The sequence below is a fragment of the Oryza glaberrima genome, chromosome 6 (assembly GCF_000147395.1).
Source record: "Oryza glaberrima chromosome 6, OglaRS2, whole genome shotgun sequence".
NCBI classification, from domain to species: Eukaryota; Viridiplantae; Streptophyta; class Magnoliopsida; order Poales; family Poaceae; genus Oryza; species Oryza glaberrima.
Genome location: NC_068331.1, coordinates 7057514 through 7120516, shown reverse-complemented (window position 1 = coordinate 7120516; position 63003 = coordinate 7057514). Strand labels below are relative to the sequence as shown.

Below are 63003 nucleotides of genomic sequence, written 5' to 3'. Positions count from 1 at the left end.
TTTTTTTTTTCATAACTGGAAACTGAAAACCTCCATTATTCCATATATATTCTACTAGCAGCTGGGCAAAAATTAAAAAATAGAAATAAAAACTAGCAGTTGCTTCTGTCCGTAAACGAATTGTTGTGCACGAGCTCTTTGATAGCGATAGAATTTAGCGACAGCTGAGGCTGAGCTTATGGCATGGAAGGCACGTCCTGGGAGAAAAGCATCAAAGAATCCATATGATCCAAACAAAATCGGTCAAACAATTCCCTTCGATTTTAAACTAGCTTTGCCTTTTTTAAATTTCTCGATCTCCTTTTGGCCACTTTTTGCGAGTGGAGTGATGACTCAAAACTGCAAAGTATGCTTACACTTAACTACTTAAGCTGTGTCTTTGCGACAGGATCAGGTTACAGGCAAAGAATCCAGGCAAGCAAAGCACACACAGGCGCACGGCGATCTGCTTTGCAGTGATCTTTTGTAAGGCAAGATCGACACATCTATATACTACTAGCCTCTAAGGTAATCTTTTGGCGCTACCACATCATTAAGTCGGAACAAGATCCTTCGCCCTAAGGCTGTGTTTTTTTTAAAAAAACGTAGTACAATCGTATGTGCTCATAAAAGTGGGCGGCATATCTTGAGATTAATAAAGTCACTTTATATGTCTTGATGTCGACGAGTACGTCGCGAAAAAAAACTAGTTGTAAATATGAGCACTTATGTCAAGTCTACTTGAACATGGGTGGGCACCCGTGTTTGGTATTTACCCGAGTGAGCAAGTTTCATCACAAGGAATCTAATCAATTGAGTTAGGCTCGCTTTGCTTAAGGTTTTGTTCTTTTGAAAAGGTTAGAAACATTTTCTTCCCGCAAGAAAAACGGAGCAGCGGATTAACGCATAATTAATTAAGTATTAGTTAAAATTAGAAAATGGTTGATATGACCTTTTAAGCAACTTTCTATAAAAGAAGTTTTAATGTATTGTTTAAATGTTTGAGAAGCATACACACGAAAAACAAGTTTGGAAAAGTTAGGAAAGTATGATATAGAACGTGATCTTAGATAGGTGAACATATAGCTATTGACATGTAGATATACTTTGGAGAAAATTCTCTGTGTATCTCGGAAAGTTCGCCCAATCACTTCTATACCTATGAGATTTGCTCATTCCCTTCCATACCCCTAAATTTCAGTTTGGATCCCTTCTATACCCCTCCTGTCAGTTGATTGTTAGTTGATCGTTAAATTCATATCATATAGTCCATTTTACCTTTTGGTATCAAGAAAATATAAATTTATGAGGTATATTGATGGAGTGTATAAATTTATTGTATGCGGCTATTATATTTATGAGTTTATTTGTGAGATATTATTTAACAAAAATAACTTTTATCTTGCATAACAAGATTTATCTTTAAAAAATCCGTACTACTATAACAAAATATGTTATATATACCGTTTTCAATGGTAAAGAATATTTTTTTGTTTTATCTAAAATAAATTTTATCATAGATAAAAATTATTTTGTTTTCCCTTTGCGATGCGAAACTAAAATATTACTTTTGTTAAATAATATCTCACAAAATAAACTTATGCATATAATAGTCGCATACAATAAATTTATACCCTCCATCAATATACTTCATAAATTTATATTTTCTTATATCAAAAGGCAAAATAGGCTTTATAATATAAATTTAACTGTCAACTAACGGTCAACTAATGGAAGGGGTATAAAAGGGATCCAAACTGAAATTTAAGGGTATGATAGGGAATGAACAAATCTCAGAGACATAAAATCTCAGAGACATAAAAGGGATTAGGTGAAGTTTCACGGGTACACAGGAAAATTTTCTCTATACTTTGCTATGTAAAAGTTGTGTAACTTAAGATAGGGAATCCGGATCCCATTCAGTAACTGTGCCTCAGCCTGGCTTCAGTGTCATTGTCTGTGCTAGTGTCAGTGTCACGCCTCTTTCCTTGATAGCTCCCCTCGTAATTAAGGCATGGAAATGACTATTAACTGCACCAGGATGAGAGATTAATTAAAGATCTCTGAACAATGTTTACTACTAGTAAGAGACAACTTGTGGCATGATCTGTGGAGGAAAGAGATTGGCCTACCTACTGGCCTGAAGATCTCTGAAGTTCTGAAACAGCTGTTCTCGGAAAATTATTTTACAGTACGATTTGTTCAGCAATCAGCACTGACCTCACCAATTAACGGTTGCTGCTGTCACCTATCAGGTTGGATCCAGTCATCCTGCCACATGGAGAGAGTTGAATCGTGTGATATTGTTTGATCATTTCTGCACAAACACACGGTTGTTAGGAGGTCATGTAGAATTATTAGTGTGCGTTTTACACTTGTCTCGATCGAGCAGCTAATGGTGGTACGGCACAGAGAAGAGAGCAAATCGTTGTTTAGAACAGCATGATGGAACTTTTTTTTTTCTAATGACGGATAAGACAAGGCTAATAGGCTTCTCGTTGACAAAAGATGTGTTGAGTTGGCTGCTCTTTGGTTAAAATAATTTGGGATTTGTGGCTTAGGAAATAGGAATTGGTACTGCTCTGATCTCTCTCGATTTGTTTATGATCAACAGACAGATTCTGAATTCTGTTCCTTGCTGGCTCATAAAAATATAATGTTCTTTTGAAGTTTTGATCCGGCAACTTATCGTGGCGAGATCTATGTGTTGGCTCTCTCTGATGATGCCGATTAAATAGCATTTTATCAGTTAGTTGTACCATGGAGCTGTCTATGTTTAAGGAGAGTGTTTTCTTTTCTCAAGAATAACTGACAATATTTAAAGAACATACAGTACTATTGAATCAACGTCAAATTTGGGGTAAATCCAACACACACACACACACACACACAAAGCTTCGAGAAAAATATGAAGCAACTTACCAACACAAATCATATTATGTATGCAAAAATTACACATGTACTAAGATTTTGCAATACTGAATCTACAACGAAGAACTTCAGAAATGCACATGTACAAAAACATATTATGTATGCAGAAATACCCATGTATAGCTATTAGCTAGAAGAACTGCAATAATTGGCTTCATAGCTTCCTCCCAATACTTGGGTCAACATAGAGAATGTCAATGGCGTTTTTCTTATCTGCTGGACGAGATGATGCCAGACTGATACGGAAAATACGGGATATGTGTCCCAGTGATTAAGATAACGCTAACTTATTAAGCTCAACTAATTTGCTGTCTGAATGGAGCACTGTTGTTTATAAGAATTTCTTGACTTTCGTGTTCCAATTTAGTTTGCTGCTCCTCTCTCCCTCGAGAGAGAATTTCTGGTACAGCTCATGAGCCTGTAGGTTGCTACCAGCTGGAATTACGTATCTGATGCTGCTGCGGACGATGCCAAGAATGGGGCAGCTAATGATCCTAGCCAGTGTGTAATCAGACAGATTTCTGATTTTTGTACAAACTTCACTGCTTTATTCAGAGATGAGAAAGAACATTTTGTTTAGCATAGTTCAGAGTTCAAAATTCTTCAGTGCTTTATTTACTCCATGAAAGAGAAGAGAGGAGCAAAAGCACGGCAAAGTTCAACCTGTAGATTCATCGCTTTTCCTTTTTGCCCTGTCTTTTTGTTTTCGAGATGAGAAAGGAGAATGGGTTGAGCTGCGGGAAAGGTTCAAATAATACTCCAGCATCAGTATCAGTACTATCCTTCTGGTTTTTGAATGCGCTGGAAAGGCAAGAAATGAATTGATCAGTACCGAGAAATTAAAGGTGCAAGGCTAGCTAGATATAGCTTCATGAACAAAGTTCTCGAGCGCCATGTCGACCTAGCTACAACAATTTCGAATCTCCTAAATTCATAGCTATAGTTTTTCTTTTTTTTGATAATCCATATTGACCTGATCAAATCATGTCTTACATTCAACGTAAAAAAGAAGTCGAGTATTCAAGAAACACTAATAAAAAAAAGTTTATTTTACTTCTCCAAACTATTTCATTGAATCATTTAACCACTAAAAATATATTTTTTTCTCATTTTACCACTAAACTATTAAAAATGTTCACTTTACTTTAATAACAGTTCTCCTCTTTGTTTCTCTTTATGCGAGTGATATTTTAAGCTGAAATTTTATAGAGCCATAAATAACACCATATCAGAATACCAAAATATTTTCAAAAGTTATCATGACTGTTCGCAAATCTCGATGTTTAAACCAGTCTCAGACGCTTTCAACATATATAAACAATGATAAAGCATTTCTAAAGAAAATTTGTTGAGAGGTAAGTTATAACACATCTATCAATCCTCCTGCTAAATTTCATTGCAAAACGAGAAACCTCATTAGCACATGATTAATTAAGTATTAACTATTATAAATTTGAAAAATAGATTTAGTTGCTTTTTTGAAAACAACTTTTATATAGAAACTATTTTTTAAAATACACATCATTTAACAATTTGAAAAATGTGCTAACGGAAAATGAGGAAGTTGAAGTTTGGAGTTGAAGAATACAACAGGAAATACTATTACGAAGTAAGTGAACCATTTTCAATAATTCTCGGTGTAAAATAAGCTGAGAAATTATTTAGGAGGTTAAGTGCTTCAAGGAGATAGTCTAAAGGAGTAAAATGGACTTTTTCCCAACACTATTAATCTTCTAATGAGTGATCTTTTGAGTTTAGACAAGCACTAGTTGAAAAATATATAATCATAGCCGGTTAGGCGTGCTCAAAAGCAATTGAGCATTACTAAGCGGCCCAAGAGTGGAAATCAGGGTTGGTTCGTGGCAAGGGCCGACGGTGTTTTCAATGGTTCATACCTTCCGTCTTCGGCTCGGATGGTCCAGAGTGCAGACTCAATTATACTTTGGACCACCCTAACTTTTGTTTTTCTCCAACTCTAACACATCAAGAACCTCAAACACAGCAGCTCTTGCACACCAAGGAACTCTCCCATGTGTGCCTTATGCCCACGTGGAGAAGATGTTGGATGCGGATTGATAAAAGAGTTGAGATGGTCCGTCTAAAGTACAATAATGATAAATTCTAAAAATGAAAATATTAAGTAAAGAATGGTCCAAAATATACTTTTTTTTCAATGGTCCAAAATAAAGTTTGAAGCAAAAGATAGTCGACCGCAATCTAGTCTTGCCTAAATGGGTTCCCATCCTCTGCCGTTGGGGGGAGAACGGCAAAGGCGCACAGTGAAACGTGAGGGAAGCTACAGTGCCGTGCAGTCTCTACAGTGGAAAATACTGTAGCTACAGTGAAAAATATATATTAATTATTTTCATCGTTACTTTAGTGTTTAAACTCGTGCATCCAAAACTTGATCCAACGGGTATAAATGCCCCAAAGGCATGGCACTGTAGCTCTCTGCCGTTCCAGTTGGAACGGCAGAGGATGTGAAGCCTGCCTGAATGGGTAGTTTGGTTTTCTCAAGAGGGAGTCTAGTGCACGGCATTCCGTCCGAACAGGATAATTAAATGACACCTCCACCTCCCCGAGCAAGATATGGATAAGGATCAAAGATGGACTCGGCTAGCCTGACGTATCAATATGCATGGCTTTCACAAAAATCTGCACATAGGAATTAATGGTTGGCCCCCACGTGTATCTAGCGCTTCTCCTTGAGTTTGTAGGTCAGAACATGCATGTGTAGTGCATCATCAACTATTTTATTACCACGCTATTCTACTAGTACTAACTAGGATGAGACGATTTCTAATAGGTATCATATGATACTTGTGAGATATCACCGGTGATACTTATCATGTATCAGACGATTCCAATCAGGTTTTACGCGATTTCTACCAGGTATCAGGTAGCGAGATACCACCTGATAGATATCACCTGATACCGGTTAGGTATTAGGACATGATACATGTTTCTATCCAAACGGTGATACTTATTAGGTATCAGACGATTCCAATCAGGTATCACGCGATTTCTACCGAGTATCATATAATACTTGCGAGGTATCACTCGATACCTGATAGGTATCACCTAATACCGGTTAGGTATCAGGACAGGATACATATTTCCGTCCAAATGATGATACTTATCAGGTATCAGAAACTGGTATTAGGACTACCCGATACATATTTCTATCCAAACGGTGATACTCATCAGGTATCGGATGATTCCAATTAGGTACCATGCGATTTCTACCAAGTATCAAGTAATACTTGAGAGGTATCACCTAATACCGGTTAGATATTAGGTCATGATACCTAAAAGATATCAAGAACTGATACATATTTCTGTCCAAACGAGATATGATCCTGTACAATTCATGGAATGAGAACAGCACAATTTCCAAAGAGACGAACGATTAAAAAAATACTATTAAAGTCCCATGTCTTCTCAGTGTGAACATACACCCATAAATACACTAATTTGCCTAGCTTTATCATATTGTATTGTCACCAACTCAGATACTGGTGTGACATGTCTGCTCGTGTCACGTGCCCACGAGTACTCATGAGGATTGCAGGCCTGCAACACACTTAGCTGCTCATGTCCGCGTGTCGCTGGAGGTATGATTGTGCACGAAATCAGATTGACTTATGTCCGTATCGAGGAAGTCATAGATTACTTCATTAAACTATTCCGTTCGGACGGTATCCCGTACAATAGTTTTTCTCTTTTCTCAAAGCAGGGGGAACTACATTTATCTTCCTGCTTTTGTTCCCTTCTTACCGTATCCTCCTTTTTATTGGGCTTAACCATCGCAGTATTGTTACTTTCTTCTCAATCCACCCATCCAGTCAATCCCCAATTATATAGGTGTAGGCCGTGCTTTATTCCTAATCTGTCCAACCAACTATTCTTTAATTATAAGGGAACGGCATGTACCATTACAAAGCATGATCAAGCCTTAAAAAGAGATTCTTCATGTTTTGGTCCAAGATCATCTTTTCAGCATGGCCCATAAGCACGGCAAGGCCCATTTCTTCAATCTCTTCGACGTCCTCACGTCAAACCTGCCCACTCCAACCACCAACACGGCTAGGTGGCCATATGGGCCGGGCCGAGGCATACCGGCCTGACAAGACAGCACTATAGTCGGCCCAAGCACGCCCACTCGTGGGTTGTTCCGGCACGACCCGTTTAGCCGTGTCGTGCTTGGAGCGACGCTTGAGTCCATGGGCTGGCACAGGATGACACGATTTCCATTGGGCTAGCACGCTACGGCCCAAGTACGAGCATGGTCGGAATTTTTTCATTTTTAAATTTATTTGTTTAATATTTACAGAAATATTATATCGGCGGAAAGATTTACAAAAATAGACCCTTCCGCCCTCCATTTGGGCGGCAAGCTGACGTGGCACACGGCGTCGTAACGGTGTCGTGTGCGCATTTTGCGTTTAGACTCTTTGCAGCCCTCCGTAAGGGCGGTAAGGGGCTAAATACAATTTTTGTGCTGCCAAAAAAGCAATTGGATGGTTCTTTTTGCATATGAGACCTTTGCCGCCCTTGCGAATTTTGCACGGAGGCCTCTTGCCGCCCAGACAGAGGACGGTAAGGGGGCCACGCGCAAAATTCGCAGCTCCCTAAAAAGACCGTCATGCGCCCGTGTGCCACGTCAGCTTGCCGCCCAAATAGAGAGCGTTAGTATCTATTTTTGTAAATCTTTTCGCCGATATAATATTTCTGTAAATATTAAAAAAATAAATTTAAAAATGAAAAAAAATCGCATGGTCGATCGCCCCACCAAATTTTCCCCATAATTTTTCATCTGTTTTTTTCCATTTTTCCTATTTTTAAAATATATTTTGTCTATTTTCTCTCATTTTCCCAAATTTTCCATATGTTATTTTCTTTTTCCCACTATTTTTGTCATTTTTTCTAGTTTTTCTTTATAATTTTGGGCCTGTTCACTTTGATAACATTTTCAACCTTACCAAATTTTGATAAAGTTGCCAAAATAGTAGCTACATTTAGTTTGCTACCAAATTTGGTAACTATATAAGAAATCCTGCCAAAATTTTTGGCAATGTTTTTTTGGCAAAATTTGGTAAGGTTTTTTTTCATCAAAGTAAACAGGTCCTTTCTTTTTTTTTCCTTCTTTTAATTTTCCTTTTTATCTTATTTCTCTTTTTTCGGCCTCGTATTCAAATTCTGGGCCAAACGTGATAATGGGCCTATACCGGCCCACATGTCATATTTGGGCCCGTGCCGGCACTGCCCGTAGTTTCCATGGACCGTGCTTGGGCCGACGCCTTAGCACATGGGCCTGCACGGTATGGCCCGCTACAGGAGCCATGCCTAATCGTGGCTGGGCCAGGCCGTGACGTTCGGCCCATTTGTTCACCTATTGACGGCCACACGCCCACACCACACCTCGTCGCCGGCAACCGCCACCTCCACGGCGCCGCCGGCCAAGCCGCGCAGGCCAGCGAGATGACCCGGAAGCCCAAGCGGAAGCCTCCGCCCTCGCCGGAGCCGTACCACGACCACCCCTCCCCTTCCCCCGCCCAATGCCTCGCCGTCCGCGACGCCCTCCTCGCCTTCCACGGCTTCCCCGACGAGTTCGCGCCCTTCCGCCGCCGCCGCCGCCGCCTCGGCCTCGACACATCCCCGGACCCGGAGGAGGACACGGATGGCGATCCGTCTCCGCCGCCCACCGTCCTCGACGGCCTCGTCACGACCCTCCTCTCTCAGAACACCACCGACGCCATCTCGCGCCGCGCCTTCGCCGCCCTCAAGGCCGCGTTCCCCACCTGGGACCAGGTTTGGTGGCCGCATCCAGGAAGCTTCTAGAAGCTCCCTCGTGTCCTCTGATGCGCGATTCGTTTTCGTTTTTGGAGGTGGTGGATGAGGAGGAGGGGAAGAGGCTGGAGGACGCCATCCGGTGCGGGGGGCTTGCGGCGACGAAGGCGGCGAGGATAAGGGCGATGCTGAGGGGCGTCCGGGAGAGGCGAGGCAAGATTTGCCTCGAGTATTTGCGGGATCTGTCCGTGGATGAGGTGAAGACTGAGCTATCTCGGTTCAAAGGGATCGGGCCAAAGACTGTGAGTTCCATCTCTCTCTTCTCCTGTTTCTTCAGCGAATTTGGTTTTCGTCCTGTTGGATTTCATCGTAATGTAGAGAATGCTAGTATTGATTTTGTTGTGAAGGATGAGGAATTGATAAAATGTGACTAGTGAGAAGTAGTTGTAGTTTGCATGATGGTAGATAATGATCAAAAGCAAAGCAAGTTGCTTTTCTTGTTGCCATGTAAGTTAATACAGCCTGAACTCAAGTTTCCGCAAAAGCCTGCAAAGTATTTTGGCTAACAGTAGTGTTGGTACTAAGTTGTATGAAAAGGAAATTAGAGAAAGTATGCCCTTGTGACTGAAATCATATGCTTGTGTCGGTTATACTTAAATATTGCTGTGTGATTATGGATGGGTGTTAGTCACCAACAACCAGTTTTGCTTTGCAATGAATGGCTAACAGAAACAGGTGCCTGGTAGCCTGCGTGCAATGGCATGGAGCTTCTTCTAGATTCTTGTATTCGGAGTGCAATTGTCCAACAATTTTCCTTCTACTAAGGGTGGTAGTTACAATCATGGCTGGAGTTGTCAATGGAAACTTTTGCAATTATGATTGACAGTGGAATTCAAACAGCATTCCCAAATCAAAGAAGGGACCTTACTTGTGAATGTTTATAATATCTTTTTACGCTCTTTGATTGCTTGCTTAATACTATATTGGCTGCTTGAGTAAGTGTGCATATAGCTGATGATCTTTCTAATATATGCAATTATGCATGTTATGACAGGTGGCGTGTGTGCTGATGTTCTATCTTCAGAAGGATGATTTTCCAGTAGATACTCATGTATGTGTAACTTTATGTGGTTCTTGTCCATACCAAGAAGTCAGTTTAGTGTGTATGGCGTATATGTAATAACATACATTTCTATAATAGGTACTCCGTATTACAAACGCTATTGGTTGGGTTCCTGCAACAGCTAGCAGAGAGAGGGCATATCTTCATCTGAACAGCAAAATTCCTGATGATCTAAAATTTGATCTGAATTGTCTATTTGTAACTCATGGAAAGCTCTGTCAATCATGTTCCAAAAAGTTAGGAGGCCAGAAAACCACCGGTTCAAATTCTATGTGCCCCCTAGCAAGTTATTGTTGCACTGAAGAAAAGATGAAGCAATAGGCCAATAGCCAAGGTAAGCTACTTGGTCCCATTTCGAAATGATATGTATATGCTGCGTGCCAACTATATTGTGCTCTCCAGTAAATGTTCTTCAACTAGCTGTTTTATTATTCGAAAGTTAGATCATGAGCTGGTTTCTCAACTTTAGAATTTTCGTAAGCACTACACTTCTGCTGCACATCTTAAAGTGCATAATATAGGCCCAAAATTTATCCTAGAGAGGTCAACTATTACTTGCTTCTTGCTTATTAAGGAAGTACCTATGTTTAAAAGAGAGTTATAGTTGGTATGTCAAAAATAAAGAGAGTTATACTTCATGGGTAACATGCTGAGTTTTTACAATGCTGTTTTATTCTGGTGTCAAGAAATTTATTCAATGAAAATTCTACTGTGTTATTTGCCTATGGGAATCATGCCCTCTTTATTGTGTTGGGATATTGTAAGTTAATCATATGACCTTGCTTGCAGCTACTTTCTTACTGGCAAAAGCACTCTGAATGATGTAAAATATGATACCTAATCGCTGTTCCAGTCTCCACCCAATCATTCATGACATAATCTTTTGCAAATGTAGGAATTGTTTGTGGTTATTGATATTTTCTGAAGGTGGTGTCATAACCTCCCAACAATGCTAATGGTAAAAGGATTTATGCGCTGAAATGTCTCATCTGATGGAAACCTCAGGTTCGGTTTCTTGTTTTATCAGTAGAGACTAGAGAGCTTCCAGGCTTCAGTTGTATGATATGAACTCATTTCTACCATGTAAGTGACACTAGCTAGGGAATTTAGTTTGGAACTTTGGATGAGAAGCAAAACACTGGGGGAATATCGACTTAATCGATACATATCTCATTGATTACACTGACCAAAGGAATCCTAACATTTTTGCTCTAAAGTGCGCTAAACAGAGAAAAAGGCACCAACAGACCACAACCAAAACCAATTGTATGCACCAGGTATCCTCGACTTTTCTGGTGCACATGATGTCTTGTGCCTGACAAGGAGGCTTGTGATTTCCAGGCAAGCAGTGGCTGACGGTGAGCTAAAGATTCTGGTATGTCAGTTAGATTCAGCATATGTTCTCGGTCACCATCAGTGCAATCCCATCTGAGTCTCGCCACCCCACCTGCCCCAATGGGACGGGCAATTGTGCAACCAGGTTTCAGTACTAAACTTAACTGTAGTCGCTTTTGAAAATCTTGATTGACAACGTACTGGACCTTGATGCACATTTGGTACCGTATGCTTTGGAGTAGAGCAATGTGCTGCCATGTGATGTGATGGAGCAGCTGGGCAGTTTGCTTCTTGCTTTACACGAAGTTTAGTACTGCGAATCATTTGATTTGATCTTTGGTTAGGTTGCAATGCACTCTGTCAAGTTAACCTGAGAGGCTTGTCTTAATGGGAACATCTGGAGTGAAAGTCAAGTGCCTTTTACAGTTATTGATCTGTCTTAACGCTAACAGAGATACAAGTGGGCTGTACCACTGGCTGAAAAAAAAAAAACTAGCATACTGCTCCTTCTTGTCATAAATATTCGATGTTTAGGAAAAGATCTGTTTAAACTTTTAAGATTCCAACCATCAATTTGTAGAACTTTATAAAATCTAAGTTTTACGATCATGAAAGCACTTTTTAGCAAATCTACGTATACCCTTTGTTTTGTTTTAGAACTAAGCATTTGGGAAATTATTAATTGTCTGAATTTTAAAAGTACTAGCATAATACCTATGCATTGCAACGGATTTTTTTTTAAAAAAAGTTAATATATATTTTTAAAGCCTCTAAAAGAAGTTATTACTATTAATTAATATATCATAGAGATAGAGCGATGAAATATTCCATAATAAGGGTATTTAATTCTCGTATTTATCTTGTGTGAGGACTTGCCTGTGTGGCTTAAAAAAAAGGTAAAGTCTTCTCGCACTTTTTGCCGACCCTATACGCTAGTTGTGGGTATAGATGATCGAATTTTATTATAAATGTCAAAAAAATTTCATCAGAAATAGTAGTTTATTTTTGATTGACTAGTAAAAATAGAGTTATAAATATAACTACATTATTAAGTGGGTTTTATAGCGACTTACTGAGCCTACTTAATGGGCATCATCAGGGCACTGTTAAATACAATGTCAATCTAGATCCTCTACAGTATTATTTAATGCAGTATTGCATACTCCCTCCGTCCCAAAAAAAAAAGATAAACCCTGATTTCCGTGCTCAACGTTTGACCATCTGTCTTATTTGAAAAAATTATTAAAAAAATTAAAAAGACAAGTCACGCACAAAGTATTAGTCTTTTGAATCAAAGGATTTATGTAGGAATTTCATAGGATTCTAATCCTATAGGAAATTTTTCTATTTGGCCCTTTGATTCAAAAGATTGAAGCTTTCCAAATCTATGAAATTCCTATGGAATGGCACATTGCATGTGGATTTTGGAGGAAATTTAGCAAGAGCTCCAACCTCTTGGAAAATTTGGAGCTCTTGCTAAATTTCCTTTGAGTCTATCTCTCTCATCCGATTCCTGTGTTTTTCTTGCGCTCCAATCAAACGACCATTCCTGTGTTTTTCCTGTGTTTTGCAATCCTCTGTTTTACACTTCAATTCATGTCAGAATCCTGTGTTTTTCCTATTCCTCCGTTTTTTTCTACCCTGCGATTCAAAGGGGCCCTTAATCATTTTTATTATCTAACAACAATAAAAATACGAATTATAAAAAAATTTCATATAAGACGGACAGTCAAAGTTGGACACGGAAATTCAAGGTTTGCCTTTTTTTGGGACGGAGGGAGTATGTAGTAGTGCTTACTTGTATATAGGCTCGAGGATTTATGAGTATGAGGCTCATATGTATCTAGCATTCTAGAGGACCTGCATCCATCATATATCTTTTTTTAAACAATTGTCATATATCCTTGATCAATTGGAAATGGATCCTCTGCCGTAGCAACTATCTACGGAGGTTTTACAGTGTCCGTGCATTAGGATGCACGTACACCGTTCGATCAGCAATAGATGCAGCTACAGTAAATCGCATCGCTCGTGCATTGGGGTGCACGTACACCGTTCGATCGGCAATATATGTAGCTACAGTAAATAATGCTATAGTGGTCTAATGTTGTATGCACGTTTTTCTGCACCTTAACAGTACAAATCGAGGAAATAGATCATGATTAGCTATGGTCTTAGCTTCAAATATTGATCATGTCATCAACTAAAGGAGCTGTAGTAACATCGCGCCTGTCAATATAGCTTAAGCTCTAACGATCCATAGCCAAATTTTAATTTTAGAATTAACTTTAGTGTTTTTCTTTTTTCAGCCATGACTTTTGAAAATGTTAAACGTAAAAGTATAAGTCATATCCTAAAATTAGTTTTCGTTGCCTCAAATCCTAGATCACGTGTCTTAACTTATAGTCTTGAAGTATTTGGATCGACCAGTCATACTCAGTGTACTCTCTCCATTTCAAAATAACTCAACCTTTGAATTATTTTGACACGGAGGGGTAGGCCTATAAAGTATAAACTACGAGGGTCAGATCTAGGATTCTAAATTGATGGTGTTAATGTCATCTCTATGTAATGAGTATAGACAGTAAGAAAATAATGCGATGCGACAAGGTGAAATTGGATTTTCTTTCGAAGAAACATTTTATCATATATTTATACTATCCATCTAATTCAGTGAAAATGAAATTGTAAAGCACAAAACTAAAGTTAGTGAGTACACATGTACACAAAAATATATAGCAACACAGCTGATTTTATTACATGAACATAATATATAAGAATAGAATTCATGGAGGTTGCAACGTATCTTCGCTTATAAGCCGTAGCAAAAAATGCATTCCAAACAGATTCTAAGAATAATCCCCAAATGCTTAAAATCTGTTTAGCTCAAAAGTCCCAAACCTAAGAAATCGTTAACTTTAGGGAAATTGATCGGTTGACCCGCTAAGTAAGTAGGCTAGAGCGTAATTAAAATGAAAATAATATGATAAATTGACCATTTTCTCGGAGTTTTTTTTAAAAAAATCTCACTTCTGCTACTCAGCGGTTTTTCGAGAATCAGTGGTGTGATCTGAAGCCTATTCACTGGGCTAATTTATTTAGCTCAAGCCCAAAGAAATTTATGGGGTGGTGTCATTTCTTTGACGGAAGTGGTTAGGTTAGGTCTAAAGCTTTTGGTGTTATCCTCGCATAAAGAAAACCGTGATGATGTTACCTAACAACGGTACTATTACATTGTCTCTGTCTATATAAGCTGCAGCCTAAAACATAAACTTTAACAGATCATGACAGTTTTAAACTACAAGAACATGTAAGCGTTCACTACTTATGTTTGCTTATTAAGTATCATCATTTGATAAAGTCTAAAGGCGTGAGCAACCGTGCAAATGCAACAAAAGGAGTCACTCCGGTCGGCAACAGCCTCATTGGGCCCGGCTCATCAATCAAAAACACGGGCCCCACATGCCAGGGGCGAGAGGGCAACTGAAACTTCATACATACTTCCTCCGTTTTTTTTAAAACAATATGCAATCGAAGACGCTTACAACATGCGTACACTCACCTCCTATGAATACACACATGCACATCCTACCCCTATGAGCATAGCCGGAAGACTGAACCGGTATATCTTGAGATTTATAAAGTCACCACGGGTGCCTTGTTGTCGACGGGTACATCGCCTACCGCAAAATAGCCGAGCACCTGTGTCTAAGTCTAGAAATTGAATCTGAGTGGGTTGGTTTCACCACAAGAAATCTAATCGGAACGCTCACTTCGCATAAATGCTTCCTCTGTTTCATCATATTACGAGTCACTTTCACCTTTTCTCAAGTTAAATTTATTTAAGTTTCAAATTCATAAAAAAAGATAGCATTTCTAACACAAAACAAACATATTATTAAAATATTTTGTATTTAATCAAACTAATTTATAATATAAAACGAAGAGAGTATGTAATTATAGGGCTCTGTTTGGTAGAGCTCCAACTCCTAAATTTAGCTATAGAAGTTGGGTCTGGAGTAGAGTTATGGAGCAATCTAAACCTAGCTCCACTTCTCTAGTTCATTTTGTGATAGTGTTCCATCCAACTTCGCTCCTAGTTTAGGTGGAGCTGAAACTGTTTGGTTGGGCTTCAACTCCAAGAGAGATGAAGCACGAGTTGCAATGGTGGGTTGTTCGGTCTTTTTATGATGGTTGGCTTTTAAAGAAATCTGTTTATCAAGGTTTACGGATTTTATGAGACCAAAAATGTTTTTATGTGATGGTGGAGGATCACTACAAGTATGCTATAACGGGATCATAAGTTTTTTGGGTGGTTTTTTTATGGATCAGTTTACTTGAGTTTTTTTGAAACCTTTCTTTAAAGGAGAGGAAAGAGAACGACTTTGCTTTTCAAAACAGTTAAAAAGAAAAAAAAAGAGAGATTAATAGGCTAATAGCTGCTATCACTAAGATCAAAGATACGGAGTACTCCTAGATGTACCTAAGAGCAGGTACAATAGCAGGCTATAAACTAAGCTACAAATATATTTTAAAGAGATAAATAAGAAGAGATAAGAGCAGCGGGCTATAGATTTGTAGCCAGGTATAGCACGGACTCCAAGACATAGTATGTATATGACATATGGGACCAGATATTAATAGTGTAGTATTACCTCCTTCCCTAAATGTTTGACGTCGTTGACTTTTTAAAACATGTTTGACCGTTCGTCTTATTCAAAAACTTATGTGAAATATGTAAAACTATATGTATACATAAAAATATATTTAACAATAAATCAAATGATAGGAAAAGAATTAATAATTACTTACATTTTTTGAATAAGACGAACGGTCAAACATATTTAAAAAAGTCAACGGCGTCAAATATTTTGGGATGGAGGGAGTATATAACTATTATATGAATGAGCTATTAGAATGACTATAAATGAATTGGAGTCAGTAGTTGGCTATACTATTAAACTTGCTCTAATGTTTCAAAGAGAAAAATATATACTCCTAGTAGAGAATAATGGCCGCTATCACTGACAGGCGTGCCCCCACAAGGCCACAAGGCCAAGGCCAGGCCAACCGCTGTCACGTGTACAGCGAATGGCTACAACTGACGGGGCCCACACTACACCAACACCCACTGAGCTGCGGGCCCCACGGCCCCACCACGAGGTACACCTACTATGCCACCTCTTCCCCCCACCACCACCTCACTCCCACGCCTCCCTCCTCCCATTTTCGCCGGCCTCGCTCGCCGCCGCGTCGCGTCGCGCCGCCACCTCACGCCATCGCCGCGCGGGCGCGGCTTCCCCTTGCCTTCCACTCCGCCTCCGCCTCCGCTGCTACGGCGCGAGCCAGAAGGGGCGGAGGTCTTCGCCGCGACGGGGATGAGGGGGCGGTGAGCCTGCGCCTACTGCCCCGGCCGCAACAGCGCAGCAGCCACTGCCGCCCCCCACCGCTCGGCGCGAGATCCGAGCGCGACGCGGCTGTTGCTGTTGCTGTTGCTGCTGTGAAGAGCCGGGAGGGGTTGACGCGGCGGCGGAGGAGAGGTCAGGGAGGAGGCGGAGGCCATGGCGGGTTCGAGGTTCGGGTCGTTCAAGTCGGAGAAGGGGGACCCGGCCGCCACGGCGGCGCAGAGGAGGGACCCGTACGAGGTGCTCGGCGTGGGGCGCAACGCCACCGACCAGGAGATCAAGAGCGCCTTCCGCCGCATGGCGCTCAAGTGAGCACTCCCCGCCTCACCCTCAGATTCGGCCCCCTCATTCGATCCTTCTGGCATCCTAGTCCTAGATGAACGCGTCTCGCGGGAATTCGTGCGAGATAAGATAAATTATAGGAGCTTATTTACTGTTTAGTGAACTTTTGGAGGGATTTGGGGGCGCATTTAATCTTGCTAGCCATTCTTGTGTGGAGATTAGTTCTTCTTTTTTTGCTTTGCTATCAATGTTGCAATGGTTTCAGAAGTTTTCCTTGCAAATTGAGGCAGGTACCACCCGGACAAGAATGGCGATGACCCTGTTGCATCAGACATGTTCCAGGAAGTCACATTCTCCTACAACATCCTGTCAGATCCCGATAAGAGGCGGCAGTACGACACATCAGGATTTGAGGTTAGTTCTTGCATGAACTGGTAATTTTTAATCTACCATGTTATGGCAACTGGTGCAATTTGTTCAGGCCATCGAAGCCGATAGCCAGGAATTGGAGCTGGACCTATCGAGTCTCAATACCGTGAACACCGTGTTTGCTGCTCTTTTCAGGTAAAAACATTTTACTGATGTTATATTTCTTTTACTGTTTGCTACTAGCTTGTTATGCTGCTTTTTTTTTTCTTAACTGTGCGTACGTATGTGCAGCAAACTTGGTGTGCCGATAAAGACAACCGTATCAGCAACAGTTTTAGAGGAGGCATTGAATGGATCGGTTATGGTTTCTCAGCTCCAGCTTGGAAACTCTGTTCACAGGAAGGTAGGTAATGGCAACTAGCTGTCCATCATCCAATGCTTCTTTTCTTGATGTTAGCAACTAAATAATTGAAAGCTGCATGTGGCCAGGTGGAAAAACAATCAGCTCATTTTTATTCTGTTGACATAACAGAAAAGGAAGCTAAAATGGGGTTAGTTTGTCGTGTGAAATCAACTGATAGAAGCAAATTTAAGGTTGGTTTTTGTTAGCAAATGTTTTATCATGTAACCTGTGTTTCGTAAGTACATTTCATGCGGTTCTGGTGTTGTCAGTTCTGTTTTAATTTATTTTGATCTAGACTTGTTCAAGTTGTGTACATTTATCCTGCGTAGTGAAGCTATCCTTGTTTGACAATGAGAAAATTTGCCCTTCAGTTGGTGAAATTTAGATAATTTACTTTTGACATATAGTACTCCCTCTGTTTCATATTATAAGTCGTTTGACTTTTTTTCTAATCAAGTTTGACCAAGTTTATAGAAAAATATATTAGTTTATTCAACACAAAATAAACATATTATCAAAATATATTCAATGTTAGATTTTGTGAAACTAGTTTGGTATTTTGAATGTTGCTAATTTTTTCTATGAACTTAGTCAAACTTGACTAGGAAAAAAGTCAAATGACTTATAATATGAAACGGAGGGAGTAATAAACAATGGTAACCTGTCCTTTAAATGCATGTTCTGTGTGATCAATAAGTACTGGCTGTGCTGCATATATAGAATAATCACACCTATGGTACAAAAAAATATTGTTTTGTTGTATTCACTTTTGGAAGGGTTCTTTGAGAGGGCTCTGATAATGAAATTATTTTGATCTGGCAGTTTAAATGATGGAATACAACATGCATCATCCACATGTGTTTCTGTAATAATTATGTCAGCTTTTGTTTATCCTGTTATCTCATGGCTTTGATAAAGTTGAGTCACACAATGCTTAGCATGTAAAACATTTATTCAATACTATTGATTGAATACATAAAATTCTCTTGGTTTAATGTCCTTTTCCTTTACTTAGACCCTTAACATTGTTATTCTTGCATACAATTTCAGTTGCTTTACTTTGAGCTTGAAGAAAATGGTGGCCTGAGCCTTGCTTTGCAGGTAAGAGTGCCAGAATCCTGTTCTTCTGCACATAAATTTAATCAGCTTTACATCTGAGCATGTGGAGGTTTTGGATAGAGATTAAAACCCTGCCTACCTCAAGGGGTTGCGCGCAATCCCTATCTAAACTATCCATTACTAAGAAATTGGTCTCCCTATTTAAACATTGTGTGTGCAAAAATGACTTAAAAGTTAGCTTATTATCTGCAAAATTATCATAGTTTCAACTATGTAGCAATATAAAATGCTGCATAGTTGTCAGTCCTGCAGATTCACAAACAAGTTTGAGCAGTCCTATACTCTTGTCTATTGAATTCGCTATTAAACTGTAACACCATGTAATGAGCAAACCGGTGAATATGTTTTTGCTTTGACAACCTTTGCTTCATGCAATATGCAAGTGGCTTAAGTTTGTTCTCTCTTGTTCCATCTGCACAACCTTACGCAGGAAGACAGTGTAAAGACTGGGAAGGTTACTTCTGCTGGGATGTATTTTCTTGGCTTTCCTGTGTATCGTTTTGAACAAAACAACCTGGTGAGTTTACATATGTGTCATCGTTGTTGAATCCTCCAAGTGCTTCTCTGTGATTCATTTCTCACAAGTTCCTTTTAATTTCAGGCAGCTGCTGCAAAGGATCCTGATAGTGCCTTCTTTAAAAGATTGGACAGCTTCCAACCATGTGATATAAATGAACTAAAACCAGGCACACACTTCTTTGCTGTCTATGGTAATCACTTTGTTTGTTGGTGCAGTGTCAATTACTTAAGACAGTACGAATCCCCTTAAACTCTACACTTCACTCAGGTGACAATTTCTTCAGAAGTGTGAACTATACTATAGAGGTTGTATGTGGTGAATCTTTCCCTGCTGAAAAGGAGAAGCTCCAGAGTGTTGAGGCAAAGATACTCACAAAACGAGCAGAGCTATCCAAATTTGAGACCGAGTACAGAGAAGTATGTGGTTGCTGCCTTTCCCCTTGTTTTCCCTCACATTCTTTCTATGCACTGGGCGTCAGCTGTCAACATTTTTCATATTCCGAGATTCACAGGTTTTGGCAAAGTTCACTGAGATGACCAGCAGATACACACAAGAAATGCAAGCAGTATGTACAATTCTATTGCATAGTCATTTTTGTACTCCGTCCCATAATATAAGGGATTTTGGGTGGATGTGACATATCCTAGTACTGTCCAGATTCATTGTATTAGGATGCGTCACATCCACCTAAAATCCCTTATATTATGGGACGGAGGGAGTACTCTACTATTTTCTTAGTCCACATGGTCTTTTTGTAGATCGATAATCTTCTGAAGGAAAGGAATGAAATCCATGCGTCCTATACCAACAATTCACCACTGAAGAGGAGTTCAAGCAGGAGTAAAGCTAAATCGCCTTCAAAATTTTCCAAAGGTGAGGAGGAAAACAGTCAGAGAAAGGAAAAGAGAGTGAAAGACCAACCCACGGGTGGATGCAGAAGTGCAGATGAAGATTCAAACGAAAAGAAAACCAAAGAGCGGTTCCCAAAGAAGAAATGGTTAAACATTCCTTTCAAAATTGACAGGAGAAAGCCATGCTGAGTGATGTAATATATTCTTCGCTGTGCTATTTTTAGTATTTTCTTATGAAGTATCCTCAGTATACTTATCTTTCACCTTTGGTTTTTGCAGGTAATTCCCTGCATCATACTGTTTAACCAAAATACAGAGCATTTTGGCCCTGACCATTCATAACAGAACCCCTCCCTGGTTTATTCTAGAAAGATTGGGTGCAGGCCTGAGATGGTTGGAGAAATATTTTTTTCGATCCCCTTGAAGCTCCTTTTGGTCAGTGGCCACTCATCGAACTGTATCAAAATAATTAAGAGACCGAGCTCGTGATGTGATCGTGAGATAGAAGCATCCATAGCTTGTCATATGTGCAGCCACCATTGTCCAATTATGATTCTTTTCATCGTATATTCGTATGTTTAGTTTTGTTTCGATTCCCTTTGTAAGCAGTTGTAAATATAGGTTCTTTTCACCATATGCTTGCTGTACATAATGTACCTTCTTCCCTCGTCTGGATTCCTGATGTGTAAGAAAGACAAACCATTTACCCAGTTTTGGATTTGTCATTCATGTGTAGTTTGTTGATGCATGCTAAGCTGGAGCAAAGTATTCTTGCATCGAACTAAGTTGCCGTTTTTGCAAAATTCTGAAGCTATGGAATGTTGCCATGAGCCATAGGAGATGCCAACTCCATGGAATCTCTCTTTTAACAAGCAATTCACATCTCAAGTTGTCAACGATTTTGCTAGCACTGAATAGCGTCCTTTGAGATCCTCAGGCAAAATTTATTCGTTCCAAAAGGACCCAAAATGTAATTGATCATGTGATCGCCGTCAGCCCAAAGCATGTAATAATTACAAAATGGATTAAAACGAGGGCGCAAAATGTTATTGATCATGTGATCGCCGTCAGCCCAAAGCATGCAATAATTACAAAATGGATTAAAACGAGGTAACATACTATTATATGATTAATTAAGTATATTAGATTAAAAATTGAAAAATACATTAATGGTTTTTTAAAGCAACTTTTCTATATTTTTTTTAAAAAAACATATTGTTTTAGTAGTTCGGAAAACGTTCGCGCGAAAAACGAGGGAGTAGAAATTGGGAAGAGGAATTATCGAATGCAACTAACTCTTGTTTTTATTGAATTACTACATCCGTCCCATATTACTTGTCTTTTTGAGTTTTTGTTTGTCAATGTTTGATCATTCGTCTTATTCAAAAAATTTTAGAATTATTATTTATTTTGTTTATCATTTGCTTTATTATCAAAAGTACTTTACATATGACTTATCTTTTTTTATATTTGCACTAATTTTTTAAATAAAACGAATGGTCAAACGTTGCAAATAAAAAGTCAAAAACGTCAACTATTGTGGGACGGAGGGAGTATAAGATAATTTCAAATTATTCCATATTTCCATCGGACAATAAAATCCCCTTTTCATTTTCAAAGTAAAAACCGCTCCTCATCAACAAAGAAGAACCAATAAAAATCAACGATTTTCGATCAATGTCGTACAGAACCCGGTTAATATCGATCGGTTTTTACGAACCAAGACCTAACGGTTTAACGAAAATCGATCGGCTTTATGAACTCTGTTGACACCAAGTCCTGAGACCATTCCCTACCACTCTCTTTCCTTCCATTTGCTCTCCTCCAAGAAGCTCTCCCGCCATCTAATCCTTCCTCCATCCATGGCGAGATCTCAGATACCTGAAGGTAAGCTAGCTAGCAAAAGGTAGGTGTAGCATCGCACGCTGCCAAGAAACCGACCATGGACACTCACCTCGTCGTCGTCCTGGCATTGCTCGCCGCCGCCGCCGCCGCCGCGGAGGCCAAGATGTCGGCGGACTACTACAGCAAGACGTGCCCGCGCGCGGACCGGATCATCGCCGACGTGCTGGCGCAGAAGCAGATCTCCAACCCTACGACGGCGGCGGGCGTCCTCCGCCTCTTCTTCCACGACTGCTTCGTCGGCGGCTGCGACGCGTCCGTGCTGGTCGCGTCCACCGCCGCGGCGCGCTCCGAGCGCGACGCCGACGTGAACCTGTCGCTCCCGGGTGACGCCTTCGACGCCCTGGCGCGCGCCAAGGCGGCGGTGGAGGTGGAGTGCCCGGTCGTCGTCTCCTGCGCCGACCTCCTCGCCGTCGCGGCGCGCGACCTCGTCACCATGACGGGGGGCCCTACTACCCGCTCCGCCTCGGCCGCAAGGACGGGCTCTCCTCCTCGCCGTCGGCGCCCGACGCCGAGATCCCGCACGCCAACCTCACCGTCTCCCGCCTCGTCGCCGTGTTCGCCGCCAAGGGCTTCACCGTCCAGGACCTCGTCGCGCTCTCCGGCGCACACACCCTCGGCTTCTCCCATTGCAAGGAGTTCGCCGCCCGCATCTACGGCGGCGCCGACCCGACCATGAACCCGGCGCTCGCGAAGCGGCTGCAGGAGGCGTGCAGGGACTACCGGAGGGACCCGACCATCGCGGCGTTCAACGACGTGATGACGCCGGGGAGGTTCGACAACATGTACTTCGTCAACCTCCGGCGAGGCCTCGGCCTCCTCGCCACCGACCAGGAGCTCTACGGCGACGCGCGGACGCGGCCGCACGTGGAGCGGTACGCCGCCAACGAGACGGCGTTCTTCGCCGACTTCGCGCGCGCCGCCCGGAGGCTCAGCCACCACGGCGTCAAGAACGGCGCCAACGGCGAGGTGCGCCGCCGGTGCGACGCCTACAACGGCGGCCCGCGCGGCTGATCGCGGCGCGCACGGTGGCGGCGGCGGCGGCGGCGGTGCCTCGAAGCATTGATAGTCTAATCTTAGATTAGTGCAGGAAGATAACACGGAGAAATTCAAATTAGTAGGTATAAAAAGAAAATATCTAGCTGTTCAGAGAGGAAAAAAAAAGGGGAAATAATCAACTTTCACAAGTGAAATCATTTCGTAGTCATATACTTTAGGCTGTTTTCTAACGATTATCAAGGCACGAACAAATAAATTAAATACTACTCCCTCTGTTTCACAATGTAAAACTTTCTAGCATTGTGTCTAAATTCATTAACATCTATGTGAATGTGGATAATGCTAGAAAGTCTTATATTGTGAAACGGAGGAAGTAGTATCAAGGTAAAAGTAACTATTTAAAACCGTTCTTTAACAAATGTTGATTGTCGACGAAGAAAGTTCCACTTCCTGCTACAGTATTCATATATATAGAGTTGGGACAATCGGTTAGTATGAAATGCAAATGAAGATGTAGCTAGAGACAGGAAGAAAAACTTTTATACAGTTTTAATCCTCGTAAATGGTATGCCATGTCCAGATTGGGGGCGGCGTGAACTTGCCTGAGCTGCGGGTGATGTGGCTAGGCTTGGCAGTTAGAGGGACAACGCGATGGTCTGGTGACGATGTTGTGTGGGTGGGTTGTGTGGTGTTGGATGAAAATTGTTGGTGAAAGCCTTGGCTAGCCTTTGGCTAGCTTGACAACGACGAAACCCTTAGGTGTTGTTCCCCTTCTTGGAGGCGTCGTTTTGGTGTCATTTCTCCTCCACTATCAAGAACCTTGCCTGTGCAACGATGGTCGTTGGTAGACTCCAGTGTCGAAACTCCATAGGCTTAGCTGTTTGGCAAGGCATTCACCTTCTGGCTTTTGTTCTTGGTTGTGGTGAGCATCCAACTTTTTTCGTTTCTGCTAGGTGAAGTCGAAGCTACTTCGTTGTGGTGCAACAAAGCTCGGCAACGATAACATGTTGTAGTCTCTAGGGGTGCTAGTGTTAGCTGTTTGCAAGAAGTGGTGCTTGGTTGGCTTGGGTTGATGTCCAAAGCAAGCAGTTGGTGTTGTTTTGTTCGTTTTGGCGATACCTTTGGCAATGATGATGTAACAGCTGTGAAGTTGGAGCTGCTATGTTGCTAGGCGACAAGCTCGGCAATGATAACACTTGTCTCGCGAAGTCAAAGCCTTTGTGCGGCCTTACAACAAGCTCTTCTTCGATGATTGTTTTGGGCTCCGTTTTTGTCTTTTTTTTCTTAGTCTTGGTAGCTTAGATAGTTAGAATGTGCTTGTGATATGCATGATGTGATTGTGGAAAGAGAGATGGATATTGTTGGGGCACCCTAGGTAATATACTATCCAATATCCAACGTGATCACCAAACGTATTTTTATCCTACTTATCCAAATACATGTGATGGTCACGTTGGACACTGGACGGTATATTACCTAGGGTGCCCGCAGATAGAATATTTTTTGAGGGCAGATAGAATATTCATATAGCAATAAACGAGCATACAACACTGAAAAGATATCTATCAGTACTTTATGGCTCAGTGCAGTCTAAATGAAGTGGGATCCACCTTTGTCGATTTCAATACAAATAGACCCTTTAGGGGATAAATGCTACTAGTGTAATTATACTAGGTCGGGGGGAGTGATTTGTGAACACACTTGGTATACATTGAGGGGGAAAGAAAACTCTAACTCTAACCTATTCTACTCACTCCGTCCCTAAATATAAGGAATTTTGGTGGGATGTGATACATTTCTAGTACAACGAATCTAGACAAGATTTATTGTACTAGGATATGTCACATCCCACCAAAATCTATTATATTTAGGGACAGAGGTTTTGTCTAGATTCGTTGTACTAGAATGCGTTACATCCACCAAAATCCATTATATTTAGAGACAGAGGGAGTATTAGGGTCTGTTTCGCACAGCTCCAGCTCCAGCTCCACCCCTCCTGGAGCTGGAGCTCAGCCAAACAGTTTCAGCTCCACCAAAACTAGGAGTGGAGCTGGGTGGAGCTCTCTCACAAAATGAACTAGAGTTGTGGAGCTGGGTTTAGGCAGCTCCACATCTCCACTCCAGACCAAACTCCTGGAGCTAAATTTAGGAGTTGGAGCTATACCAAATAGACCCTTAGTTTAAGAGAAGTGACCTCATCATCTCATTAGGATTGTTAGTGGCTATCTTCTAGGATTCTTCCAAATGTCAACTCATGGTTTATGTTGGATGACTATTGCTTCGAGAGGAAAGAGTGGTTAATACAAAGAGTGCCCTCCATACGCAAAATTTGTAAATCTATAGATTAAATTGGTTCCTCTCAAATAAATATCGTTTTAACGAATCAAAAATCAAGATAAAAAAAGGTTGAATTGGCCAGCCAGGCTAAAAACTGGCTAAACCAAAATACTAAAAAAAAAAAACCAAAAAAACCTGACCCACCTGACATGATCCACAACCTTACCTTCCCCCCTCTCCGACTCTCCCCTTCCTCGTCTCCATCTCGACACCACCCCTCCCGCCTCTCATGGAGTCCTCCCTCCTCCTCAAGCCCTTCGTCCTCATCCCCTCCGCCCCGCGCCGCCGCCACCATCACCACCTCTCCCTCCCCACGCCGCCGCATCGGCGCCTCCCCTCCTCCTCGTCCTCGTCCCGCCACGCATCGCCCGCGTCCTCCTCGTTCGCCGTGACCCGCGCCGCGCGCGAGCTGTTCGACGGCAGCGCGGACAGGCCCCCCGGGGGGGTCGTCCGCGGGGGCGCGCGCCGGAGGGAGTACCGCGTGGAGCAGGGGGAGGCACCACCGGCGGCCGCGGCGGCGGCGGCGGTCAGGGGCGTCTCGCCGTACGTCGTCCCGGCCGCGGCGGTCCTCGCCCTGAGCTTTGGTACGGCCTTTGCCTTGTTTCCTCCTCCTCCTCCTCCCCCTCCCCCGCCGCGGCGCATCCTTTTGCTTCGCCAATTCGACTCCCATTGATCCAACATGCGTGGGGAGCTCTGTTCCCTGCACATTAGATGGCATCGTTTCACAGGACTTGGTAGAATATATCTGAATATGTGCACAATTACCACAGTTGCAAGCTCATGCGAATTTCTCAAGGGCTTGTAACATTTATATCTCTCGCGGATATACTAGTACACCGTTAGATGCTATATATTTCCTCCATTTCATATTATAAGCCGCTTTCACTTTTTTCTAGTCATTTTTTTTAAAGTTTGATTAAATTTATGGAACAAAATTATCAACATCTAGACAATAAATTAGTTTCATTAAAACTAACATTTAATATGTTTTGATAATATGTTTATTTTGTGTTAATAATGTTGCTATATATTTTTTTAAAACTTTATCAAACTTAAAAATGTTTGATTACAAAAGAAGTCGAAGCAACTTATAATATGAAATAATGAAACAGAGGGATTATTATGCCGAACTTTTCATATTTTTATCACGTTATGTTACAGAGCATGTAATTTTTTCTGCGGTGTGTGGAATCAATACTAACTCTCTGTTTCAGAGGACAGTCATATGGAGGGTGGTTCAGAATTTGCTTCCCGGGAAGACAAAGGACCAGAGTTCTGGAGAATCTACCCCTTCTGGGATCATGTGGTCCTTTGCCGCTGGTTCCAATTTGTCAACATCTGCAAGCTTTAATGCTGAAAAGGAATCAAGGAAGAATTTAAATAAGTTCTATAAGGAAATCAGGACTCTGAAAAATGTTAGCATGGCAGGTAACTAGAGTCTATGTGTACTTAAGTTAAAATATTTGAAAGAAAATGCTGAAACCAAGCTCTGAGCCTTCAGATTTGTGTTGCATATTGTACACTTAAAACTTTACTTACTCGGCAGGTCGTCAATTTGGGGATGAGGGTCTGTTTTTTCTAGCAGAAAGCTTAGCCTATAACAAGGTCAGATATCCGATATATCATATATTGTTTTGGTTGCAATCCATATATGAGCATGAGTACATGCTTACTTTCTTACCGATTTTTCCTTACTAATATACTAGCTCTTTTGAATACTTTTTGAAAACGAGTTGTTCTCTGTATTCACAGAGTGCAGAAGAGGTAGACTTTTCTGGCAATGGGATAACAGCTGTGGGGATAGAAGCCTTTGATGGCATTCTTCAGATAAATACAGCCTTAAAATCTCTCAACTTATCTGGAAATGCCATTGGAGACGAAGGAGCTAAGGTCTTCTCAATCTTATTGCCTCTTCGTATCATTTTGTTTTTGTAGATTGTTGGTGTGATGTATACTATGCAGACAATGTCTCTTCTTAATTTCATTTTCTGAAGTCTGAACTCATATGATTACATAACCATGTTATTACTTACCTTTTAACTTGTTATCAAAAGGTTGGCTGTTTCACATTAGCACCTTTTACGAGTTGCATTGTTATTGTTTGCCTTTATGCCTAACTGGAGTTTGTACACTGTGATAGTTTATCGATTATTCAAATACTCATCTTGCTGATATTATCATTCATTGGGAGCAAATATGATAGAACCTACCCAGCATGATATGTATAGATGTAAACTTAACTTTAACTAAGTCCTCCTGACTGAATGTAACACTCATGAATACTTACAGTGTCTTTCAGATATATTGGTAGAGAATGTAGGTATCCAGAAGCTCCTATTGAACAGTACAAATATTGGAGACGAGGTTTGTATCTCTCCCTCCTTCCCTCTCTCTGTCTCTCTTGCACTCTTTATGTGTTGTTTCATGCGCGTGCACTGCAATGTAACATGATATTTTCTTTTCAGGGGGCAAAAGCAATTTCGGATATGCTGAAAAAGAACAAGACGATATGTACTTTACAACTCAGCAACAACACAATAGAATACAGCGTATGTATATGTATCCACTTCGTCGAAGACATGCACTTGAATCACAAATAGAAAAGAAAAACTAACCATATGATTGTTTATTGAAGGATTGCTATTTACTATATCTCCTTTTTCTTGGAGCAGGGTTTTGCAAGTATTGCAGAAGCACTCCTTGAGAATAATGTGCTACGGAGCTTATTTGTCAAGTTAGTTGCTCACAACCCAGTGGCTTTATATGTGATATATGATGAGTGTGCATATGAAGTTGTGCTGAGATACTGCGGTAGTGATTACATTGGTAGTTCATTTTCTGGAACTAACTGACATGTACCTTGTCTATTTACTCTAGTGGCAACTATGGTGGTCCTCTTGGTGCATCCAGCCTAGCAAAAGGAATTCTAGGGAACAAAACTTTGAGGGTACAACTCCACACATACTTGATGAAATACTTTAGTGTAGTTTGATTGTTCGAATGTTTGGTAAAGTTGCAAATCTTGTGAGCAAACCAGATGCCATTCTATCTTTTTGTTTTTATTTTATATTAGGGACATACAATATTTATATTGGATTACTGATGGGGTAAGTACTTTTTTGTATGAATGATATCACATGCAACCAAATTTCTCTCCTACTTCTTTCTGATGGTTTCGTACTATATTGACTTTCTTCTCAAATTTAAAGTTGAAATGCTGAGTGGATGTTTAAAAAACGTGAGCACTTAAAAATGTGACATTCTCAATATTAAAGGATGCATGGCACAAGATGGTTAGACCTTCTCTTTTTCTTTTTTACGATGCATAAGATTGTTAGACTAGCTTTTGCACTTATAATCATAGATACCTACAAGCAAAAAAGGAACCCATATAATAGATACATGCATCTCCAAAGGCATGTGAAGCTACATGTACTATCCTATACCCTTTCAAAGTGCTTTGAATTTAAAGTTTGCAGCAATCATGGGGAGCAGTGCACAGTTGTGATTGTCCATGTACTGCACCCGCATTTTTGTGCTGAACTCTCTATGTTGTGTAAGAAATTGGATCAAATTGCCAGCAATACACAACACGTGCATCTTAAAGGCCAGTTAATTAAATTTTACTCAATTTAAGGAAAATTGTACTCCTATTGGAATATGAAATTTTTGTCACATACTCCCTCCGTCCCATAAAAAACCAATATAGTATTGGATGTGACACATCCTAGTACTACGAATCCGGACATACCTCTGTCCAGATTCATTGTACTATAATATGTCACATCCAGTCTTAGATTCACTTTTTTTGGGTCGGAGGGAGTATTGGTTAGCTGATATCCTTAAACTCCTTCAACACCAATACCATGTATTACTAAAAGCAAACAATGTGTTAAGAATCCATGCAAGTTACAACCTTTTGTTCAATAGTAAACTAGGAAATTTTTCCATGAGCTATTGTTTTACCATTTTTCTCAATTTTCTTTTCGAATGTATGGTATTTTGTTCCTGTCTTTCTTAATTAGTCAGGTGCACATTCATTATACCATAATAACTAGATTGTTGATTGTTTTAAACCTTTGTTAGGAACTTCATTTGCATGGCAATGGTTTTGGGAATGAGGGAGTACGTGCATTGATGTCAGCGTTGTCTGTTCACAAAGGTATTTTCTGCACTAAACAAATCAACTAGTAGCTTCTTACGGGATTAGTTTACCCCTATTTTGGCCTGCTTGGATGAACTACAGGGAAGATCACTGTTTTGGATATTGGCAACAACAACATTACCTCTGAAGGTTCTCTTCATGTTGCCGAGTTCATCAAAAGGACAAAGTCTTTACTATGGCTCAGTCTATACATGAACGATATAAGTGATGAGGTAGTACTTCTGTTATCATTTACCTGTTCTGTTTTATGCCAGTGACTGAAATTTTCTGATTGCTACATATAATAGGACATGATCAAGCTAGAGAAATTTGCTTATCAAACACCCGCAAGATTTTATTAAGCATTTAATGATGCTTATGCCAAACCAATATATAATTTCTGCTATTATGGAACTATGAGCTAAATAGAGTACTGCTTTAGAACTTAGGCTGTTAGTTACTTAGGTTTAAACTTCTTGCCTAAATCCTGTTTCTTGTAAAATTGACATATACATGATGCTCCAGTTCTTATTTTATACTTTATAATTCGATGCTACCCCTATCACTCTTTAACTCCATAGTACATCAAAGAGCGGGAGATTTACTTGTTTTCTTAATTCATATACATGGTTTTTCACATGTGATCCAACGTATCAAATGGGTACACATTTATGTAATTATGTTTACTTTGTTTGGCATTTTTAGAGAAGGAAGGTGATTTTGTTTGGTTTTGTAACATAAATTAATATGAATGTCACCAGGGAGCTGAAAAGGTTGCAGATGCTCTGAAACAGAATAAAACAATTTCTACTGTAGACTTGGTAAGCACCTATTTGACTATTAATAACACCCAAGAGTTTCATATACTACCCTCTGTTTTGTAAATTATTATTATAATATCACCATATAATCTCAGAACAAAGTTTCAGGTTTCTCCTCTTTATATATTTGTTCTTTTATAAAGAGTAGTTCAGTTGATTGTGTGTTCTACCGTCTACAGTTCACCCACTGACCCAGTCCTACTTCAATAAATCTTTTGTGGTTAGATATATGTAGACAAGTATATGGTTGTTTGCATGATTCTCTTAAAGAAACTGCATTATTTGCACATCTGTATATTTATGTGATTGATCGTCTCCATGTAGTAAACTATAAATTTTCTAGATTTGATGTTAATTATTGTCTTCATTGTAATATTAGATATTATAATACTTATTCGGATCAGTTGCAACGTGCGGGACTGCCATGCTAGTATCTCTTAATCCATGGACTATTGAATTCCCCATAACCTTCAGGGTTGCTTTTCTAATGTTGTAAAGTGAGTGTAGAACCTATACAACAAACCTTATTCAGAATAGAGGAACTTTGGAGGGAAAAAAGGAACCGTATTCTTTAGATGTCCCAGCATTCCAAATATTCTTGTAAACAGGTATACACATGCTCTAGGTCTTAAGCCTTTTAAATTTGCAGGGTGGTAATAACATTCACTCTAAAGGGGTAAGTGCAATAGCTGAAACTCTGAAGGATAATTCAGTGGTGACAACAGTAAGTCATCTTATTCTGACTTTTTTAGTCTGCACAAGAAGGTAGTGCTGTACTTGCACTAATTCTGAATGTTGTCTGTAGTTGGAGTTGAGCTATAATCCGATTGGGCCAGAGGGGGTAAAGGCTCTTTGTGATGTTCTCAAGTTCAATGGGAAAATCCAAACCCTTAAACTTGGTTGGTGCCAGGTAATCTTCATAACTGAATGGAATCGCGGATGCAGATTTAAGTTATATCCTCTTCAGCCTGGTTACATATTTTGCAGATAGGTGTATCAGGTGCAGAATTTGTTGCTGATTGTTTGAAGTACAACACAACATTATCTACATTGGATTTGAGGGCAAATGGACTTGGAGATGATGTATGCACAATCTTCGTTGAATTTTATTTATAACTTGCGCTTTGATTCATACCCATGCCTTCTGATCCTTCTCTTTTTGAAGGGTGCTATCTGCTTGGCTCGAAGTTTCAAGATCATCAATGAATCTTTAACTTCACTTGACCTGGGCTTTAATGAGATTAGAGTAAGTAAACACTAAATGCAGTGTCTTTTTCTTTTTGTATTTTCTATTGGTGGGTCTATGCAGATCTCCACCATGTTCAATACCCTTTATGCTCCTAACAGGATGATGGAGCATTTGCATTGGCACAAGCACTTAAAGCTAATGAAGATCTTGCAGTCACATCATTAAATCTTGCAAACAACTTCTTCACTAAATTTGGACAGGTCAGTTGCCGAACCAGTTGGCTATTCATGGTGTCATTTGAGTTATGTTTTATTCATGCTGGTTGAGTCAATGCAGGTTGCTCTGTCTGAGGCACGGGATCATGTATATGAGATGAGCGAAAAGGAAATAGACATTTTCTTTTAGGTGTTCTTGTTTATTTTTGCAAAGTAGCTTCGAAAAAATGGCCTAAACCATGACTTCTGCTTGGAAGGGATACTTTCTGCATCATTAGCCACACAATCATGGTTGTTTTGGCACTACTTGAAGAAACGAAAGAAGAACATGGGGAAGAGCAATAGAGCATGATTTATGCTTGTCATAGAAAATTTTGGTAAACTAGTTAACTCTGTAGGTTAGTCATTGAACTGTCCATATGCATTTTTTCTGGAAGCATTGATCTCAAATTGATCATTCATATTGGTTGAAATAGACCATATGATGAACATTATATATTATATTATAATGGCTTCACTCTTTGCATGTCTGAATTTTGAGCAGTAACTGCTCTTATGCTAGTTTTTTACTTTTTAAGTGTCATTGGTTGTCCTTTATTGTACTTTGTGCATACGATAGCTTGTCTGTTTTAGAACTAGGAGAGAGTATTGTAGTACTTGAGTTCCTGTCTTCCCGGTATAACCGCGTTCATGCCCAAGGATTTTGTTTTGTGCTCGTCTTGTGTTCTTTAAACCTGTTGACTCATGCCATATCCATGTGCACATGTGATGATCTTCAATTATGCAGACCTCACATCTGTCGGTGTTGGGCACACTGTCCACAACAATAGCATGCTTTGAATGTCACACAAAGAATACACGTTATGATCCAAATTTGCAAGATCATCCATGTAGAATGGGATTGACTGAGTTCATGTTTAATTGTTATAATTCCATGGAAATATGCTAATCCCTTGCTGGGCATTCCTTGGATGATTTCCTTAATGCAGATGCTTCTTTCTCAAATGAGGAAGCATATAAGATTAGGAAGCACCATGCTTCATGCTGCATTACTATATAATTTTCCATCATATATTTCTTAGATATGTCGAGTGCCAATCATATGTTTAATTGTTGATGGCACAGACACACTTGCCTTCATCGATGCTCTCTGAGTTTGACATCTTTTTACATTATGTATTAAAGCTATGCAAATTATTTTGGGAGAACAATTTTATATGCGCCGGTCTTCTTATTTGATCAGTTTTCTGTATTTGATATGCAAACCAAATTTACTCCTATCGATGTTGCGTGGTTGTATGTTTAATTTCTTAAATGGCAAAGTACCAATTGTGACATATAATGATTCTTGCAATCTACTACAATAATTTATCGTGTTGTCAGTGATCTTGTTCAACATATGTAATAAAGCACTGTTTAAGACTACTACTTGGGATATTCTAGAGTGTGTCGTTCATCGACAGTTCGACACAAATTAAACTAAAAATGGGAGATGTCGATGCCATTGGTTACTAGGCTAGTCCTCAGATTGAATTGGTTGTCGTTTGTGTCAGGCGATATTTGTTGTAGTTGGACGGAATTTGTTCAGCTAGTAATCCTGCCGTGGTCAAAACCCTAATCCTGCCGTGGCAAAGGAATGTTTTGGTTTGGTTGGTGACATCACGAAATTGGTGTGTCTTTCACCGTGCCTATTCTCTGGAATCTTGTCAGCAACCAATTTCCCCATATCATTTCTCTAAATCAAGTGCAATAATTTGGTTAATATTGGAAGTGTTTCAAGGAACTGAAGACACAAGCCAAACTCTAGCTAAACTTTGCCGGACTAATACTATATCCGTAAACCACTATCACTAGCATACGAATTCTCAAATCTCAAGCCCTTAATACATATGCCAGTCCTCACAGGAGACAACCAAATAACAATAATGAAACCAATGAACTAGCACCAAATACATGCTAGTTGTAATTTTCAGTGTATGGAAATTTATTCCAATGTATGATGAGTGGTGGAATGTTCCACGATCAGTCGATCACAATATATATATATACATGTGTGAAGAAAAACATTTGTATATATATTGTGGAAATTTATTCTGATAAAACCATTTTTTTTCTAAAAGACCACATCAGTGATGGGTGGAGAGTGGTAATTAAAAGATGCACGTTACAAATAAGCCCCGTCCGTATCGGGTGAGAATATTACCTGACACGGCCCGTAAAAGATGACCTAGTTATTTGTGTCGGTTAATTTCTTTCCTGTGACCTATCAAAGATGAAGTCATTAGGGCAAGTACTATAATATTCCATATGTTGCCCTTAAAAATACCATATTAGATTGAGTGATGAGGTGGAGGAGAGAAGTGAGGAGAGAGAAGATGAGCCACCCCTAAGTCAAGAGGCAACATCTACACTAATTTCAAGAAGGGTGTGAGAGTATTAGAGATATTTGTATTTGTGTACCAAATACGATATATTGTATGTGTTGCATCTTAATTCATGAGTGAATAAAATAGATAAATTTGGAGATAGTAGTCACATCTATCATAGTACTTGCCCTTAGTAACAGGTGATAGAACAAAGGCAATGTTTTTGCTAATCAAGTAAGCTGACGTACACACAACGCTAATCAAGTTGGCTTCTGTTCGAACTCCATGAGAAGCTCTCAGGGCCAGGCAGGCAGGCAGATCAAACGTACACTCCACAGCTCACACCTTCCCAAATCAATCCGTTTCATGCATCATCATCCTCCTGTCGATCGAAAAATCTCCATCTGATGATCATTGCTACTATATATCAAATCTAGCTCGGATCAGATCATCATCAAGACACATCAACACTATATAACGGACTGCTAGCTAGCTAGCTAGCTAGGTGAGCTACGTACACAAGAACTTCTCCATTGCAATAATCAATCGAGTTAATTAATTAGTTAGTACTAGCAAACATTGGCTAAAGTATATATATGGTTTTCCAAGTGCAGCCGCCATGGCTGCTCCTCCTCCACCTCATCGCCATCGCCGTCCTCCTCCTGGCCGTGGATAGTGTGCCGCCGGCGCCGGCGCCGCCGCCGGCGGTGGCGACGGTGTTCGACGACAACTACGTGGCAACATATGGTGGAGACGGCTACCACCTGGTCAACCAGGGCACGCAGATTAGCCTCACCATGGACAAGAGCTCTGGTATACACAGAGATAGATTATATATATGACACTGTTAGATTCAGCATTTAGATCAGCTTGATCATAGTTTTTGCTTCTTTTCTCTCTCTATTTTATGCTTAACTAGCTTGATGTGATCATGCAAATTAATTATCATGCATGCAGGTGCTGGATTCAGGTCCAAGTTGATGTACGGCTCAGGGTTCTTCCACATGAGGATCAAGGTTCCTGCCGGCTACACTGCCGGCGTTGTGACAGCCTACTATGTGAGTGCTAAACTGCTAAATCAACTTCACTTAATTATATAAGTGTTAATTCCTATCACATGTTCTTTAATATTGACTAAAAACTAAGCACCAGTAATTAACTGAATGTAACAATTAATTTAATTTATTTCTGAAATTGCACGGGTAGCTGGCGTCAGAGCCAGACAGGGACGTGCAGGACGAGGTGGACTTCGAGTTCCTTGGCGACAAGGATGGCAACCCCATCACCCTACAAACCAACGTCTTCGTCGGCGGCCACGGCGACCGCGAGCAGCGCCTCCGCCTCTGGTTCGACCCCGCTGCCGACTTCCATGACTACTCCATCCTCTGGAACCCCTTCCACCTCGTGTAAGCTCAGTTCAATGTCACCATGACGGCTATATACACTTTTGTTTTAAAACAAATAGTAGAAATAGTTACATCTTCCGTCTCTACCAACAAACACTTGCACATACAATAAGCGATGGGATAAATCCAGTGTTTTAAATAGCGGGCTATAACATTTAGCAGTTGACCCTTCTCAAGCAGCTCTAGACGGAGATTTAAAACCTGGATAAATCTAACTCCTACAAAATGACCACCTGAATTCTGTAGAAGCTAAGACAAATCACATGTACAAGCCATCGATTTGATTAATTATTTGGCAGGATATTCGTGGACGAGACGCCGGTGAGGGTGCTGAAGAACCTGACGAGCCGGGGCCCGGAGTTCGAGTTCCCGGCGAAGCCGATGCGGCCGCGGGGGAGCGTGTGGGACGCCTCCGACTGGGCGACGGACGGCGGCCGGACCAAGGTCGACTGGGCCCGCGCGCCATTCACCGCGGCCTTCCAGGGCTTCGCCGTCGACGCCTGCGCCGCCGCCGCCGGCGGCGGCGTCAGCTCGGACGACTGCGGGTCGCCGGACACGTGGTGGTGGAACGGCGGCGAGTACAGGAGGCTGACGGCGGCGCAGCAGGCGGCGTACGATGGCGTGAGGGGGAACCTGACCTATGACTACTGCACCGACAAGAGCAAGAAGCGCCCAGTGCCGCCACCCGAGTGCAGCTTCACCTAAGCTAACTGTGAATAAATTCACTGCACAAAATTAGCAGAATTAATTGCGAGGATGAAAGGTGCAGCAGTATACTGGTATATATTAGCAATTAAGCCCCGTGTTCATCCATTGGAATTCGGAAAGGTTGTGATTACGGACGTATATAAATATGGTGTGTTCTTGACTTAGGCCCTGTTTAGTTTCGAAACGAAAATTTTTCACTTGTCACATTAAATATTTGGATACATGTATGGAGTATTAAATATAGTAAAAAAAATAATTACACAAATTACGTGTAAATTGCGAGACGAATCTTTTAAACCTAATTACGCCATGATTTGATAATGTGGTGTTATAGTAAACATTTGCTAATGACGGATTAATTAAGCTTAATAGATTCATCTCGCAGTTTCCAAGCAAAATCGTTTCGTTATTAGTCTACGTTTAATACTTCAAATGAGTGTCCATATATCTGATGTGACACAGCCTAAAATTTTCGTTCACGAACTACACAAGCCCTTACTAGTACAATTTTGCAACCAAAATTTTTTTCTATACCTGTCTATTGTAGTCACATTTTAGTAATGTTGTGTTTAGTTCACACTGAAGTTTGGAAGTTTGGTTGAAATTGGTACGATGTGATAGAAAAGTTGTGTGTGTATGAAAGGTTTGATGTGATGAAAAGTTGGAAGTTTGAAAAAAAAACTTTGAAACTAAATAGGGCCTAAGTCTGAGTTACAGGACACGTTAAAAAAAAAGAAGAAGCAGGAGGTTGTAGAGGTCACACCAATGGGTTAGAAGGAGGATGGAATTCAAGTTGCCGATTGCCACTGCAGTGCAAGGCTGCTCATTGACACCGACAGTGCCCTGTGCGTCCGTGTGTCCCTCAGGCAGAGAGGCCCAGACACCACTGCCATTGTTGGGCCGTTTCTCGCATCCAAAACCTATACTATTTCGGACGGGCCGTCGCCCCCATTAGTCCATTCCACCTCCCGCCACGGCACGCAGCCAAAGCTCTCGTTCTCCTCCTCTCTGCTGTGCCCGCCGAGCGAACGATCCCGGGACACCACACCACACCATCATTTGCACGGGATATCCGATCGATTTGAGTCGTACTCCAGTGGCGAGCACGTACGTACGCTTTCCGCGGCCGTGTGCCCGCCCGTGCGTGCACGAAGCAAGCTAGCGCCATGATTCGCGACCAGGAGTCCGCCCGCAAAAGAGAGGCCCCCGGCCCGGCAGAATGTGCGCGGTGCCCGGCTGGCCGTGTGCGCCGCAACGAAAGGTTTTGCCAGCGGAAAAGAACCAACCGCTTTACAGCCAACAGAAAAAACCGGCCGCACTCCATCGCATTTTTCTTTTGCCCGAAAGCTCGCCCCGTTGTCTAGTTTGATACGAGTACTCGAATAGCTCGCCAGCCCAGCCACCTCTCGCCGTGCGGGCGTGCGGCACCGCACCCATACGACGGTAGCGATCAGGTTCACAGTTTTCTTTCGACTCCAAACTTTAACTTTTCTTATTTTCCATTAGTATATTTTTTAAAATTGTTAAATGATGTGTGTTTTTTAAAAAAAAATTCTACATAGAAGTTATTTTTAAAAAAATTAAATAAATCTATTTTTTAAATTTATAATAGTTAATATTTGATTAATCATTTGCTAGTGAGTTTTCTTGTTTCGCGTGCACCGGAAATCCTTCTTCAAACTCATCTATCGAACCAAGCCTGAGTGAGATCCGATTTGGATTTCGTGAAAACCGGATTAAAAATACAAACCACTCTTTTTTTTCCGTTAAGTTCAAAAATCCATAGTGAATTTTAAACTTTTGATAAAATTTGCCGGATTTTATCTGTTTGTTAATAGGTTCCACGAAATCTGATGATACAGCTTGTGAGTGGATTTTGATCCGATATAGGGGCTGATCTTTTGTGCTGCTTTGCAGCAAGCTATGGCTGTGGCTGCGTTGTATCGGAAAAAATTTGCAAATATACTTATTTTTTCAATAATTTGCCATTATATATATGCATGGAAAGAAATTGTAAAAATATACCCATCCCGCAACGGTCCCGCGGGACGGTAGTGCTGCACCACGACGGTCCCACAGATCCAAAACGCAGGACCGCGACGATCTCGCGCGACCAAAACACGGCACGGCGGCTAGAGCGATTTTATTATCCGATCGGCACTGTTTAGTACTGTTTTAAAGACTGTTTAGCACTATTTATTAGGCAATCCCGCAGACCCATTGTGCGGAACCGGCATGCAAACAGTGCCAAATAGTAACAGTGCCAGATAGTGTGTGAACATTATAAAACATTGTGTGAACAGTGTCAACGCATTGATAAAAATCGCTACTATGGCGGTGCCACGTTTTGGTCACGCGTGACCGTCGCGGTCCCGCGTTTTGAATCTGCGGGACCGTCGCACCCGTGTTTTAGAGTTGTGGGACCATTGCAGGATGGGTATATTTTTATAAATCCTTACAATACAGATATATAAACGTAAATTATTGAAAAAATAAGTATATTAGTAAATTTTTTTCGTGTTGTATCTACAGTAGTAGACATTATATTAGGTTTGCTGCAGCTGTTGCGATCAACTCTATAGCCTCATCTTTTCGCCCATACTTATCATTTAAAATTTAAATTTTCAACTTTAAATTTAAAAGTTAATTTTGGGTTTTTTTATCATAGTTTGTTTTTTAGTCTTACTTTTAGATCGTTAAGAATACGTATATATAAGTTTTTTATTTATATACGTGACAAACGATTGGGGCTGAATTGTGAACCCTGGTGGGCGACAGCGCCCTACGGGCTCCGCCAGAAACGGACGGCGCTCGCGGCGCCGCGCGGCGTCGGGAGGGATGACATCGACGGCGCCGGACGGTGGGGCCACACCCTGTTGCACTTTCGGCGAATCGGCCATAATAAGCCCAATCCGCAACCCCCGATCAACCGTGGTAGGCTACCCCTTTGCATGACAGGTGGGCCCTTCAACCAAGAGGCAGGGTCTGTCAGTGGAACTTGTAGGGTAGGTACATGCATGGTGAGTACGAAGAAAGCGGAGGAGATATGCACCGGCAAGAGTTGGCTGCGACGGGCTGGATCGGATTTGGAGAGGGGAAAGAAGGAAAAGAAAGAAATCGTCGCCGGGGGCCACTTCGGTGGGGAAAGTCGGGGGGTGAAATGGTACGGTCACGGAGAGGTTGCACACACAGACACACTCTTGTTTGTTATTTTTGACATGTGGGTGCACGATAGTGTAGGGTCTGCGTGTCATGCTCGTGTTTGGGTGGGCTCTGGATAATGGAATGGTAAAGGCGCAAATAAATGTTCCCTTAGTAGGCAATGATAATGCTGAGAGTACATGTTTTATGTACCAAATGTCTAATAATCCATTTTCTAAAACGGTTAAATGAATATTAGTAGATGCTATCTTACAGTCTAACTTTATTGACATGACAGGTTCCTATTTAACCTTGTGTTCGTGTGATGCAACATTTACGGAGCCATCCAGTGAAACAGCTTATTTGCAAATGGAAAATAATTCGTGAATAAAACTTTTATATACGTGTTCTTGTCAATCTAAAAGCAACAGCTAAAAAATAAATTTCGATGAAAAAACCTCAAAATCAGCTCCAAATTTAAGGTTGAAAATTTAAATTTTGACTTATAAGCATAAGTATAAACGAAAAGATGATGCCTTATTTGCATATGTGTTCTTGTCTAACGATCAATAATTTTACATTTGACAAAAAAAATTACTTTCTTTTACGTTGGGAAAGTTATTTTTTCCTATTCACGCAAGTGATCATACTGCTTGAAATGTAAGAGAAATAAAAGAACAACTTGTTTAAAAATAATTATAAAACAGTCTAGTATAGTAACAACGAATGAAAAACACTACCAACACATATAACGCAATGGATCATTGATGACCACGGATAACCGCTTATGCTAGCGCGTACCATCTACAACTGATAAAGTATAAAATGCATTGGACAATTCACATGTATTCATCTATGGGTTTTCCATTCTGCTCAAAATCACACAGACAATATTAGGTCAAAGTTTAAAGGCTAGTAGAGAGAGGCGATCCTTCGCTTAACTTTATGTGTAGTTAGTGTCACTAACATAGCACATCATACTATGCATGTCTCTAGTAGGGCAGTCGCAGTCTCGCAGATAATTATGGCCCCGTCAATATGGGGAATAGGCCGAGCTTATTAACCGCACGTAAAATTGATCGTAAAAAATAATTTGTAAATAAAACTTTTATAAACGTGTTCTTAGCGATTTAAAAGTAAAGATTGAAAAATAAAATTCGAGTAAAATAAACCTCAAAATCAATTTAAATTAAATTTAAGATTAAAAATTTAAATTTTAGCTGATAAGTATAAGCGTAAGCGAAAAGACGAGGCTCTTATTCCTTTTTGTTCTCGTTGGAGTGCCCGTAGCATTTCCTCTTCCCTCCTTTTTGAGCGCACGCCGCACCAACTCCCCCGTCTCCTCTGCGCTGCCGTTCCCCGTTATTCGCCAACGCTTCCCTCCACGACTCCCCCCAAGCTGAGCTGTGCTGCCGCTGCTTTCGCCTTCACTAATCATCATCGCCTCCTCCTCCTCCTCCTCTTCCCCACCACCTTCCTCCCCACACACACACAACCTCGCGCGCGCGCGGCGAGAACGAGAAGCATCCAGGGCGGCGCGGAGGCGGAGGCGGAGGTGGAGGGGGGGAAGCCGGGATGGCGGCGGCGGCGTGGGGCGGCACGACGCAGAAGTGCGACTCATGCGGGAGGACGGTCTACCCCGTCGAGGAGCTCGCCGCCGACGGCCGCGTCTACCACCGCCCGTGCTTCCGCTGCACCCACTGCAAGGCCACCCTCCAGGTCCCCCGTCCCCTACTCTGCTCGATCCATCCATTAATTACCAGATTTTTTTTTTGTACTGGCTTTATGCCTTGTTTTTGTTAATCTGGGTCGTGCTATTATTGCGAGTACTATCGGCTTCCTGAAATCATATCCATCTTGGAATGCTTTAGTTGTTGTTGCTGTACTGTATGGCCTGCTTTTTTCTTTTTCTTTTTTTCTTTTCTCGAGACCAGTCGAAGAGGGGAGTTAGGTTGCATGCTCATTTCAATAATCAAGTTGCGACTGTGATTGACTAACTGGATAACCAATCACTTTGCTATCCGTTTATGTGATAACGAACCTTTTTATTGAAGCATCAGTAAATTTGCCTAACCACGGTTTATTTGTTTAATCCATCTTCGACGCAATTTCTTGGCGTCTTAGTAAATATCCCAATTATTTTTCTTGTTATTGTGGCATGAGGGATGGACTGGAATGGATAGGGTAGCAAATAAATGTTTGTTTTTTTTTGGTACAACTGTTATCTGTTCATCATATTCCTGAACTGACTGGTTCACCTATTAAATATAGTGCTGGCTGATTTGCTAGGTTGGTATTATGCTGTTGGTGAGTGCCGTATGATTAGCCTGCCTTTTGAAAGTAATAACATGGAATTAATCATGCTGTCCTCAATGCATCATGGATGTAAATGCAGCTAGCATGTTTTTTTCTTGGTTTTGGTATATTTCTGTTGAGAATAATAATGATCACACTAAATCTTTATGCCTCATCATACTAGCTAGAACTAGACCTATCTTGTTCTGTTTGCAACTAAGCTACATATATGAAACCAGCTAATATTTTTTTATTATCTTTTACAGTTTAGTAACTATTCTTCTGTCGAAGGTGTCCTATATTGCAAACCTCACTATGACCAGATATTGAAATCAACCGGCAGTTTGGAGAAAAGTTTTGAAGGTACTGAAGAGAAAACTAAATCCACTGGGCTTGATGCCTTAATTATTGCTAGTGTCTTTACCTCGAAATTGTTGCTATTGTCTCATGATTTTTAGGCCTGCCCTAAATTTTGACTATATTATGCCAGGGACATCAAAATCAGCTAAAGCAGAAAAATCGAATGGAAACAAGGTATCGTAATATATTTCTAAGATATGCTCTTTTATGTTTTTGAAGCACGTCCCTAGTATCTAAATTGTTTGGCAGCTTTGATGTAGAGGACATAACATTCATGTCCACTTCCTCTTTTATGTTATCCAAACTGCAGGGGCAACCGAACAGATTCTCTAGCATGTTTGTTGGCACACAAGACAAGTGCGTAGTTTGTAACAAGACTGTGTACCCTCTTGAAAAGGTCAGTATTATACTACTGTATTATTTAATCTTCCCCTGTTCAACTTCAATAAATGTTATAAACCAACAGCTGTTCTCCTGTTCAGGGAATTAATCATGTAAGCGCTCTTCTATTTATGATATGGTTGACAATTGAGCATTGTAGTTGGCCTCATCATCTTATGTGCTCCATCACAAGACTAATTCAGTGGCAACTGCTAATGCGATAAATCTTATCGTGCTTGTTATTAGAATATATCCACAATAATTAGAATTACTACATCTGATAAAGTTTTCCAGTTGTAATTAAGTATCAATAATTTTCTTCTCACAAGCAAAAAGAGTGGCAAGCTAAGCCAAATGGAGACTTCTATACCCTTTCCTAAAATACTGAATTGCTGTCAAATTTTTTCTATACCCTTTCCTAAAATACTGAATTGCTGTCAAATTTTCACAATGTTGTAGAATCAGTTCATTGACCTATTTTTTGACAATATTTAAGAGCACATTTATTACATGCCAATATGCTATAATTTTAGCAATATTTGGGCGTTATATACTTTTTTCCCTCATACTACTGCATTAATCATTTTCTGTGGCTAACTTATGTAAGCTATAGTAGAATGCAATGTTAGGATAACCGATAAGAAATGATTAATTCAATTAATATTTTGCAGGTTAATCTTAACGGGAGCTCATATCATAAATCATGCTTCCGTTGCACCCATGGAGGTTGTACTCTTAGCCCATCCAACAATGTCACACATGAAGGCAAACTTTATTGCAAGACCCATCACTCTCAATTATTTATGGTTAAGGGAAACTTCAGCAATTTTGAGGATAGTACTCCAAATGCAAAAGTGGATATCGAGAAACAACCAGAACATGAAGATGCTACCAAGAATCCAGGAGGCCCAGGTCAAGGTGATGGGCTCACTGAGAAACCTTTAGAAAGTGAACTCACTCCTGAGAAACCGTCACAAGACGATATTGTGGCTGAAAAGCAATCACAAAGTAGCGTTGATGTCCCAAAACAATCAGAAAGCAGCACAACAGTTCAGAGGTCAGAAGAAGGGGAAAGGGTTACCAAGGGTGAGTCAAATAGTCATGTAGTCAGCAAGAAGCCATTGGAAAGCAGTGTAGAAAAGCCATTCCAGAGCAGTGCAGTTAACTTACAGCCATCAGGAAGTAGTGCAGCCGTAAGAAAACCATGGCAGCGCAATCTTCCCACAGATAAGCCATTGCTGAGTAACACAACCACTGAAAAGTCAACTCCAAGCAGTGCTGCCATTGAGGAATCATTGCCAAGTAATGGGGTTGATGCAAAACAGCCAGAAAGCAGCACTGCCAGCACAGTGGTAAAAAGGCCATGGCAACGGAGGGTAGCTACGGAGAATCTACCGCAGAGCATTTCGCCATCAGATAAGCCATCATCAACCAGTGCAGATGATGTGAAGCCATCAGAAAACAGCAAATTGATCAGAAAACCATGGCAACGTGCTGTGGCTGCTGAGGCGCAGATACAGAACAGTGGACCAACTGAGAAGTCATCATTTACAAATGATACAAAGCCATCAGAAAGCACCACATCAATTAAAAGGCCATGGGAGCGCAAAGTGGTCAATGAGAAGCCACTGCAGAACAATATAGACACGGAGAAGCCACTGCAGAACAATACAGACACTGAGAAGTCATCTAGCAGTGCTATCGATGTGAAGCTGGCAGAAACCAGTACAACACCCACTGTGCCACAGGAACACAGTGGAATCACGGAGAAACCTTCACAGACCAGTGCAGATGATGTAAAGCCATCAGAGAGCACTGCAGCAGTGGTTAAAAAGCAATGGCAACGTAACATCGGATTCCAGAAACAGCCCCAGAGCAGTGTAACTGATGCAAAGACACCTGAAAGCAGGGGAATGGGCAAAAGATTGTGGCAGCGCAATGTTCCAACTGAAAAGCAATCGCAAAGCGGTGCGTCGGTTGTGACACCATCACAAGTTAGTGTGGCTAGCACCAACCCGCTCCAAAGCGGCGTGGTTGTGAAAAAGCCATGGCAAAGAAGCGTGTCTAGAGAAAAAGAGCCAGAGAAGGATATATGTAGCAACAAACCGTTACAAAACCGTGTACTTGCTGAAGAAGCAGAGAAAACCAATGTGACTGCTGATAACAAATCACAGATCATTCAAGATAAAAAGAACAATGGTGCTACCACAGAGAATTCATCACAAATAAGTGAAAGTGCCAAAAAACTACCACTTACTGCAAATAAATCGCAAGCTGATACTTCCACAAAAAAATTGTCAGAAAGTGACATACTTGCTGTAGCATCATCTCAGATCACTGAACCATCTAAGAAGCCATCAGAAAACACTGCTGAAAATGAGAAGCCATCACAGACTGATATTGCTACTGACGAGCTACCCCTGACCCAAAGTGTAGAAGCCATGTCAGAACCATCTCCAAGTGATGCAGCTCATCAGGAAATCTCTGAGAGGGAGATACTGACAGATAAATTACCAGAAAGTACCATGGCTGTTGAGAAGCTATCTCAAACTGCTACTCTAACCGAAAAGCCATCTAAAGAAGATGCTGCAGAGAAGCTACCGCAAACCAATGAACCTTCTGAGCAGCCACACGAGAGTGAAGAGACTGCTGAGAAGCCACTTCAAAATGAAGCTAATGCTGAAAGCACAACAAAACAAAGTGATCTCAGTCTTGAGAAGCCACCTCAGGTTGATGCCAATGTTGGGAATCCTACCGAGCCTGAAAGTGATGCCACTTCTGGTGTGAACTCATCAGATGCTCAAATCAGGCCAACTGCTGAGCAGTTAGTAGGACCTCAAGGCATTGTATCTGCCGAGAAGACATCTGACCAGATATTAGAAGCTAACACCGATCCAGCTGCTGACCAGTCGTCAGAGTCCCAAGATGTTGCACCTGCTAAAGTTGCAACGGAGCAACCATTAGAAAATCAAAAGGCTGCAGCTTCAGAGCAGCCATTGGAACCTCAACACGAAGCATATGAAGAGAATCCACAAGAGCATAATAGTGATGCAACTGCCAAGGAGTCATCAGAACCTGAAAGAGATACTGCTTCTGATCAGTTGGCTGAGCAGCCATCAGAATCTCGAACTGCAGGTGAGAAGGCAACACTGCGTGAAAGTGATGTGGTTACCGAGGATCCAGCAGAACCTCAAATTGATGCAGCTGCTGAAAGGTCAGCTGAGGTGTTATCAGAATCTCAAACTGGAGTTGAGACACCAGTGCTGCATCAAAGTGATAGAACTAACGAGGTTCCATCAGAACCTCAAACTGATGAAGCTTCTGACAAGTCAACTGAGCAGCCATTGGAGCCTGAAAATGATGCATCTGTCGAGGATGAGAAGCCACCGGAAATCGAAAGTGATGATGTTCATGATAAACCATCAGAAAGCACCCCAGATACTGAAACCCTGCCTCATAACACTCCAAAGAGTAGCATAAGCATTAGCAAAGCTGCAGACGGCAACGTTTCTGAGGAGGCACCATCTCAGAGCAGTGCATCCATAGAAACGCCATCAGAAAGTGCCATAGCTGTCGAGGAACCAAAACACGACGACGAGGCCAGCATAAAGCCATCCGAAGACAGCAGTGCTCTTGAGGAGCCACCGCAGGACGATAGCGCCAGCGTGGAGCCATCAGAGAACACTATAACTCTTGAGAAGGCATCAGAGGAAGATGAGGGAAGTGTAAAGCCATCAGAAGGCAATGATGCTCTTGAGAAAACATTGGAGGAGGATGAGGCGAGTGCCAAGCTACCAGAAGACAGTACGACCTTTGAGAAGCCATCGGAGAAAGATGATGCTGGCACCAAGCAGTCAGAGGACCCTGTAACTCTTGAGAAGGAACCAGAGGAAGACAAGGGAAGTGTGGAACCAACACAGGACAATGCTGGTCTTGAGAAACCGTTGGAGGAAGACAAGGCGAGTGCGAAGCCATCAGAGGACAGTGTGGTTCTTGATAAGCCATCAGTGGAAGATGATGACAGCGCCAAGCCATCAGAGGATAGCATGGACCTTGAAAAGCCAGAGGCTCACAAACCATCAGAGGAAGAAGAAGATGGCGCGACCAAGTCATCACCGGAGGATGCTGCCGTTGAGGAGGCGCCATTGCAAGGTGACACAGAAACAGCCACTGACAAACCCTCACTAGAAGCAGACACCACAGAAACTGCCTGAGCTGGTTACAGTTAGTTAGCAACAGTACACAGTTTTTAACCCAGATGGGTGGATACTACTGTTGATACTTTGGTTTGCCATTTTGCTTGTTTTCTTGTTTTGTACAATGCTTGAGTTGTAAAATTTGAGGGAAAACAGAAAAGGAACTATAGGTATTGATTTGATTTGCTCACAAGCAATAAGCCCCTCCCCATATTAGGAGGAGAGCAGCATTGAGGATTTGAGCTTTACATACTTACAATATAGATTTTGCGTGTGGCTTGATTAATTTGTTGTACATCGGATGATGTAAATGATATTTATGCAAATTACTGTGTGCTTTTGCTCATTTCTCTCTGATAATCTGTGGAGCTGTTCTTGATTGTGCCTTGTGGCTTGTGGTTTGAATTTCAATTCATCCACAAATTTCAGAAATAATTTCTTGGACAACCTGTCAGGCCTTCTTTGAAATGGGAAAATTTTAAAAGGTTTTTAAAATAACTGAACTAGTAGATTCTACGAAAATCCAGTAAATTCTAAATTTTAGGGTTTTAAAGGAACCCTGATGAAGAAGAAATTCTAAAACCTCCCCAAAACCCCTGTGGCTCTGAACTCTGAAGTCAGCGAGGAAGGGAGAAGGCGGGAGTTCTCCATGGCTCCGAAGCGGAAGCCGCCGGCGAGGGCGGCGGCGAAGTTGGACCCCGACGGCATGTTCCGCGGCGTCTCCGCCTTCGTCGTCCCCCACGCCGTCCAGTCTCGCCGCCTCGAGGTCGCGGCTCCACCGAGCAATCCATCCCAACCCCCACCAACTCTCTCTCCTGTGCTTAGGGTTTCCTGGCTTTCGTCGTCGGTGCAGGTGTGGAAGCAGAGGCTGGCGCAGATGGGGGGACGCGTCCAGGAGAAGCTCGCCGCCAAGGGCGGCGGCGGCGCGGTCACCCACGTCCTGGCCGCCGACGCCAAGGCGCTGCTCCGGGAGCTCGACGCCGCCTGGCTCCACCGCTTTCGCGGGGTAATCGGCTTGGCTCCCTAACTAGAAACCCTAATCTCCTCTCGGCAAGCTTGGTGTGCCTTGCTACCATCTGCATTTTCACAGCCCAAATCTACTGCTAGTAGTAGTACTACATTGAGTTAAAGAGATTTCATAACATGGAAAGATTTCTGCTAACATCAAGTGATTGTGTTTCTTTCTATAAGGACTGGATTTTTGTTGCAGAGAGATCTCGGCTAACATCAAGTGATTGTATTTGCTACTATAAGAACTGATTTTTTTTTTTGATTGCAGAGCGTGGTGTCATTCGAGTGGCTGGAGGAGTGCCTCAAATCTGGGGAGAGGCTACCGGAGCACAAGTTTGCTATCAACTACGAAGAGGAATTTAAGCCGAAGAAGGAAGGTGGCGCTGCAGGTTCAGGTGTGTTGCAGTCTGCAAAGAGGAGCAAAATATCATCAGACGGTCCTGAGAATCGGAAGGAAACTGCTGGGGGTAATCGAGAATCTCGAGATGCAATTGCACATCCAAATGAAGATTCGGATGTTGTAAAGGGGCCTAGCACGTGTACAAGTAGCCAAAGTGCCTCTGGAGATTCTAAGGAAACCATAGCTTCTCAAAATGCATTCAAAGCTGAGGTATAAGCATGGTCTTATAAATTATAGTACAAACTAACTGGGCTCTAAAGTCTGGGTTATGTTGTTTTGCTGCACTTATCCTCTTTGGTTTGCTCAAATTCGTACAAGCTCCATTCTGAACATATGTAAACAAAAAAGAGGAAACACTTTTTAGCTTCTCCTTTTTGTAATTAGCTTACTCTAAGCTCTAAGTTACATCTACACTGACTTCAACATGACTAGACTTGAGATTGTTTTTCTTCTGCTATAAAAATGTATGCAGTTGCCTTTATCTGTTCAAAAATGAAAACACTGCTGTAGCAACTTTAAGACCTTTGGTGGTCAGCTGTATATCTATTTTGCACCCTCAATGGTGATATATTGCTCTGTACCATACAACATATAACTCCTGAACCCTGAGGATTTATATTTCCTAGTGTTGATTCATTGCTTATATAACTAGGAAGCCTCTTCTGGAGAATCCTCAACGTATGCTCCTCCAGACTTGAACAGGAACATAACTGAGATTTTTGGAAAGCTGATCAATATATATAGAGGTAAGGACATTGTACAGAAATCTTCTCATTCTTCTTATTCATTGTATTAACATTTCATATACTTTCTCTACAAATAACATTTCCTTCCCTTTCACTTGAAGCCCTGGGAGATGACCGAAGATCATTTAGCTATTACAAGGCTATTCCAGTGATTGAGAAATTGCCATTCAAAATAGAAAGCGCTGATCAAGTTAAAGACCTCCCTGCTATTGGGAAATCATTGAAAGACCATGTATGTTAATCCTTTTCTACCATTAATTCATATTAATTGGTGATTTACAAGTCAACATATATATTTTTGGCCTTTGTACAAGTTCATGATTCTATTTTTTTATCCACTATGGTCTATGGGTGATGTAGTAACTGTGTCATAACTCTGTTTTCTTAAAAATATGTTGGTCTTCTATTTTGTTTTGCTGTTGAGGGCTGAAAATTTATTCACACCTTCATTGAGCAAACAGGTTCTAAAAGTACCACAGAAGTTCCAAGGAAAATATGAATTCATACATTCATCGTTCTACGTGTAATATCTCAGGTGTTTGATTGTCTAACTACCCTTGTATATGCAGATTAATGAGATAGTAAATACAGGAAAGCTTTCCAAGCTAGAGCACTTTGAGAATGATGAGAAGGTAACTTGGTTTTCAGTGAACAGGAGTAGCTCTTAAGCATTATCCAGCCATACTCCCTGATATTTACTGATTTGCATATCACCTTAAAGGTTCGAACTGTCAGCCTATTTGGTGAAGTTTGGGGTGTTGGTCCTGCAACTGCTCTCAAGTTATATGATAAAGGACATCGTACACTGGATGACCTTCAAAAAGACGATTCACTTACAAGTGCTCAGAGGATTGGCCTGAAGTTCTTTGACGATATCAAACAAAGAATACCCCGACATGAGGTATGTATTCTGTAAGCCCATTGAATTGTTTTCTTTTCCTATTATTACTAGCTATTCGAAGTACAATCTAACATTACACGTATTATACTCTCCTGTTATCTAGGTTAGTGAGATGGAGAAGCTTTTGCAAGAAGTTGGGACTGATATCTTGCCTGGGGTAAGTTCCATATAGTATTTGAAGGAACCATTTGTCTCCATTACATATAACTACACAAGCCATTCAAAAACTAATACTGAAGCATCAGTTCCATGTTCAATTTGTCTCAACATATGCGGTGGTTATTGTTTCCTGTAGCAGCTAGTTGCTTACACCTATTTTTTGTAGTTCCCTATTAGTCTGAACCTGACTACTTATTTTGTTTGGAGAACTAGATGGGTTGGTTCATCACCATTCCTCCAGTCATCCTCTGAAAGTACACATCCATTACAAAAATGAGGAATGGGGTCATCCTATCGAGATCCTAGGCCGATTTGATTCTTGAAAACAAATAGCTCATATATTTAAGATTTTAGTAGAACAATAATTTCCCTTAAGTGATTATTGGGTTGTTATACATGATCTTTTTTATTTGGAGGTGATAATTGTATGTGGGGGATCATACAGACGTGGAAAATCTTCTTGTGGTGACATGGATATTATTATCACTCATCCTGATGGTGAAAGGTATACTTCAAAACTTTCAAAAATTGTTGGTTATTGAGTATGCCACGCGATTTTTATTTAAGTATGATGAGAAATTACCCATCTGCTGTGCGTTCAGTGTATTCTATTGAATTCAACACTGAACCTTGGCACCACACCAAACAGCCATTTAGTTATTTTACAGTCATGGAAAGTTATTTTCTGGCAACTTGTAGGTTTGGTTTATCAATTTGTCATCCATCATAAGCATAATTATTCATTATGACCAAGTTTCTATTATGCGGTCTGCACACAACACATTTTTATATAAGAACATCAATGATTAATCATCTGGACATTGTAAAAGGGACCATACATTTTTCTCCAGTCATGTAGGCTTTTTACCAAAATTTGTTCAGCGCTTGAAGGACATCAATTTTTTGAGGGAGGATCTTATTTTCAGCATACACAGCATTGAGGTAAGTTCTTGGCCACTACTTTCAGAGATTTTGAGAAGAGTGATTATAAACAAATGGGAAAGATCACATTTGGTCCCTCCACTTCTGCTTGGATTTAATTTATACTCTGAACATCAATACCGCATAGAGCACATGTTTCAACCATAAAAACTGTTCAAATAACATCCCGAGTATATTTTTTATGGTGATTTTGGGTGACAAGGTATCCTATTTACTTATGGGTTGATATGCTTTAATAATTTACCAAAGAAAATTTTTGTTCTGGTTTTTTCCCCAAATGAGGTGGTGTGGATACCATGATTGAAAAGGCAGCCACATAATCCAGAAACACTCAAGAACTTCTATGAATGTAATTTACACTGCTTTGATAGTCAATGGATGAAAGCAAAACAATATTAAAATTCTGGATGTAAGCTAGAATGCTAGATCCGAGCAAGAGTTAAAGGACCAAAAGTGGACTTTTTCCTAAACAAATTGAGAAAAAAAAAGATAAGATCATATAAAAGTGGGCTGAATGTTCATATTTCAAAGTGCTATCACACAATATTGGTTTTGTAGCTATTAAGAATATATTTTATGAGAAAGAATGAATGATCAGTTTTTAATCTTGAAGGCTTTTTAAGATCAAAATATATCTTATAAAAATCAATGGAAGTAGTACCTTTTTAACATCTTGAGAAATTGTGTAAGAAGATTTGAACGAACTGGCATTGCTCATCTCAATGCAGGGAACTGATTGTGGAGTTGACACATATTTTGGTCTTTGCACATATCCTGGGCGTGAGCTGCGCCATCGCATCGACCTCAAGGTATAATGTTATTCCAGCAGGAGTAATTTGGTTCATGTCATCTTCATTTGACAGGATTTGTTTCTTATTGATTAAAACTAAACAAATTTCAATGTTCCTTTTGCTGTTTGCATCTCCAGTGTCTTCAATAGTCTTGGTCTTATGTTCGTGACACATCAACAAAACACTGCTTTGTTCTTTGTCCTTTTATTTATGGCATTGGCATGAATGTGATTATAAACTTACAATCCTTCATCTTGGTAAATAAAACAACATTTATAGTGATTTCCCCATCGACTATGCCATGCAATATATGCTGCATAACATTCATGTACCAACTCATGCTGATAAAATGGTGACAATTCGATGTTAGAAGGTATACCCAAGGAACAGACATGCATTTGGGCTGCTTGCTTGGACTGGCAATGATGTTCTGAATCGACGGTATGCATTTGAGCTCTTTAGTCATACACGTTATCATGATCAGGAATGCAAGACCACAGCTTTTTTTTACAAGTTTCGTAATTGAAACATGCAGATTAAGAATACTAGCAGATTCCAAAGGCTACATTCTTGACGACACTGGTTTGTATCTTGCTACACCGGGCAGTGGTGGAAAGCGTGTATGTACATGTGATTTTTCATTCCAAATCCATACAAGTTGTTTGCTTTGCTCCATTCATTGTGAGTTTTTGCAGGGGGGAAGATCAGATGCTATAATTAATTGTGACACCGAGAAGGATGTGTTCGATACACTTGGATTCCCCTGGTTGGAACCTCACGAACGTAATCTCTAGCCTTTGTCGAAACCCTTCTGTAGAAAATGCAGTTTGCTAGAGCTATATACCTTTTGTATTTCCCCTACTTTCTATTGCCAGTAGGCTGGCTGTTTCCAAACCTGTCTGTAGAAATTAGGAAAAATGTAGATGTAGTTTGCTAGATTTTTATAGTTTTGTTTTCTCGTACTGCAGAAAAGCAGAGTTGTTTTTGTCTTTGACACTTGCCGCAATGGTCAAACTCTCTTTTGCTGGCATGTACTAACTGCAGACAACAGTATATATATAACTCTGTTGTAAATCCATTTCTTATGACCTCTCAGACATCACAATGGTTTGCAAAGATCATAAGCAGAGTTTGCACCGCAGTTGTGTCTATTTTTCAGTCAAATCAAGATTATTTCTAAATTCAACAATGCAAGGCCTCACAAACTATCAAGCAACCATGCATGATAACACAACGGCAAAAAAAGAAGTGATGTTAAAGCATATCCCATCGGGGCAACAATGAACACAAAACATACAAGAATTCAGGCATAATGTGGTTCATCTTGAATGTTCTTGTGAAATTTGACAGGTCAAAAGGCATTTCTTAACCTGTTACACTGAGATAATAATCACAATCTTAAAACTCTCCTTTCTCTTGACATTGCCTATCCAAGTTCCGCATGCAGACTAATGATAATGCTGCATCCCGGACACTAGTAGTGGTGTCAAATTTGTAGGCATAAACACTCAAAAGTCAAGAAAACCCTTTAGTCCATAAGTAGTACCCTACATGGATGTGATCATGTGAAGATTATTTACATCTCTCTGTGCCTAAACCTACAACTGGAACTAAGAAGTGGAACTAGGGCAGCAAAAACTGTGATCATCAGAAGCTATTGCTGGGACCACCTCCAAGCATCTCCTCCCTGTCGATGAAGCGCTCAAGAAGCTCCTTGTTCTTGGTAACGATGCACTCATCATCCTTGCCAAACCAATCGTAGCGATTCTTTGCAATGTAATCGTAGATTGCATCCCGCAGTGGGGCGGGGATGATCAGCAGGGAGCTCAAAGCTGAGTAGGGAAGAGGCAGGTACGATGCAACTTTCAAAGCAGCTGCAACCAAAACATGGAAGATTTAGTACCCTGATTACCACAGGAAATAAGGGTGGGCAAATATGACATGATTAAACAGCAAAAAGTACATAAAGAATTGCTGTTTATTTTTTTTCCCTAAATGAGTATCATTAAAAGGATCCTTCAGTTAGTACTTTTGATCTTCCAGTTAGTGCTGCTATATGGACAGTACAACCATAACTATAATCTATGTATTCTGCCAGATTAATTGGTGTCTCAGGGAATGATTGAGCTACATTATGAAAGGAACTGTGGCCTCTAGAAATTTGTACTTTTTTGCAGGAGCACAGCAATGGCTATCATTGCAATAACTTGGTTGAACAAATGCATGATCCAAAAAAAAAAATACTAGAGTGTAAAGCATGTTGCTCTCATGCATTACTGGTAAATAAGGGGGCACACCTATCTATCACAAACCTAGCAAATGTTGAATCCTGCATTTGACACAATTCATAAGCACCAGAAAGAAGTTCAGAGGTGATCCCATTCAGAAAATCAAAGCCATAACCACAGACACTAGATGGTACTGAAAATCACCCAAAGCATTTATCAAGTGGCCTCTAAACTCCAATGCCCTCCATGATGGCATTCTTGCAGAAAATGACAAAGAAATCCACTGCATTTCCCAACGAATTTTGCCTCATGCCATGCAAAATTGCTACAAATTCAAACAAGGTATGCAAATCCAGCGAGTACAGGGTACTAACTATCACCCACTGGTATCCATCCACCAATGGTTGCAAATTTTTCTACCACTCTTAGATCCCCAGCATTGCTAATCTACTAGTCCGTTGATACAGAGCAAGTTTAATAGTATAGCCCACTACTAGCTCTAAATCATCTATAGCCAATATAATAGCCAATTCATACAATAGTTGCTTATTACACTATTAATATCTGGTCCCACCTGTCATACACACATTACGTTTTGGAGTTCGTGCTGTAGCTGGTTACAGATCTATAGCCCGCTGTTCTTCTCTATCTTCATTTATCTCTTTAAAATATATTTATAGCTGGCATATAGCCTGCTATTGTACCTGCTCTAACAAGTAGCCAACATGTTCTTGGAAAGATCACAACATTGCCCCGATTTCCGAATCATCAGAGATGCAATGCTAACCTGTGGATCCCTCGTAGTAGGCCTCAGGCCCCTCGATGAAGAGGACTCGCCGCAGCACGTCCTCCCTGTCCATCCCGACCAGTCTCAGGTACGGCTCCGCGGCCTTGGACTGCACGCAGCAGAACCTGATCTTGGCGTGCTTGTCCGCCTTGATCACCCACTTCACCCCTGCAATGCAAAGCCCCAAACCGCATTTCGATCACAACTAATTGCCCCCAATTCGTCGCCGATTCGAGGTAGAAATGAGTCCCCCCACAATTGGGGGCCTGTACATGTGCTCACCGCGGTGGCAGAGGTGGCAGACGCCGTCGTAGATGAGCACGCGCGGCTGCAGGACGGTGGGCGCAGTGGCCGCGATGGAGACGGTGGCGGCGGCGGAGGCGGAGGACGCGGTGCGCGGCGGGGGCTCCTCGTCGCCGACGACGACGAGGTCGGCGGCCGCGCGGGGCGCGTAGCCGCGGAGGCCCGCGGCAGCGAGGAGGGGGCGGACGCGGCCGGCGAGGGTTCGGGTGAGCATTCTCTCTCTCTCTCCGCCGGCGGCGGCGGCGCGGCGAGGCGGTGGTTCTACGCACAACACGCGGGTGTTGGTTTCCTTTTGCTTGACCGCTCACTCTCTCCAATTTATTTTGGACATTAAAAGGGCCTTCTGGCTTGGAGGGTAAGTAAAAAAAAAGTTTTATTTTGCCATTTGTGCTTGTGTAGTTGCCAAAGATTATGTGTGCTTATTTTTAAAGAATTATGCTCATCTGCAAAAAAAATGGTGCATTTTAATTAAACCCTAATAAAATTGATTTGCTATTACAACAACTATAAAAAAGGGGTTCAATTTACTCCATCACGGTATTTTCTCTCCATATGTAAGTTGTATTTCACACTGAAATTTGATTGGATGATAGATGGGTAACAATTTACAACTTATGTCTTATTATCCTTTTAGAATATTTTTTTATAGGTGTTTACATAGGTTGGAAATACCTAAGATTGATTTTGAACTTTGAGATTTTAAAGTTCAAGTAAACGATCATGAAAATAGTTGCAAATATTATTTGAACTTTGATAGTGGTGTCTCTATGGTTTAAAAAATTTCAGGTATAAAGAGAAAGAAAAAGAAGAAAAAATGCTATTAGTGAGTACAGTGAATCATTTTCAATAGTTTAGAGACAAAATGAACCAAGAAGTACTTAGGGGTAAATTAGAAAAATATTTTACTGGTTAAGTGATCCAAATGAAATACTTCGAGCGAGTAAGATTGATTTTTTCTCCTTTTTGTTTTCCAAAATAGATATCATAACCAATTTAGTGGGATTTTCCTTGGTCTTACCACTCGGCCCTGCACCTTTAGAATTCTAAGAGGCACTTTTTTTTTGTCAAAATTTGAATAATAAAACTTAATTTTAGAGTTAATTTAAAGATTTTTCATCGTATTTTTTAAACATTAACGTTTAAGTCGTTATTAGTTTTAACCGTAAATTATTTTTAATCGATAATATGTTGTTTGGCGCATTATTCGTAATTGGCCAACCGATGAAAGCCTGAGAATGAAAGTATATACTAACATTTATATTAAAATTATTTTTCATTGCTTTCATCACTAAGGCTTCGTTCGTTTTTTATTAACTTTTGCAACTCCATTCACCGTGAGCATGCTTTCTAAACAATTGAATGGTGCTTTTTTTTACAGAATTATTTTATATATAAGTTTTTTTTTAAATAATTCAAATAAAACCATTTTTTAATTTTGTAATAGTTAAAACTTAATTAATCACTACTCCCTCTGTTTCATATTATAAGTCGCTTTTGATTTATTTTCTCATTTCGTAAGTTTAACCAAGTTTATAGAAAAAATATAGCAATATTTTCAACCCAAAAGTTTTATATGATCACAATATATTTACATTCAATGTTACATTTATTGAAAGTAAATTTAAAGTTATAGATATTGTTAATTTTTTTTTGAACCTAAAAAAGTTTAATTATACAAAAGATAAATCAACTTATAATACGAAACGAAAGTAGCTAATAACATGTCTCAGTTTCATGTGCAAGAAAACAGCTCAGTACAACCGAGTATATGTCCCTTTTCAAGTCACATTCAAAATATTGTAAAATATTGGGGATTCTAAAAAGTTAAAAGGCAGTTCAGATTGTAATCAAATTAAACCTTATCAAATTTTGGCATTGGCAACTTAGCACTATTGCAAGTTTTAACATGATTTCTTATGTATTTATTAAAGTTTAGAACTCCCTTCGTCCCATTTTATGTGCAACCATGGTTTTCCGCGCTCAACTTTGACCGTCCGTTTTATTTGAATTTTTTTTCAAAAAAATTTTAAAACATAAATCACGAGTAAAGTACTATTTATATTTTATCATATCATAACAACAAAAATACTAATTATAAAAAAATTCAAATAAGACGGACGATTAAGGTTGTGCGGGGAAACTTATGGTTACATTTAAAATGGGACGAAAGGAGTAAAAACTAAGGGCCTATTTGGTTCTCTACCCTATCTATTTATTGGTAGTGCCAAAATCTAGGCAAATTTTGGCACTACCAATTTTTTGGTAGGAAAAAGTTAATTAGACTACTTTTGGTTTAATACCAATATGGAGCCAAATTTTAGTAGTATGGTGAAGAATATTCTAGAATATGTCCAAATTGAGTATGGGCACTATCAATTGTTTGGCTTCAAACCAAACTAGCATATTTACTATTTAAATTACCAAAATTTTGATAGGGCACAGTTTTGGCTTCAATCCAAAACGGTCCTAAATAGATGCACATCTTTAACGACCTTTCTTAAAAAAATTAGTATAGTTTAAAATAACATTAATCTGAACAAACATCACTAGCCTAATGCTGTATAGAGACCATGATCCATGGAGTAGTTTTTTCTGAAAAAAATGTTTTTTTCATTTTTTTATCACATCTCCTTCCAGATTTTGTTCCTTTCCAAACGGTGAAACGGTAGAACCCAAAACCTCAACTTCAGGAGCTTCCAGCTCCAGCTCACCCCTCCTCTTTCACGATAAGAGGCACCCAGACGAACACCTAAGCTACGCGCGCGATGCTCCCATGGGCGCCGCCGCCGGCGACGGCGGCCACCACCTCCCCGGCCTCGTCGGCTCCGCTCCTCCGCGCCATGCCCCGGCGCGCGCGCTCTCCGCGCCTCCCACCGCCCCCGCACCACCCTTCCCCTCCTCCTCCGCCGCCGCTTCTCTCGGTTGGCCCCGGGGCGGCGCCGCGCGCCGCGCGCCCTTCCCACGGCGACGTGTTCTGGGAGGAGCCGGACGACGGCGGCTCCGGAAGCGACGGCGAGGATGGGGATGGGGCAGAGGCCGAGGCCGAGCGGCAGAAGGCCACCGGGCGGAGGAGCAGCTTCTCCTCGTTCCCTTCCCCCTCGCTGTTCTCCAGGCTCGGCGCCGCGCGGCGGCAAGAGCAGCGAGAAGAAGAGGAGCTTCGAGGAGGTATTGGTTCATCTGCTGCATGCGCTAGACAAATCAAATTTTCTTTTTTCATTTTTCAGTTTCTTGATCAGCTGAATTGAAATGCTTCATGTTCTACACTTAATTCTGTCGAATTTTTCTCTGTCTAGAAATCGAGCTTCTCTTGACGCCTGAAGAAATGGCTATCCTGGATCAGAACGAGACCCCGGATATCACCAAAATATCATCAGTAAGTGTCACTCTGTAAATGTCTGACAGATATTATATTTTGGTGTGTCATAAATTTGTTACATTGCTACAGAATCTTGATTAAGGAAATGTGCACACCGTTGATATTTTAACTGTTCCCAATTCCTGAAATTGGACTGTTTTGTGCAGCCGAAATGGCATCCACTTCATAGTTACGTGTTGGCGCTGCAGATACCTCTCATGGACAGGCTGCTCGATAGTGGTGTCGATATCAATTTACTTGACAAAGTATGTTCTTTCTACATAACATGTTGAGGAAGCATGTTTCATGCTCATGATTTTCTATTTTGGTGCCTGCGAAAAACCCCATCTTGGATTATGCCTGTGAAAAGCTTTTGCGCATTCACGAAAAAGAAAACCGTGTTAATTTTGGGAGTGCTGATGATACAGGATGGTTTCACCCCACTTCACAAGGCGGTCATAGGCAAAAAGGAGGCCGTCATTAGCCATCTCCTGCGAAGAGGGGCAAATCCTCATGTCAGAGATAGGGTAACCTTGCAAGGCTGCAATCTCTTTCTATGAATTATGTGTTCCATAATAACATTAGTATGTGGAATATAGTAAACTTTGTGATGTTAGCGCCTATCACATTGATCTGGTTTCTCTCTCTAGCAACATAAGTACATAACAATTTCCACTCCAGTTTGAGATATTTTTTATGTCATGTTGGCCCTTGAATTAAATCTGTCTGATTTGCAGGATGGAGCCACACCATTACATTATGCAGTTCAAGTTGGTGCCCTGCAAACTGTGAAGTTACTGATCAAGAATAGGGTTGATGTCAATGTTGCTGATAATGTAATGTGCTATGGTGCTTTTTTTTTTCTTATTAGTTCAACCCTTTTCAGTGCCATTGATTTTTCTTTTATTTTGTCTCGTTTCATGCAGGATGGCTGGACACCGTTGCATTTAGCTATACAGAGTAGAAATAGAGATATAGCAAAGATATTGCTTGTCAATGGTGCAGATAAGACGAGAAGAACCAAGGTATGTTATGCCCCTATGGTTTACTGGGTTTTTTTTTCCGGAATTGCATAATCCCAAAAAATTAGACCTATAACAGCTGCCTCTTGTGCACTCAGAGCCTTGATTTTATTTGGCAAATTGGCATACATTTTCATGTCATTTTTAGCCGCTTCACAGAAATTGACTTCTATGGCATTGTCATCTCAAATGCTCGTATTTCCATGGACATCAGCTTTGTATTACAGTCTATAGGCCAATACTGCTTTCTGATCTCAGATTTGGTTACAGGATGGAAGGACTGCCTTAGATATAAGCTTGTGTTTTGGAAGAGATTTCAAGTCTTATGATTTGGCAAAGCTTGTCAAACTTGTTCCGGCAAATAGAAAAATGTGACTCAGCTCTGTCACAAGAATCAGAGAAAAAAAAAAAGATTTAGATGTTAGCAACTGTTGATTTGGGTCATTCCTCCTATTGTTTTTAATGGGATGATTCCTCCGATTTGCTATAGTTGCTTGTTCAATCCATTTTTAGAACCTGTTTATTTTAGAGAAGTTGTCTAATCCTGATTCATGATCAACTTATGTAAAGGGGTTCGAAAAAGCTAATGCCACAATGGAAGAAATAGCCAAATTTAGATGATCTTTTTCTTATTTGCAAACCGAGGTTCCTCAGAGGCGTTATTTTAAACGTTTGATGTGTTACCGTTCGGCTATGTGAATACAAAGCTGGCTAAGCAAACAGGACACCTCCATAAAATGATCTCACTGAGATTGCATAACAGTCGTTTTGTAATTGGATTAATAAAAGAAGTAAGGATCACCACATACATAAGCGAGCGTTAATTATAAATATATTTTTTTCATATCGAAGCCAAGTTTTAAACCTCAGATGATTTCATTTGGCGTTTAGAAAGAGTTGAGATGCACCTGTCTAGGCAATGAAACAGAATGGGATTGCACATAAACCTCAAATTTTCTGAACATGCAATTATCACACGACTAGCTACAGTAAGGGCGCATGTTTCTACAGCTACAGATAAGACACATGTTTCTACAGTAATTCATGGGGTTTGGCAACATGTCACTGCAAACTTCCAAACAGAGCATGTAAGGTAGACAAACATTTCACACATCATTACTATGGTATGAGTAACTAGTACACCTTAAACAGCAAAATTCATGCAACATAAATTTGTAGAGATGACACAAAATCCATACAATAGGTGCAATGGCACTGCAGGCTAGTAAATTCAAGAGTTGCCTACTCTTGCAAGGAGATGCGTCTAAAGATGGCCTGGAAAGTCTGACCTCCATTTCTTGCAACCTTCTGACCTTCTTCAGTGGCGGTAGACAGTAGCTTGACAACTGGGTCTGCTTTTGTCTCTTCCTCTGGGATAGCTTCGAACAGCGGGTGTTTCTCCAGGCATGACCGCATCCATTCTCCGAGCTCCTCCACATCTGTGATTGTATATATGATTCCTCCCACTTCCATCACATAAGCATACTCATCTAGCAGCTGCATGCTGATCACCCTCCGCCGGTGGTTCTTCTCCTTGAAGTGAGGATCAGGGAACAGGAAGAACATTTTCGAAAGCTGAGCCTTCCTGAAATAGTTTGGAATGTATTTCATCGAATTGGTGCGCACGACAGATATGTTGTCGTACTTTCCCGGATTCGATGCTCTTAAAGCCAAAATCCGCTCTTTGACATACTCAGTCACCTGAAAAATATAGACAACGAAGAAAAAAATGAATCAAAAGTAAATATGTACTAGCTTTGAAAAGAAAAAACTTCCAGTTCTTTTGTTAAGTAGAAATACATGTCTATTGCATAATATAGTACCATCACAAACTAAACTATGCAACTTTTGTCTAGTAGAAATCCATATTTACTATAGAATCTAATTGGAAGGCATCCCAAATTCCCAATATTTGGTACACTAAACATTCATGAAGTAAAAGCCATGCGCGATCTAATCATTCTACAAAGGAAAGCTCAAATGGTCTCTATGAGTAATGTAACACTGAATTCTTCAGTGTCACCTTGTGCTGTTATCCATTCACACATGAATGTATCTCTACTGCCCAATCAAAGTTTAGGGGGAAATTCTAACAAACCTTGTCCCTGAGCTCCATGCCGATCATGAGGGTGTCCGGGAAGAGCGTAGAGAGGCCGACGAGCAGCCCGCCGAACCCACACCCAACGTCCGCGAAGCGGATCCGTGGCACCGCCGCGTCGCCCTGGCGGGCCTCGCCCTCGCCGGAGGGGAAGTACCGCGGGTAGTGCTGCGAGAGGTCCACCTCGTCGGGTGATATCGGGATCGGGAAGTGCGAGTCGCTGAGCGGGTTGCTGTGCGCGCGCGCCCGGTAGAACCGCTTCCGCGGGAGCTTCCCCTGCCCGCCACCGCCACCGCCGTTCGCGCCGTCGCCGCTCGCCATCGCGCCGCCGTCCCCGCCTGCAGCTGCTTCTTGGTCTGGGAGAGGCATTACGCCGAACACCCGGTGAGCATGTCACTCGACGCGAGCGGTGTTGTGGGAGAGGGAAGCGGGAGAGGGGTGGGGAGGGAGTACGAACCGGAGAGAGAGAGAGCCCTCGCGAGTCGGGAGAGCGGGGGATTCGCCGGACCGGTCGGCGGCGGCGTCGTGGGCGGAAGCTGGCTTGGCAGCGAGTCTCGAGCCGCGCGGGTTAGGGCTTGGATGTTGGAGAGGGAAATGGAACGAGGCGGGGGAAATGGGTTGGGCCGCGCGAGTTGGTTTAGGCCCTAAGCTGCAGCCCAGCAGCGACGAGATGGGCCAAGTGCTGCGAAGGCCCCGAGCACACCGGGTGTTCGGCGTAAGGAAAAAGTTCAGCTGAGGTCCCTTATGCCTTATCTTGTTATCGTTTTTAAAATTATTATCCCTGAATAGCAGATATAACGCATCCCGAATTTTACAAAACCGGATCACATTGGGTCCCGAGGCAGTATTGCTTCTGGTTTTGTACAAATAGGAAGTACTCCCTGTGTGTTTTTCTTGGTTTTGTCCTTTATCAAACTATGCAAATTTTACCAAATCTATTAAAACTGCGATAATATTACAATATCAAATTATTTTATTTAATTCTACCATTCAATATAATTTTTTAGAATATTTTTGTTTAGTAAACTTGATCAAACTTGATAATGTTTGATTTATGACAAAACCAGAACACCTGATATTTTAAAACGGAGATAGTATATCACTACGTTAGTCATCATAAATACGTCTGTAATGTCGCATGATTTTTTTATTATATCTTGGTTGATGTTAAAAGTGATAATCAGAATGAGTTTTGCAAGAGCACAAAAAAGTGGAATTGGTGAAAAATTGCGGCTGCAAGCGAAGCTATATAGATGTAGCAGCATGCAAGTTGTCTACTTGTCTGCGTATAAATCTACCGCTTCAAATCAAATAATGATGCTCGTCATAGTATTATCATTTCTTCAGAAGAATATCTTCGGCTATTACTCCCTCTGTTTCTAAATATTTGGCACCATTAACTTTTTAGCACATATTTAACCATTCGTCTTATCTATATGTATACATATACGTACATTTAACAATGAATCAAATGATAGGAAAAGAATTAATAATTACTAATTTTTTTAATAAGACGAATAGTCAAATATATTTTAGAAAATCAATAGCGTTAAATATTTAGAAACAATGGAGGGAGTATTATTCACAGGAGCATATCTCTGGCCACATATATTTCTTTACAGGCTTTAGCAGTGAAGATTAATGCATGGCTAACTAGCTAGCTACTCTCTCCATCCTTAAATATAAAGGATTT

At 41.0% G+C, this 63003-nt stretch overlaps 10 protein-coding genes across 14 annotated transcripts; 8 read left to right on the top strand and 2 right to left on the bottom strand.

The window, feature by feature from the left end:
- Window positions 1–8050: 8050 nt before the first annotated feature.
- Window positions 8051–16309, top strand: LOC127776646 (putative DNA glycosylase At3g47830). 3 transcript variants are annotated; one of them, XR_008018208.1, is made up of 6 exons: window positions 8051–8721; window positions 8799–9002; window positions 9755–9811; window positions 9902–10157; window positions 10719–11303; window positions 16190–16309. XR_008018208.1 is itself a non-coding variant. In XM_052303139.1 (5 exons), exons 1-4 carry the CDS (start codon window positions 8188–8190, stop codon window positions 10142–10144), a joined length of 1038 nt encoding a protein of 345 aa, XP_052159099.1. In that variant the 5' UTR covers window positions 8051–8187; the 3' UTR covers window positions 10145–10157; window positions 10719–12119. The 3 variants fall into 3 exon arrangements, 1 of the variants encoding a protein (XP_052159099.1); XR_008018209.1 differs by lacking the exon at window positions 16190–16309 and having other exon boundaries at window positions 10719–11089; window positions 11165–12118; XM_052303139.1 differs by lacking the exon at window positions 16190–16309 and having other exon boundaries at window positions 10719–12119.
- Window positions 16310–16365: 56 nt separating this feature from the next.
- Window positions 16366–20832, top strand: LOC127776645 (chaperone protein dnaJ 16). The gene is made up of 12 exons (XM_052303138.1): window positions 16366–16871; window positions 17136–17259; window positions 17327–17409; window positions 17506–17617; window positions 17704–17808; window positions 18668–18718; window positions 19167–19253; window positions 19338–19446; window positions 19524–19672; window positions 19768–19821; window positions 20015–20301; window positions 20387–20832. Exons 1-11 carry the CDS (start codon window positions 16720–16722, stop codon window positions 20294–20296), a joined length of 1308 nt encoding a protein of 435 aa, XP_052159098.1. The 5' UTR covers window positions 16366–16719; the 3' UTR covers window positions 20297–20301; window positions 20387–20832.
- Window positions 20833–22049: 1217 nt separating this feature from the next.
- Window positions 22050–23023, top strand: LOC127778097 (peroxidase 65-like). Its single transcript, XM_052304753.1, is given in 2 exon segments — window positions 22050–22446; window positions 22449–23023. Coding segments are annotated over 2 exon segments (972 nt in total).
- Window positions 23024–25516: 2493 nt separating this feature from the next.
- Window positions 25517–32231, top strand: LOC127777697 (uncharacterized). Its single transcript, XM_052304308.1, has 17 exons — window positions 25517–25929; window positions 26567–26773; window positions 26892–26950; window positions 27098–27235; window positions 27635–27709; window positions 27811–27894; window positions 28018–28079; window positions 28223–28292; window positions 29432–29507; window positions 29592–29722; window positions 30251–30310; window positions 30960–31034; window positions 31116–31220; window positions 31298–31393; window positions 31476–31556; window positions 31658–31759; window positions 31836–32231. Exons 1-17 carry the CDS (start codon window positions 25575–25577, stop codon window positions 31902–31904), a joined length of 1845 nt encoding a protein of 614 aa, XP_052160268.1. The 5' UTR covers window positions 25517–25574; the 3' UTR covers window positions 31905–32231.
- A 2297-nt stretch (window positions 32232–34528) lies between these two features.
- On the top strand, window positions 34529–36493 carry LOC127777426 (putative xyloglucan endotransglucosylase/hydrolase protein 1). Its single transcript, XM_052304018.1, has 4 exons — window positions 34529–34893; window positions 35038–35138; window positions 35287–35486; window positions 35786–36493. Exons 1-4 carry the CDS (start codon window positions 34677–34679, stop codon window positions 36189–36191), a joined length of 924 nt encoding a protein of 307 aa, XP_052159978.1. The 5' UTR covers window positions 34529–34676; the 3' UTR covers window positions 36192–36493.
- A 4188-nt stretch (window positions 36494–40681) lies between these two features.
- LOC127777825 (leashin-like) lies at window positions 40682–46927 on the top strand. The gene is made up of 5 exons (XM_052304446.1): window positions 40682–41054; window positions 41897–41993; window positions 42121–42164; window positions 42301–42387; window positions 43043–46927. The coding sequence occupies exons 1-5, from the start codon at window positions 40911–40913 to the stop codon at window positions 46583–46585; spliced, it is 3915 nt and encodes a 1304-aa protein (XP_052160406.1). The 5' UTR covers window positions 40682–40910; the 3' UTR covers window positions 46586–46927.
- A 213-nt stretch (window positions 46928–47140) lies between these two features.
- Window positions 47141–52619, top strand: LOC127777826 (DNA polymerase lambda). 2 transcript variants are annotated; one of them, XM_052304447.1, is made up of 14 exons: window positions 47141–47333; window positions 47421–47573; window positions 47847–48188; window positions 48631–48724; window positions 48826–48956; window positions 49294–49356; window positions 49446–49625; window positions 49729–49782; window positions 50201–50289; window positions 50636–50726; window positions 51455–51535; window positions 51888–51958; window positions 52053–52137; window positions 52213–52619. In XM_052304447.1, exons 1-14 carry the CDS (start codon window positions 47217–47219, stop codon window positions 52309–52311), a joined length of 1650 nt encoding a protein of 549 aa, XP_052160407.1. In that variant the 5' UTR covers window positions 47141–47216; the 3' UTR covers window positions 52312–52619. The 2 variants fall into 2 exon arrangements, with proteins under 2 accessions (XP_052160407.1, XP_052160408.1); XM_052304448.1 differs by having other exon boundaries at window positions 47142–47333; window positions 51891–51958; window positions 52213–52617.
- A 173-nt stretch (window positions 52620–52792) lies between these two features.
- Window positions 52793–55147, bottom strand: LOC127777828 (uncharacterized). Its single transcript, XM_052304449.1, has 3 exons — window positions 54815–55147; window positions 54533–54700; window positions 52793–53391 (listed from the first exon to the last, which is right to left on the bottom strand). The coding sequence occupies exons 1-3, from the start codon at window positions 55047–55049 to the stop codon at window positions 53165–53167; spliced, it is 630 nt and encodes a 209-aa protein (XP_052160409.1). The 5' UTR covers window positions 55050–55147; the 3' UTR covers window positions 52793–53164.
- A 2388-nt stretch (window positions 55148–57535) lies between these two features.
- Window positions 57536–59833, top strand: LOC127775379 (ankyrin repeat domain-containing protein EMB506, chloroplastic). The gene is made up of 7 exons (XM_052301603.1): window positions 57536–58000; window positions 58129–58208; window positions 58358–58456; window positions 58619–58717; window positions 58928–59026; window positions 59117–59215; window positions 59483–59833. The coding sequence occupies exons 1-7, from the start codon at window positions 57601–57603 to the stop codon at window positions 59585–59587; spliced, it is 981 nt and encodes a 326-aa protein (XP_052157563.1). The 5' UTR covers window positions 57536–57600; the 3' UTR covers window positions 59588–59833.
- Window positions 59834–59937: 104 nt separating this feature from the next.
- On the bottom strand, window positions 59938–61894 carry LOC127775380 (tRNA (guanine-N(7)-)-methyltransferase). Of its 2 annotated transcripts, XM_052301605.1 has the most exons (3): window positions 61768–61894; window positions 61311–61666; window positions 59938–60913 (listed from the first exon to the last, which is right to left on the bottom strand). In XM_052301605.1, the coding sequence occupies exons 2-3, from the start codon at window positions 61629–61631 to the stop codon at window positions 60455–60457; spliced, it is 780 nt and encodes a 259-aa protein (XP_052157565.1). In that variant the 5' UTR covers window positions 61632–61666; window positions 61768–61894; the 3' UTR covers window positions 59938–60454. The 2 variants fall into 2 exon arrangements, with proteins under 2 accessions (XP_052157565.1, XP_052157564.1); XM_052301604.1 differs by having other exon boundaries at window positions 61311–61888.
- Between the last annotated feature and the right edge of the window lie 1109 nt (window positions 61895–63003).

Excerpts from the sequence above, each read along its gene's own strand:
- LOC127776646 (XM_052303139.1), top strand. The coding sequence starts at position 8,188 with ATGGACCGTGCTTGGGCCGACGCCTTAGCACATGGGCCTGCACGGTAT. Across the intron at positions 9,003-9,754 it reads AAGGGATCGGGCCAAAGACT|GTGGCGTGTGTGCTGATGTT; the intron begins GTGAGTTCCATC and ends ATGTTATGACAG. Across the intron at positions 9,812-9,901 it reads ATTTTCCAGTAGATACTCAT|GTACTCCGTATTACAAACGC; the intron begins GTATGTGTAACT and ends TTTCTATAATAG.
- LOC127776645 (XM_052303138.1), top strand. The coding sequence starts at position 16,720 with ATGGCGGGTTCGAGGTTCGGGTCGTTCAAGTCGGAGAAGGGGGACCCG. Across the intron at positions 17,809-18,667 it reads CTGATAGAAGCAAATTTAAG|TTGCTTTACTTTGAGCTTGA; the intron begins GTTGGTTTTTGT and ends ATACAATTTCAG. Across the intron at positions 19,254-19,337 it reads GTTTTGAACAAAACAACCTG|GCAGCTGCTGCAAAGGATCC; the intron begins GTGAGTTTACAT and ends TTTTAATTTCAG.
- LOC127777697 (XM_052304308.1), top strand. The coding sequence starts at position 25,575 with ATGGAGTCCTCCCTCCTCCTCAAGCCCTTCGTCCTCATCCCCTCCGCC. Across the intron at positions 28,293-29,431 it reads TAGGGAACAAAACTTTGAGG|GAACTTCATTTGCATGGCAA; the intron begins GTACAACTCCAC and ends AACCTTTGTTAG. Across the intron at positions 31,394-31,475 it reads CAAATGGACTTGGAGATGAT|GGTGCTATCTGCTTGGCTCG; the intron begins GTATGCACAATC and ends CTCTTTTTGAAG.
- LOC127777426 (XM_052304018.1), top strand. The coding sequence starts at position 34,677 with ATGGTTTTCCAAGTGCAGCCGCCATGGCTGCTCCTCCTCCACCTCATC. Across the intron at positions 35,139-35,286 it reads GCGTTGTGACAGCCTACTAT|CTGGCGTCAGAGCCAGACAG; the intron begins GTGAGTGCTAAA and ends TTGCACGGGTAG. Across the intron at positions 35,487-35,785 it reads TGGAACCCCTTCCACCTCGT|GATATTCGTGGACGAGACGC; the intron begins GTAAGCTCAGTT and ends ATTATTTGGCAG.
- LOC127777825 (XM_052304446.1), top strand. The coding sequence starts at position 40,911 with ATGGCGGCGGCGGCGTGGGGCGGCACGACGCAGAAGTGCGACTCATGC. Across the intron at positions 41,055-41,896 it reads ACTGCAAGGCCACCCTCCAG|TTTAGTAACTATTCTTCTGT; the intron begins GTCCCCCGTCCC and ends TATCTTTTACAG. Across the intron at positions 41,994-42,120 it reads TTTGGAGAAAAGTTTTGAAG|GGACATCAAAATCAGCTAAA; the intron begins GTACTGAAGAGA and ends ATATTATGCCAG.
- LOC127777826 (XM_052304447.1), top strand. The coding sequence starts at position 47,217 with ATGGCTCCGAAGCGGAAGCCGCCGGCGAGGGCGGCGGCGAAGTTGGAC. Across the intron at positions 48,189-48,630 it reads AAAATGCATTCAAAGCTGAG|GAAGCCTCTTCTGGAGAATC; the intron begins GTATAAGCATGG and ends TTATATAACTAG. Across the intron at positions 48,725-48,825 it reads GCTGATCAATATATATAGAG|CCCTGGGAGATGACCGAAGA; the intron begins GTAAGGACATTG and ends TTTCACTTGAAG.
- LOC127777828 (XM_052304449.1), bottom strand. The coding sequence starts at position 55,049 with ATGCTCACCCGAACCCTCGCCGGCCGCGTCCGCCCCCTCCTCGCTGCC. Across the intron at positions 54,701-54,814 it reads CTGCCACCTCTGCCACCGCG|GGGTGAAGTGGGTGATCAAG; the intron begins GTGAGCACATGT and ends TTTGCATTGCAG. Across the intron at positions 53,392-54,532 it reads CTACTACGAGGGATCCACAG|CTGCTTTGAAAGTTGCATCG; the intron begins GTTAGCATTGCA and ends TTTTGGTTGCAG.
- LOC127775379 (XM_052301603.1), top strand. The coding sequence starts at position 57,601 with ATGCTCCCATGGGCGCCGCCGCCGGCGACGGCGGCCACCACCTCCCCG. Across the intron at positions 58,718-58,927 it reads ATCCTCATGTCAGAGATAGG|GATGGAGCCACACCATTACA; the intron begins GTAACCTTGCAA and ends TCTGATTTGCAG. Across the intron at positions 59,216-59,482 it reads ATAAGACGAGAAGAACCAAG|GATGGAAGGACTGCCTTAGA; the intron begins GTATGTTATGCC and ends ATTTGGTTACAG.
- LOC127775380 (XM_052301604.1), bottom strand. The coding sequence starts at position 61,679 with ATGCCTCTCCCAGACCAAGAAGCAGCTGCAGGCGGGGACGGCGGCGCG. Across the intron at positions 60,914-61,310 it reads GCATGGAGCTCAGGGACAAG|GTGACTGAGTATGTCAAAGA; the intron begins GTTTGTTAGAAT and ends TATATTTTTCAG.